Consider the following 63,759-nt stretch of genomic DNA (forward strand, 5'->3'; position numbering starts at 1 on the left):
TTTAGAATTTCGCGTGTAAAAAAACTTGGAATTTGGGATTTCCAATTCTCAAGTTTAAATTTCATGTAAATATGTGTAATTTTCCTAATTATATGATTGAGAACCTAAAAATAACAATTTTCGTAATCAATTCTTTTGTTCTTTAGGTTAACCAAATAAGAAAATTCACAAATTCTAAAAAATGAAATCTCGTCGTTTCAATTTCCGTCACATTAAAATTCCTTAGTAATCTTACATTTTTCATCCAAACATAGTACATATTTTCTTATAATAAGGCAAACACATAATCATTTGATCTAACTCTTTAACATTATTAGAAGAGCGCTTTAAATTCAAGTGCAATGAACGATAATTGATAACATACAAAATAGGACAAATGAGAAGAAAATAAAGATTTTTTCCTTTCAATTCAGTTATGTTTTTGTGTTACCATTTGGTCTATCAAATAAAATGAAATAAGGAGAACTTGGATGTAAATAAAATATTACTAAGAAAATTCTATAATACACCAATATATTGGACGAGGTTTATATGTCAAAATTTAAGGAATCTCAGTTTAACTATTTATGCATTTAATACACCGATATATTGTACAAATTTACAAAAATGTGGTGATAAACCCACCCACTTATTTCACCGCCGACCTTTGAATGAAAATTACGGGATTTGGAAGGGGAGGTGATTTTTGATTTGGGATCTTAGAAAGGGGAAGGAAAGACAGCAAAGATCTGGGAAGAAAGGGGAATATAAATGGGCATGCTTTTAGGCCCTCTTTGGTGAGTTGGGTGAGGTTGAGTTTTAGGAATAAGATTGGATTGACAAGGACATGTAAAATTGGACTTGTAAACCATGTATGCCGATAGGTTAGGTAACTACTTTATTGTGGATTCATAATTACTATTAAGTCCAGTCTTGTCCATTTCACATTTTGACACAACAAATAAAGGACTTGACTCAAATCCATTTTAATTTGTCACAACCTACCCTAATCAGCAAGTGAAAGTGCAAGGAAGTGGCAATCGGGTCGGGGATATGGCTAGTGAATAGAATTTGGAATTCAAAGCTGTCAAATAGGGATCGCAAGGGGGAGCGGCATGCTGGTGACCAGGGGTTTGGATCACCAGATTACATTCTCATATTATTAAGGTATTTTGGAGATATAACGGGTGGGAATATAGTAGGGTTGTTGTTTTCTTTTTTGGAACAAATAATATTATCTACGTTAAGAAGTGAGGGAGTGGGTTAAGCCTCACAATAGGTTAACAATAATGTAGTTCAAATTCGTCTTTGACGAAAATCGAACCTGAGACCTCTCACTCACAGTGAAGATGAATACCACCAGATAGTAGTAATAAGACCTCATTTGGTACGTCGTATATAGCATCAGATAATACTAATAATACAGAGTCGGGTGTTTGGTGCTCTAACGTACTAAATAGTACTCAAACTAAATATCCAGCCCAACCACTTTAAAACTCCTCTCACCCGGCTTATTATCCTCCCCAAAAAAGGCGTATTATTAATCCGACCGCTTCGTCAAGTTCTTACCCATTCTTTCTCTTCTCCTCTCTGTCAAGGCAACGCCCCTTCCATCAATCCTTAGATCCATTACGATCTGCGAGGTTGACCTATGGCTTCCAAACAGATCTTGAAGAAGCTCAAAGATCTCAACAAGGACTGACCTCTTGCAAGCTAACAAAGTATCCTCCTTCATCAACCCCTGTTCTTATTTACCTATTTTTTGTTTTGTTTAGTTTTACAGTTTATTTTCATTTTTCATCGTCCTCATCATGTTTCAAAGTTCAATCTGGGAATTTTAGAGTCTCTTTCTTCTTCGTCCCCTGTTCTTATTTACCTGTTTTTTGTTTAGTTTTACAATTTACTTTCATTTTTCATCGTCCTCAGCATGTTTGGAAGTTCAATCTGGGAATTTTAATCCTTTTGGTAATATGGGTTGTTTGTAAAATGGTAAGTTTGTTTGGTTCTGGCTTTGTTGTTGAAATTACTTTTGGGTGAAAGAATTTTGAGAAATTAGAAGAAAAGTTTGCTAATACTAGTCAGAAATTTATTTCCCCCCCCCATTTTCTTTTCCATTAACCATCATTTCTTTTTCTTTAAAAGTAATAATATTTTGAAGTTCTCACATCCAGTACCAAACAAAGTATAAACAATACGATAGTTGACACACCCCGACCGAGGCCAAGGCATTCTGGCCGTCACATAAGAGTGATGTAGCCATGTGCACAGTGCGGAAGCGATAAAGATAGCAAATATACGAATAATTAAAAACCACATTACTAGAGTACACTACTAAACACAAAGTGATAAGAGTTAGTTACAACAATAAACACTCCTAATCAGATCATAAAGTCTAGGTGCAGTTCAGTAGGACAAGTACTAGTTACACAATACCAGGAATGTCCTACTATTATTCAAATAGGTCAGAACTACTAAAGATCCCGAGCCACCAACAACAATCTTACTTAGAACCTAGAGGGGCGTAAAACAGAAAGCGTGAGTGGGCAAAAACAAATGTTTTACAAAACCATTTCATTATCCAGCATAACTAACCCCTCACTGTAAAACATGTATAATTTTTCCAGAATCAAGATATGAGCATATATATATATATATATATATATATATATATATATATATATATATATCTGAAATCATAACAATTCAGTTCATGCTTCACATAATCATTTTCATATGTATGCCATACCAAAATATAACAGGGTAAACAATCTAAGTAAGAATAATTTCATAGAAATGTGATATGTTAGCTAGAACTCCTATGGTAGTCTATATGGCTGAATTCCTAGCTCAAACTCAATCTAGCCGGAGTCACTTCCATGACCTATACGGCAATATACTGCATATAAGTCGGAACCACTGAAATGGTATGTACGACAAGGTTGGGTGTAATATAGTTATGCTCAATGCTACGCCCTTATGCTAGTTGTGCGATAAATCGTTAATCACCTACGAGTCGGAACCACCTATAGTAGTCTGTACAACAAGACTGTGCATCTAAATTGGATCCAATGTGAGTATATGATGCGGGAAGTGACATAATATACAGGCATGTGCCAACTCTCTCTGGCTAAATAGCAATCACCCAGGTGCAGGTTATGAGTTCAAGGTTCATCAATACATTTATAATCATTCTATTCACAACTAAGGCCTTTGTCTTAAACACATCTCATATAGAAAATCAACATGTTCATCTCATTTATTGAATGACTGCATCTAACCTCTCGTTAGACTGCCTACATACCCTAAATAGGGATCAAGCCGTTCGTAGTTCACCTAATCAAACATAACTTACCTGAACTTAACTGTGCCTCCACAACACCACATTTATATATATATGCAACCATGGAAATGCATATTCAGAATATCAAGTCATTTGGCATATTGTTTCAAAGCATACTTTCATTTAAAACACATTTCTGGGAAATAAATCAAGTATATAAATATATACTGAAAACAAAAGCCGACTCACTGATATGTCGACGGGTCGTAACCCCCGAGTCGCATGTGGATACGCTCGTCCTCGGAATAAGTCTCACCTATATGCAAATTAACTATAAAAACGTTATTTTAAAGCATATAGGCAAAACTAGCTAATAACTTCTCATACATAGCTCAAAATAGGTATATGAATATACCAACGTGACCTACACAACCTCACGAACATCGTGATATTTTTAGAAAAACTTTCCTATAGCTCACGCGCCCTCACGTGCCGGGGGGGGGCATGGCATCACGTGCCCTCACGTGCATCACCTTTAACCTCCAGATGCCGGAATAGTGCCACCGGCGCCAGATTCTGGGCAAACCTGCAACTGCCCATTTCTTTCTCGTTTCTGCACCATTTTCTACGAATTTTTCACCCAAATGTCACAAATTTCAAGAGGAAGAAGGTTATACCTCTTTGGAGCCTCAAATCCTTCGAAAACACGTCGGAAAAATCTCAACAAAACCGGCCACCTTCGAACCTTGTGATCCCGACGTCAAAACCAAGCCAACGAAGCTACTTCGTGAGAACCTCCTAGAGTTCGCTGAAAGCTTGGATTGTCCTAAAACATAACCATTCAAAAGTTCATGAATAGTGTTCAACTCAGAGCTTGAGTTTTCAATGTGAAATCGAACGAGTTCTTACCTGAAATGGGTACCTTTGAACACTTAGGGTCATCACGAACACAATGGTGCCATTTTCTTCCTCGATCTATGAAGATTTGGCTCAGTTTCAAGGTGGTCCATACGGAGGAGAGTGAAGAGAGAGAGTCTGCGAGATGAGAGAGCACGGGAAAAAGAGAGAAGGGTATGGATTTGTGTGGTCCAAAAATGCACACCAATCCCAACTCTTTAATCTTTTAGTTCTAATTGGGTCTAATTAGTTAGGGATAGAACTAATTGACTCAAGTTGACTCAATTCTTTAATTCCACACCAACACACATCCAACGCTCAAGGGTAAATCTGTCTTTTCACAACCACGATGATAAAATAAAGTACATTTATGGGACGGGCTGTGACAATAGTAGTCCGATATTACACCAAATGTTCGACTAATTTAGTCAGTACTATCCGATGATAAATTATCCTATCTGACTGAAATAGTCAATACTATCCCAGCTGCTAAACGAGTCCTAAGTGGCTAGTAAGGTTATTTGCTTTACTTTTCATAGGGAACACACGTAATAATAAGGTGGGTGGAAAATTAAGAACAAAAGGGTGAGCCTAGCAGCACTCCTTGCAAATATATCTGGCTCGCTCATTTTGCAAGTATTAACTTATTAACCCAAGTAAAAACAAACTCATGGAACATGTAAAGTTAATTACTGGTCAGGCCAAGATATGGTAAGAGTCCAGCGACAGTACACATCCAAAAAAAAAAACACGAAAAAAACCAACCGAAACAACGTTCGCGGAAGCATCACACACCAGGCACGTGGCAAAGCGCCGTTGGATCCTCTTGTACACACCACTCAACCAACTTTCGCCAGGCCATCAGTTATCCTCCGAATCGTAGGATCTCCGTTACGTGTCGGATTCTACCAAGCACACGCCGCTAAATATAATACAATCGCCCGCAGCGGATTGCACTCGGTGCTCTCTCTGCCAATTATACTGAAAGCTTTCTCTCTTTATCTTCCTGCTCTCTCTTTCTCTCTCTTAACGTCTCTGCAATTCGGTCGGAACCCTAAGGTTTTGGTCGATCTTTGAGACTCAGATCTCGATATATCCACCCGATCCGCGCCCAAAATGCCGGCGGTGTACGGTGCCCGATTGACCACGTTTGAGGACTCCGAGAAGGAGAGCGAGTATGGCTACGTCCGCAAGGTTCGTCCCACTTCCACACTCGATTTGAACGGATCAGATTCATCCAATTCGATATTAAATTCGATCTGTTTTGTTTGTGTTGTTGCTGATTGAATTTTGAAGTGATTGGATCAGTGCTCTGTTGATGTGAATTTTGTGATTATTCAGATTAGATGGTTAATTGAAAATATTTAGTTTTGTTCAATTGATTAAAGTAGTGGAATTTATGTTCATTGTGATCAATATGTTTACTTGATCGATGAATTTTGCTGATATGATTTGCATTGCTCCAAAATTGGGTCATTGATTAATTGGAGGGGAAAAGAAATATTAAAGTTTAATTTGTTCAGTGATCTTTGTTGCTGGAGCAGCAAAATTTGAGTACTTTCCAGCTTCTTTAATCGCAAATCACATTGATCTTCGTATTTTTGGGGTTGTTGATTTGATTCATGTACAAAAAGGTTTGGTTAAAAGTTTTGTGTGTCTGTATTGGTGGCTAATTGGATTTGGAAAATATATAATTGACAGGTCTCTGGACCAGTCGTCGTTGCGGATGGCATGGCTGGAGCTGCTATGTACGAGCTGGTTCGTGTTGGACATGATAATTTGATCGGTGAAATTATTCGGTTAGAAGGAGATTCTGCCACAATTCAAGGTTACTTGTTATTTCTTGTTCATTCTTTTGTGTTTGCAGTCATATCTATTCATGTGTGGCTTGCCACGTTTCAGAAAAGTAAATAATCAGCGAATTTACGTTTGGATTTGGCATAACCATAAGTTTTTCTGTCCATTTCAGTTTATGAGGAAACAGCTGGGTTGATGGTGAACGATCCGGTTCTACGTACTCGCAAGGTGGGTTTGACATCTTGTTTTACCCTCTTTGTTTTCTATTGCTTCAACTGCATCAGCTAATATTTCATATGTTGGTGTTTCAGCCTTTATCAGTGGAGTTGGGACCTGGGATATTGGGAAATATTTTTGATGGAATCCAGGTTTGTTTATATTACTTTGCAGCTATCCCTTTTTCTATATTGTTTTCCAAACTAATCTAATTTCATTTATACTGCGTATTATATTTAATCAACACCAAACCTCAAAAGTTTTGAGAAAATTATCTTTAGATTGGAGCAATTTTCTATGCTTACTCGTTCTTTTCTTATTCTCAATTTTTTTATTATTATTTTTATATCATGACAGAGGCCCTTGAAAACTATTGCAAAGAGATCTGGTGATGTCTATATCCCACGTGGTGTATCTGTCCCAGCTCTTGACAAAGATATACTTTGGGAGTTTCAGCCAAAAAAAATAGGTAACCTAAATCAAATTTATGTATAGCTGTTTATCAGAAAGAAAAAATTGTTTTTATCATGGCTCGATTTTGAAAATTTTTAACCGTGGGTGGCAGGTGAAGGTGATCATCTTACTGGTGGAGACTTGTATGCTGTAAGTTCTGTAGCATTGAACTCTTGGTTTGTGAAAAAAATTTCTGAAATATATTGTACTATTCAAGTATGATTCTTTTTGCATCTAAGTTTGGGCATGTGTATCATTTGCATCGCAGACTGTCTTCGAAAATAGTTTGATGGAGCACCGAGTTGCACTTCCTCCTGATGCTATGGGAAAAGTTACTTATGTCGCACCATCTGGTCAATATTCATTGAAGGTTTGATTATGACTTTTAAATTACTATTTGGTATCCATTTCTCTGGTCATCATTGTAACTAAAATTTACTATAGTTCTATGAACATGGTTTGTTTAGTAAGTTATGAGTATGTTTATACATTTGCATGTATATACACAATATTGGTTTGTCTTTGTAGAGCAAGCACTACTCGAGTCATGAATGGATTTTTTTGAACGGTGCGAGTTGACTCTTCCTGTATGCATTTGCAGGATACTGTATTAGAGCTTGAGTTTCAAGGACAAAAAAAGAAATTTACTATGCTTCAGGTCTGTATGGTTTGCTCTGTGGTCTGTGCTTTCAGAGTATTCATGCTTACCACTATGATCATTATTGTAAACTGTATTTAAGTTGGTCTACATAATTGCAGACTTGGCCTGTACGTACACCTAGGCCTGTTGCATCAAAGCTTGCTGCTGATACCCCTCTACTCACTGGGCAGGTAGATTATATTTTTGCCTTATATCTTCTATCTTTTGGGATTACTGGTTCCTGACCATTTTTTTTTATCAGCGCGTTCTTGATGCCCTTTTCCCCTCTGTTCTTGGTGGAACTTGTGCCATTCCTGGGGCTTTTGGTTGTGGAAAAACGGTTATTAGTCAAGCTCTTTCAAAGGTAAAAACATGTCATTATTTATTAAAGACTTCCTATAGTTATTTATACACTGGAACTCATAGTAGATGTTTTTCTTGTCTGCAGTACTCAAACTCAGACACTGTGGTTTATGTTGGTTGTGGAGAACGTGGAAATGAAATGGCAGAGGTATGCATTCTATAATCAGATCATTTGTTACGCTTTTTGACTGTCTTGGATTTTATCAATTGAAACTAATCAATGATCCAGGTGCTTATGGATTTCCCTCAATTGACAATGACTTTGCCTGATGGTCGTGAAGAATCTGTCATGAAGCGCACAACACTTGTGGCCAACACTTCTAACATGCCTGTGGCCGCTCGTGAAGCTTCAATCTACACTGGTAAACCTTTTAAGCTATGTCTCACCAAGGTTTCACTGATCTATTAAAAACTTTCGGGTGCAAGAGGATGTTATGCTATTTTTATAATCCACTTCACCACCTTTGATGGTCCATTACATATGCCTGGAAAAGTATAGACATAGCTAAGGCTCAAATAGGAATTGAACTCTTCCATTGAATTTTTCTGGGAAGTTTACTTATATTTGGGTAACTTCCTTGCTGATGTTACTGGTCTTGTGTGGTGAACTGAGTCAAATATTATTTTGGAAGTGTGTTCATATTCTTTACCTTTTGTCTTTGAAATTTTCAGGAATCACTATTGCTGAATACTTCAGAGATATGGGCTACAATGTCAGCATGATGGCAGATTCAACATCTCGATGGGCCGAGGCATTGCGTGAGATTTCTGGGCGGCTGGTAATTCTCTCTTATAATTTATTTTTATGCAGGATGCGTTTTTATTGGTTTGGACTCTCACTTTTTAACGCACATGGCATATTTTTATTCACAAACTACTTAGGAAGTTTTGCTTCTTTTTTTTTTTTGTAATTTAAATATAACATTCATCCCCTTAATGGCATTTCTCTTGCTTTTATATACAGGCTGAAATGCCTGCAGATAGTGGATACCCTGCTTATTTGGCAGCACGTTTAGCATCATTTTACGAACGGGCGGGTAAAGTAAAATGTCTTGGTGGGCCAGAGCGTAATGGCAGTGTGACAATTGTTGGTGCTGTTTCTCCTCCAGGAGGAGATTTCTCAGACCCTGTGACATCTGCAACACTTAGCATTGTTCAGGTATAATTTGCAATCTCATTTTTATGCATGACATTCCAAATAAGAGACTTCGTGTTGATGCCTTCTATGATTCTCACCAATGCGAGTTTACCTTTTTTCCAGGTTTTCTGGGGTCTGGACAAAAAACTTGCTCAGAGGAAGCATTTCCCCTCTGTGAACTGGCTTATTTCCTACTCAAAGTACTCAACGGTATGTTCATAGACTGTTACCCCTTTTCTTGTTGGTATCACTAATTGAGCGGTATTAATTGTTCATTCCTTTTTGTTGGTTGCAGGCATTAGAGTCTTTCTATGATCAATTCGATCCTGATTTTATCAACATCAGGACAAAGGCACGTGAGGTTTTACAACGAGAAGATGATCTCAATGAAATTGTCCAAGTACGTCTTTATTTCTTGTTATATGGATTAGGTTCTCCAATCCCAAAAACAGAAACCATTTCATCTGTTAGTATGATAAGTCCTATAGAACGTGTAAATTTCAGGAGTAGGGTGACATTTTAGGCTTTGTAATATCAGATCGATATCTGGTTCGAAAGATGTCCAAGGTTTAGCTGATATATGGATAGTTGGATGGTCCTAAACTGATATCTGTGGTTAATCAGCTTGTAGGAAAGGATGCTTTGGCTGAAGGAGATAAGATCACCTTAGAGACTGCAAAGCTCTTGAGGGAGGATTATCTTGCACAGAACGCATTTACTCCGTGAGTTCCAGCTCTATAATCCTCTCTTTGAACTATATCTGTTTTAATTATTCGTATGTTCCTTTTAGTTTTTGGTTGGGCCTGGTAAGCTTACTCATCTGTTACATGTTTTTCATGGGTGGATAGATATGACAAGTTCTGCCCATTCTACAAGTCCGTCTGGATGATGCGGAATATCATCCATTACTTTAATCTGGCCAATCAGGTGAACTATTTGTCCATTTATTTACCTTTCCTGTTATGACCTACCATTTCTGCGTTAGCAATATCTTTGGGATGTCTAAAGAATTATTATCTAGGTTGATAAAAAAATTTATTTTCAACTTTTTACTGCAACCAAGCTTTCTATCATACATATATAACTTATGAGTTCACCTTGGAGTTGCTAATTGAATCAGCAATGGTCGTCGGCCCTTTACTGATTTTATGTGGTGCTCAATATGCAGGCTGTAGAGAGAGCTGCTGGCATGGATGGTCAAAAAATTAGTTACAGCCTAATCAAGCACCGTTTGGGAGATCTCTTTTACCGCCTAGTGTAAGTAACTTCATAATGCTGAACAACAGGAAACGTTTCAAATCTTATTGGTCTTAACCCTCTTACCTGTTACACGCAGGTCTCAAAAGTTTGAGGATCCAGCTGAAGGGGAAGAAGCTCTTGTGGCAAAATTTAAGAAGCTACACGAGGACCTCACAAGTGGTTTCCGTGCTCTTGAGGATGAAACCCGGTGATTGAACATCTCAAAACAATGGGTTTAAGGTTATTCGAGTGGCTATTATAAATCGCATGGTCCGTGGAATTGTTTTTGTTGTGCACGAAGAAGGACAGTGTTAGGGTTTTTTATGCCACTCCGGCTTTGCTCATGTGGCACTTGCTCTAGTTGGAATGTGTAGCTATAGTTTCAGTTATTATATTCCTGTCATTTCCTTGGGGTTTTTGCCCAGAATAAGAGACTAAATGCCATTCCTTATTTGTGCAGTTAAACAATAAGGTATTTGTATCATTACGAGTTTTCGGTTCCTTTGACAGTTTCACTTGTCTCTTTAGAATCTTCATTTTTATGAATCGCCGAGTCGACAAAACGGTCATTCTTCAGAGACGGGCTACCCGAAAAGCAGTTTACTTTGAGCCAAGTAATGACATTGAGATGGCCACACGAAGGTTTAGAGGAAGAAGCGGAAGTCAGAAGACCCTAAAGACGGAAATGAGATTGAGCTCATTCCAGCAGCAGCAGCTTTCACTTAAAGACTGAGCTTCCCACCAACGACATTCTCATAGGACGACATGTTGGTGTCTATAAGATAAAAAAAACACAAAGTTATGCACATAAACAGGAGAGCAATGAACTAAAACAGTAAGCATCCGCGGCAGAGAGCAATCATAAGTATCAAACTGTCCCAATCTCCCACTGACAAGGGAAAAAAAAAAAAAAAAAACCCTCTACTTCCAGGTAATTGAGTCGCAGCAGCATCATATTTACTCTCATCTAAGAACCCATCAAACCAAAAGGGGACTAAGTTAAGCAAAATTACTACAAATCATTCCTCGGGTGAATATTGAGACAACCCCAAGATTAAAGATTCTACCTCAAGAGTGTTTTATTCCAAGTTTTACGATTCAACCATCGAACCGCCAAAGGAATGGGAATGGTTCGGATTCGACTTCTCTCCGATATGGACCCGGAAGACTCCGATTTCTGGGTTTTTGATCTCATATTTTTAACCCGCTTTCAAATCGACCGGCCATTTATAACCAAGACCCAATTTTTCAAAATTTAAGCAACTTGAATTGAACGATATATCTTCATTCTTACGTCACGTCCTGTTTCAATAGTATAATGTCATATATAGCAAAATTTACACATTAATTTTATACTGTTGGACTGAAGATGTCACGCTGGTAGTGACATGTAAGTACATTTTTTGGGCAGGCCTCTGGTTCTTAATCTTAAGCATTATGATGATTTTAATTCCAAGAGACGCTGGTTATGTTAGTTGGTTAAGGTGACGTGTTAGTTTTTTTTCTTTTTTCGTAGGTAGTTTGGAATCTCTTGTATCATAAATTTTCTTTATTAATACTAGGAAAGTGACTTACATGGATTGAGTACACTACCACAGTGGCGTCTCGTGCCAATACTATAATGTCATGTGAAGAAACACTTCCACGAATAGTCGTGTTATTAACACGAGATACCACTGTGACAATATACTTGTGTCATGTAAATCTTACAATAAAAAGTTATCCTTACTGTGTTGGTTTTTTTTTTTTTTTTTTAATTTTAACTGGGATGAATTGGGATTTATTTTTCCCTTTTTATTAGAACTTTATGGTGCTTTTAAGTTTCTCCTGATGAATTCAGACTTGACGTACGTTTCCCTTTTCATGGCGTTTTGTTTTCCCTTTAAGTTGGGATTCCTGCTTCAAGTAGAGTTATTTTGTTTACTATATAAACATGCATGCGTTTGAGATGCATGCAATTGCATACAGACGCTTGTATTCACCGACCTCTCTCTCTCTCTCACGCAGAAAAAAGCATGAGTAGTGATCGCCAGAAGCTTCATTATGTTGGTTGTTCATGCATGGGATGTTGGAAGAAGCTGTTGAAAGTGGTGATTCTGATGGCGTGCTTAACAAATATCCCTTCAGAGAGGTAGGGAAGTTGGTTCTGGGCGTGACGGACGACTTCGATCCACAGAAACTCGTCGCGGAGCTTAAAAATTTATTCCAAGTCAAGACGATAGAGCTATGGAATCAAAAGGATTCAACAAACAGTCAAGTCGAACTCAACAACGAACTCAAGATCATGGGTGCTGGTGAGACTAGTAAAAGTGGTGGCAGAAAAGGAGGTGGTGGGTTGTTTGGATGGCTTAGTAGAAGAATATGTAAACAAATAATGGGTTGCACCGCTAATGCTAACAAAATTAAACCGGTGCTTTTAAGAAGTAGAACTGAAAGATGGGGTGGTAGCAACAATGGTGTTGTGATTGGTGACGACGATGAAAACGAAAGCGAACATGTTGGTGGACACGAAATTAATTGAGCAAGGCTGAGAAGAAGTAGAAGCGAAAGACGGGGTGGTGGCGATGATAGAGATGTGCAACGAATGCGTCATATAGGTCGAATGGGGAAGACGGAACAAACGGAGCAAGCAGGGCGGATGCACAAGATGTCGCAAGAGTTGGAGGAATCTGACGAGGAACCTGAAGTTAGCCTAGTGCATAGAAGTAGAACTAAAAGGCAGCGTGGCAACGATGCTACTGATTGCTGACGATGGGAAGAAAGGCAAACGTGACAAGGACCGCGAAATTAGCCACAGAACTAGCAGAAGTAGGACTAAAAGGAGGGGTGGCGACGATGGTGTTCTGATTGGTGATGATGGAAACATAGGAAAACATGTTGAGGAGCATGGAGTTAAACAGGTACCTTTTCAAACAGGTACCTTGACAAAACGGAATCGCCGGCCGGCTGGTTGCCCGATTCACCAACATTAAACACAAGACGACTATAGTTTCGTTAATTTTTCCCTTTGCAATTTTAGTTATTTTCAATTTTTCCTGATGATATTGGATTTTGTATTATTTCCTTTCTAGGGTGTTGTGTTTTCGTCCTCAAGAATCCTCTCTCAACTAGAGTAATATTAATATATTATGTTTACTATATAAAGAATTGTTGACATGCATTTGATAAATTCGTATTTTACGATCACCAAAACTCGTAGCTCAAGCAATCCTATCTCTCTAAGGCAAAAATGAAGCTTTATTTCATTGCTCTCAAGTTGAATTTCATCTGTTCATGCAATACTTGTAGGCTAAAAGTAAGCGACGTGCCGGAGCAAATCGATGGCGTGAATGATTTTGAGATAGATGCAGTTACAGATAAGTTGGATGTGCTAGCAGCAGACAACGTCGTACCTTATAAGGACTAATAAGCACTTAGTCACAACCACTCATGATGACTGAATATCTTACGGTAATGGCATCCCACTAAGACTGAAAATTTTAGTATCATCCTCTTTCTCAATGATACTCATAGTCATGCCATTCCATCTGTGTGTGCAGTTTTAGGGACAAAAATGATACTCATAGACATTAAGACATTGTATTTCACAAAACAACAATTTTTACATTCTAGTTATCACTAACAATTGAGCCTTGTGCGATGTTGCTGGTTTTAAATCGATAAGGTGTTCTTTTAGCAATATTCAAGATGTTCTTCCAAATATTCATAAGCCATATTAATTGACAAGTTGGAGAAAACTGAAAGGCCAGCAGTAAATTTGATGAAGAGCAAGGAGACATACGTTAACGAGGAAAAAATTCCCAAAAGAATTATTGACAAAATATGAAAGATGTTTATTTGTCCAAAGATTTAGTCTGCGTTGCCACAAGAATGTTAAATGGATTATATGTATTGTGTGTGGCTATATAGAAACACTTTTCATAAAATATATAGTTGATAACTATCATCTACAACATAAAACAATATAGCAATATAAGAAAGGGTAGAAAACAAACATTAAATTTGCCATTACCCAATCATGTACTTGATCACATACCAAGGTAGTGAGACTAACATTATTAATCTATAAGATTAGAAATCTTAAGGAAAACAAATGTTGAGTTAGTAGTAGTCTCACATAGCAATCTCTAACAAAAAGTTGAAAATAAAAATGTAAACGCATGTCTGAATCAGTATCAATCTTCTTCCTCAACAAAAAAAGTTCCAGCTTTTCTTGCAAAAACACACATAACCTAATGCTCAGTCTTCCCAAAATTAAAACCAAATGGTGCTGCTGCTGGTGTTGGTGGCCAAGCACTGAAAACTGGAATTCGTCCATTAAAAGTCCAACTAAACAACCCTGCAAAGCAACTAAACTAATTACAGCAACTTTACCCAAACATAAATACAACAGTTACACAAACCCTACAATCAAAGGTCTAATTTTCAACTAAATAAAACAAACCCATTAATAATTTCAGTGTCATCCAAAATCACAAATACACAAATCTAAAATAGAGACTTTAAAGAGCTATTTGAAATTAATATCATGTATGATTCTAAATTCCTAATTATAATGGAAATGAAATAGAAAATTTATTCATTTAAACACTCCATGAACAACACAACACTATCACGCCACAAATTCGAATTGCAATGATACATGCTTGATCACACAAACTTTTTGTTCAGCAATCTGATTACGAAACAACCAACTAATTAAATACCTAATGATAGGGTTCAACATTATTTGTTGCAGGTATTAGTATTCATTAGCATTTCTAAGAAGTAATGACCAAAGAATATGGTCTTGTGTCAATTCAAGCTATTAGCGACACTAATATATATCTTTTATGGGTTAAACTTCGACTCAAAAATCAACCTCAACACCACCTAATCCTGTTACCACCTAAGCCGGGGCAGACGGTCGACAGTGCATAACAGAAATGCCAACTCAACCTAATTGTATGATGTGTCCAATGAAAATTTCTATCGCAAACTCAGCAGAGTTGCTCTATATAGTTCATGTAACATAAAGTTAAAAACAGAATTCATTGATGAATTATACTTCCCAACTATGTTTTTTCAGAAACCTATAATGTTTCATACAGTTGAGTATAGTTCGATATCAAATGTAACAATGTACACTCAGACAAAACAAAAATGCACCAAAACCCTCCATGGACTTTTCCTTTCTCCATGTTGCAGCGATAGTCTTAGAGCTCTCACAACATCACAGATGCATGACCGAGAGTGTATTCGACAACCTTGTCTCTAATCCTTTTCATCAGTTGGTCCTAAAACAACTCTATTCTTTTAAGTTCATCTTCTTTTTCGGTATCAACACCAATGTTCTAAGAAACTAGCCTAGAGCGCCTCCAAGGCTGGGCGTGAGAGTTGCCGCCTCAGTTTTGTGGGAGTGGGCAGAGGCGTCGCCGGAGCGCAGGGCGTTCATCTGGGCGTTTTTTCTTCAAAATCCAAGTTTTCTGAAATGTTTTTCTGCTGTTCTAGTTTCAACGAAGAAGGAGAGACTTTCTCTCTCCAAATCCCATAAATTTCCATAATAATTGCTCCACTCAGCCTTTATTTCATGTTAAGTTCCCTACAATATTCCAGCAGCTAGGATTAGATTTGTGGCGGAATTGGAAATAGTAGCGAAAGCAATAGTTCCAGTATGGAAACGTCCAAGTGATTGGGTATGAAGTTATTAGGGCTTTCATGAGAAGCACCAGATAGTTAGATGAGCATCATGATGCATCGAAAGGATTTGGGAGAGGGGCGACGCAAGGGAAGGGAGAGGGGCGATTGGGAGAAACGGGAAAGGGTCCTTCCAAGCTCTCGGTTGTCAGGAAGGAATGTGAGATACAAGCATTTAGCCAGAGATTTCAAAGTAGAGCAAAAGGTTTTCATCCTAGAAGTGGAAGACAAGTCCTTGGGTGAAAGGATATGTTTAACTGAGAGGACTAGATTCAGAGGGTTTCAGATTTCTTTTGACTTGGGCTGTGCCTCTTGGCTCAGTCTTCAGATTAAAACGGCGATCACAGCAAGTGCTCGGAGCTTTTTCAGACTGTATAGGGGTCTTAACTACCAGTTTTGGGTGGAAAGCTTCAACAACAAGAATGGGATCTTCCTTGTTCTGTCCAAATCAGAAAATCAGGGGCTTGTAAGGAAGATTATCGTCCCCAAAGGAGCCAATTTCTTCGGGTGGAGGAAAATGGATGAGTTATTGTCCGAAATCTTGCGAGGAGGAAAGAAAGGGGGGGTTGCCTCTGGTACCCTTTTTCAGTCAAAAAGGCTTGCGAGGAGGGAGGCACCCGAGCCCCCGAGGATCCATTCGTGTGTGGTTCCTCAGTTGTCATATAAAGATGCAGCTCTCGGAGGCATAAAGGCAACAAACCTGGTGCCGAATGCAATCGCAGGTGAGAAAATTTGGATTGAGAAGAGTCGGACCAAGAGTGACAAATCCCCGGAAGCCTTTAACTGGGGAAGTGTAATTGTCTGTGAGAGACAAGTGGTGCATCAGCCCTGGAGAGAGGTGGAGGACTCACTTCTAAATATCATGGGAAGGAAAGCAAGCCTTGTGCCCTTCCAATGCAATAAGGCTTTGTTTGTTTGTAAGAATGAGGAGGAAGCAGCACAGATTGCCCAAATTGGCGTCCTTTCCATGATTGGATTCTCCGAAGTGGTGCTGTCCGGATGGTGGGAAAGCATCAAACCAAGCGAGAGGAAGGTGGTCAGTTATGGAGGATGGATTGCTCTGGAAGGATTATCGCCGCATCTGTGGACAAGCGATTTCTTTCATGAGATCGGCGACGCTTGCGGTGGTTTGATAGAAATTGACCGGAAAACAGCTGATTTTGAATTCTTGCTTGAAGCTAAGATAAGAATCAAACAAAACAATACTGGCTTTATTCCAGAGTTTGTGGAAGTGGCAGATGGAGATTTTGTCGTCAGGGTAAAAATTAGACAAATTACGCCAGCAAGGAGACCTAAGGCTTCGGTAGCCGAGTACGGAGAATCTCGTCATCTGAAGATGTCACGTCGCCCTTTGAAGGCCGAACTGAAGACACAGAAGGTGAACGGAATACTGCCTCCGGCAATGGCGATTTCTAATCCGGGAAATCAATCTTGTCCCTGAGTCGAGTCACGTGCGTGCTTTCAGATTGGGGAGTTTAAATGTCCCATCACCATGGGCTCTGGCAGAAAGCAAGGTGTGTTGTCGGGAGAAAAGTTGACAGACGGTGGGCGGAGTAAGGAATTGGAAGTTTACGTCCGGGAAAAGCAAGGTGTCTTATCAGGTGAACAAAAGTTGTCAGAAGGAGGGAGCAGCTCCCCAAGCAGAAAGTTTGTCCGGGTGGAAGAAGGATTGATTTCAAACGGTGGGAATTATTTTAATCTGTCAAAAGGATTGTCTTCAACAGTGGGTGGGATTTCTAATTGTCTGGAAAAGGAATTTTATATTCATGAAGAGGTTGCAAGTGGGTTTTCCACACATCAGGGGGTTTTTAATATTAATTTTGAGGGGAAGGTGGGTTGCGGCCCAATCAAAGCTTATGACGGACAGTCCCAAGTGGATTGTGGGTCTACTAGTGATCAAAAGATTTTCAATGTTTTTGTTGGGGGAAAGGACGGGTCCGGCCCACACAAAGTCTGTAACGGACATATCCAAATTGGGGCATTTCTTGGGTCTCCCCAGAGACCCATATCGTTAGAACTCTTTGGGCTAAATCCTCGGGCCCATCACGGAAATGAAGTTATGGTGATGCCAAATTTTCAGTCTGTGGATCTGTTTCACACAGTCTAGATGGCATCAGAAAGGAGCACCTCCCGGGCCCACGAGAAGGGAATTGAAGCCACTATAATTTGCAGTAATCTGAAATTTCTTGCGAAATTCGGAGACTTAGCCAATGTACCGAAAAGGTTTAAACTTGTTTATCCAAAAGAGTTCGGATCGCGGCTAAACCTCAATGAGGAAGATACGCCAAAGAAAATCGGTGCTTCTAATCTTCTATCCCCAAATGACGATTCGGATCAGGACGAAGAGATGGAGGAGTTATTGGGTCACAATCCTCTTTGTGTAACATCAGTCGCAGAGAGGATGGAATCGGTCATCGGCAATATTTCCTCAACAAACTTTTTTCCAACTGTGGATTTCGATTACCTTGCTCAAATCACGCATGCTGAGGAAGATGATTGGTCTCAGGTTTCTGAATCTGAAGTTGAGCCCGGGGATTCGTCCCAAGATGAAAAGGCTAATTTCGATCCAATTGAAAGTGGTGAAGGTATACTGCAGAATCTATTCTCCGATGGAGACAAGGAAATGATTTCGGCAACTGAAGAGGAGGGTACCCTACGGGATTACAGACAAGATCTTGAGGTAGTCAAACAAAATCAAACCAAGGAAAATGACGACAACAACAACGTGATTAAATATAGCAGGAGGAAAAGGTTCAGCCGAGTCTCTGACAAATGGGAGCCTACTGGACGATCTAGCGAATTTTTGTCAAACATGAAGATTTCGTTGCTGCCACTAAAAAAATCCTTATTCCTGGGTAAAAGCTCAGGGGTGCGGGTGGGAAGAGGAGAGAAAAAGAAGAGCAAAAGGGGTTTGATAAATTTAAATGAAGATAATTAGCTGGAATATTAGAGGTTTGGGTAGCAGAAGGAAAAGGGTTCTTTTGAAGGACTACTTCCGCCGAGCACGGGCTGATATCATCATTTTACAAGAAACAAAAACGGTCACAATTGATAGAAAGCTAGTGGCAAGTGTGTGGGGAAGCAGATTTAAAGAATGGGTTTTCGTCCCTGCTCGAGGAAGTTCTGGAGGCATAGTTGTAATGTGGAACACTAAACATATTTCAGTAGTCGAGTCTCTAGTAGGAGTGTTATCAGTTTCCATCAAAATTAGAGAGTCGAACGGTTTGGAATGGTGGCTCTCAGGGGTCTACGGCCCTTGCAAATATAGGGAGAGACAAGATTTCTGGGAAGAACTAGCTGGCCTTTATGGTCTTTGCGGTCCAAGATGGTGTGTGGGGGGAGATTTTAATGTGGTGAGATTTGAAAACGAGAAGTCAAATGGGGGAAGGCCCAATGCAAGTATGAGGATCTTTAACCAGTTTATCCAGGACTCTGAACTCATTGACCCAGATCTGCTCAACGCTCAGTTCACTTGGTCTAATTTTCGAGAAGAAACAATTTGCCGAAGATTAGACAGATTCTTATTCTCTGGTGGTTGGGAGGAGTCGTTTCCACATGCAAGGCAAAAGGCTCTGGCAAGGGTAACCTCTGATCATTGCCCAATCGAATTAGATACCAACAATGTGACGTGGGGGCCAGGCCCTTTCAGGTTCGAGAATTCATGGCTACAACATCCAGACTTTAGAAACAATCTCAAAAAGTGGTGGCTTTCTGCGATAGTCAAAGGTTGGGAGGGGTACAAATTTTCCAGTAAGTTAAAAATTATTAAAAAGAAATTGCAATCTTGGAGCAAGGAGGTCTTCAGAGACACTGAGAGAAATCTTAAGGAAGCCCATGCCAAATTAGAGGAAATTGACTTTAAAGAAGGAAGGGAAGGTCTAGACCCGGACTCCAAAAGAAAGAGGGAAGAGACCCGCTTCCTAGTGGAAGATTTGGTTTGGAAGGAAGAAGTAAAGTGGAGGCAGAGAAGCAAAGTGGAGTGGGCCAAAGATGGGGATGGCAACACTAGATTTTTCCATAAGGTAGCAAGTGAGAGAAGGAAGAGAAATTTTATAGAGAGATTGGAAGCGGAAGATGGTAGAATGGTAGAAGGGGTAGAGGAGATTGAAAACGAAATCATTCATTTTTTCAAGTCTCTGTTCAGTAGCATCAAAGAGGAGTGCTGGGGGTTGGTTGGTATTAATTGGTGTCCAATTAATGCCAACGAGGCAGCTTGGCTTGAACGACCGTTCGAGGAAGACGAAGTCAAAAAAGCCGTTTTCGATTGCGGGAATGATAAGTCCCCTGGCCCGGATGGCTTCTCTTTGCAAATGTTCCAAAGTTGTTGGGATATTTTGAAGGCGGATATCTTGAAAGTGTTGGAAGAGTTCTTCGAAAATGGGATTATAAACGCAGTAACAAATGAAACTTATATCTGCCTAATCCCAAAAAAGGCAAATTCTGTGAACTTGAGGGACTATAGGCCTATAAGCTTAGTTACCAGTCTTTACAAGGTAGTGGCAAAAGTCCTTGCTACAAGGCTAAAGAATGTCATGGGCAGTACAATTTCCCCATCTCAAGGAGCTTTTGTTAAAGACAGACAAATTCTGGACGCTGTCCTCGTAGCAAACGAGGTGGTCGAAGAGGTGAGGCAGAAGAAGGAGGAGGGTTTGGTTCTTAAGATCGATTTCGAAAAAGCTTATGACCATGTCGATTGGAGATTCTTGGAAGAAGTATTACTGAGAAAGGGATTCGGGTATAGATGGAGAAAATGGGTGCTCGTTTGCATAAGCACGGCTAATTTCTCAGTTTTGATTAATGGGAGACCTAGGGGAAAATTCAAAGCTTCAAGAGGACTGAGACAAGGTGACCCTTTGTCTCCGTTCTTGTTCACCCTAGTTGTAGACGTGCTGAGCAGATTGATTGAGAAGGCTCAAGAGAATCATTTGATCCAAGGGCTGCGTGTTGGGCAAGATAACGTGGAGATTTCTCATCTTCAATTTGCGGATGACACCATCTTTTTCTTGGCAGGGCATGAGGAGGCTTGGAACAATTTATTACATTTGCTGCAAATTTTTGGCAAGGTTTCAGGTTTGAAGATTAACAAAGCAAAGTGTTCCTTGGTGGGAATTAATTCTGATGGTGAGAAAATTACAAGGCTAGCAAGTTCTTGGGGCTGTGAGGTGGGCAGTTGGCCATTGAAATACTTGGGTCTTCCCCTCGGAGGTAAGCCAAAATCTATTAAGTTCTGGGACCCGGTGGTAGAGAAGGTGGAATCGAGACTTCAGGGTTGGAAGAAAGCTTTTTTATCTAGAGGCGGAAGATTAACATTGATCCAAGCTGTCCTGGGATCCTTGCCCATATACTACATGTCCCTGTTCAAAGCCCCACGCGGGGTCATTGGGAGATTGGAAAAGCTAATGAAAGGGTTCCTTTGGGAAGGGGTTGAGGAAGGAAAGAAGTTTCACTTGGTCAAGTGGGAGAAAGTGTATAAAAGCAAGGAGGAAGGTGGCCTTGGTCTGGGAAATTTGAGAAATCAGAATGCCGCCTTATTAGTCAAGTGGCTGTGGAGATTCCCGCGCGAATCAAACTCTCTTTGGAATAGGGTGATTAAGAGCAAGTACAGTCTGGTGGCAAATGGTTGGGATGCTAATTGTCCGAGTCGAGGCTCGAGCAGGTGTCCCTGGACAGACATCTCGGCTGGTTACCCTCCCTTTCTTCACTCATGCAACTTCGAGGTTGGTAACAGAGAGAGGCTGAGATTCTGGGAGGACGGTTGGTTGGAGGGCGGTCCGTTGAAGGAGCAATTCCCTAGATTATTTTCTTTATCAAGGACAAAAAACCAAAGTATTTCCAATTTGGTAGCTTCTTCTTTACAGCCGGTCAGTTGGAATTTAGAGTTTAGGAGAAACCTAAGAGAGTCGGAGATTGAAGAGGTGGCTGGTTTACTGCAGAAGGTGGAGTCCGTACGGCTGTGCCATTCTAGAGAAGACAGGAGAAGATGGAATTTAGAAGGCTCTGGCCAGTTCACTTGCAAATCCTATAACTCTTTCCTTTGCAACAATGATGTTGTGCAACAATTTCCCCCTTTTGCTCAGATATGGAAAGCAAAAGTGCCTCCAAAAGTCAAAATCCTTGTGTGGCTAGTGGCGCTCGGGAAGGTTAATACTTGTGATCAAGTCCAAAGACGAATGCCTTTTGCATGCTTCTCCCCCCATTGGTGCACTTTGTGCAAAACCGGGGAGGAAAGCGCCAACCATGTTTTCCTCCATTGTCCGTATAGCATTCAACTCTGGTGGAAATTGCTCAAGGAAGCCGGAGCAAGATGGGTCACCCCAAAGGGTTGTTTTGAGCTCCTGAGCACTAAATTCGAAGGCCTAGGGAAAGGGAGGAAAGCCAAAACTTTGTGGGGATCTCTGTTGATTGCCCTCTTCTGGAACATTTGGTTGGAGCGTAATAAAAGAGTCTTTGAGGATTACAAGGGAGTGGGGGTTGAGGAGCTTTGGGATAGAGTTAAACACTGGGCAGCCCTTTGGGCTTCGGTTTCAATGGAGTTTAGAGATTACAATTTCTCTTCTATTTTTAGGGATTTGTTAGCAGCCGTTATTTGATTTGGTCTAGCTTTTCCTCTGTTCAATTAGTTTTCTTTAGGGGTCCTTGCTAGTTCTCTTATAGCCCCAGGTGGATATCTTTTCCACGTGGTTTACTTTTTCTCTTTTGTAATTCTTTCGTTTTATAAAATTCTATCGTTTCTTTTCAAAAAAAAAAAAAAAGTTCCCTACAATGAACACACACACACTCACACATACCAAACATAAAACACTTACCCAGTTGGAAATGATTTTTGCATATATAGGCAAAAGACAGCATGATTCAAATATAATTTTATTAGGGTTGGTAAAAGCACAACTCATCCAACAAGATGTCTGTCTATCGTACAAAGATCCACTGTCAACTATAATTGCAACTGTGATTCTTCTGTCACACACTTTAGTTCCATCATACGTACCAAACCCCACCAAACCACATGCTAATTAAACTAATTAACAAAGTAAAATCATCTTTAGTCTTTAATATCCAAAGCCCGAAAAATGTTGCCCTCCCTTTGCTAACCAAATACAGAAAGAATATAACACATTTTCTATCAAAATATTATACAAATATGTACTAAATAGACCAATTTTCGAGAGGATTTAGCTGCCGCTAGCATCCAATAATTGATTTACCAATCAATTTAGAGGTTGGTCTCTGATGTAGGACAGAAATCCGATTATTTCACATGCAATAAAACTAAAATAAGGAAACGCCGAGCAATAAATAAAAATGATTGGAGAATTGGTAATTCACGTGTTAATAGATTATTTGCTACGGTCATATCTCGAAAGTTGATGTTTTGAACTTTTCTTGTTGAATGAACGCTACTTTCATTTCTGGTGCGGTCGTAGAAGAGGTGTTCAATTCTCCCACGAAAGTGGGTAGAGCCATCTTTTACAGAAAATCATCGAAACAACAGTCTACTAATAAATGGAGTCTTTTAGGGTTTCAAGGGCATTATTATATGTAGTTATTTTCATTTTAATTTCCTAAGTCTTTTGAGTTTTCCAAAAGGTTGTAAAAGGCTTATTTAAGCCATGGCTTTGTAATCATCTAGACACTTTTCAATCAATTAATCAAATTATCCTTTGGGATTTCTATCAAACTGGTAGACTCCAGTAACTTTGTTCTCTAAGGGATTACGCTGGTAACCCTTTCATTGCTTCGTGCTGCGTCAGTCTCAATCCTAAAGCACCCGATATCATTGGAGCCTACACCAATGCTGCACATCACACTATAAACTATACGGAAAGCAAAGCAAATGACCAAAAAATTAATTAAATTAAAATCCCACAACACCGGAGGAAGAGGCATGGAGCCTCTCCTCATCTAGAGACTGCAAAATCCAAATTCATCACATATATATTTTGCTTCTCCCACCCATAATATAATTCTGGCACTTTAGGATATCTTCGGACGAAGAATGTGCAACAAATCTACTTAGTTCTAACTTCGAACACACCGTGGGATTTAAAAGAGATTGCATACCCATCCGGAAACCATACAGAAGATAGAAACTGCAAAAACTTTTTTCTTCTTATCTGGTTTCACCGAAAACGATGCAAGCTTCCTTTTGGCTGTCTTTGTTACACATCACTGGATAAGGAGTACACTCTAAGAACAGACAGAAAGAAAACATACACAGAACAGACATATAACTAGCATACAAAGAGCCCCCAAACACTTACTATTGGATTTGATATCAGTTTTACAATCAGCCTTTGATATCAATTCCACAATTTGGAATTCATATCAATCTTTTAAAACCCCACAGGCTATTCATGTTTGAGAAGGCATCAGACATGCCCATCAAAATCATTACCAAGCTTAGATACTTTCAGAGTACGTGAAGTGGGGTCACTTACATTCTGTATCAAAAAACCCGACTCCCTACATGTAAACATGAAGTCCTAGAATTGGATGCATGGTAATTGTTAATTCTAAAAGCGACTTAATAGATATAAACTAAAGGAGCACAAATTTGCATCTCTGCTATCGTACTAAAGTATCAATCATAATGGCCTATGAGGAGTGTTTAAAAAGAATTAAATCTCAGCCAGAGACCACCAATTGGTATTCAACCTCACTTCCAGAAAATTAGTCAGGAAACAATGAGATAAAGAGTTTCAAAAATAAGAAATATAAGCATTAAATGCTGTACAAATTCTGATAAGTTAGTCTAGGATAACAACTATCGTTTTTATGCAACACTTGGTATAAAGATAGTGTTTTTTGCAGGCGTTGGTATAAAGATAGTCTGGAACTTTTGGTCAAGTAGGTTACAATGGATTTATGATGTACCTCGTATTGTTATTTTCAATATTGAGTGTCAATCACACAAATTCACACTTGATATTTTCCCTCACCGACACCACCTTTACGGGATTTTAATCTACAAAGTTATGCAATACCATACCCATACATTGGATATTACCATAATCACCAATAATATTCCACAGAAGATATACACATTTGGTGACAATCATACATTTGATTCCTACAATATATTTCATGTCTTGCAGAAAAAATAGAAATTTAAAAAAAAATACACAGAAAAAAAGGGTACCTCATACTTTCCCTGCAGCTGCTCTTCAAAAGTCAAAAAGCTTCAGATCCTAAGTACCAAGCAAATATTGAAGTGATTCAATAATTATAAAAAAAATTAACCATGCATGGAACAAAACTTAGAAATTAAACAATTATCAAAGCTTGTGAAGAATGCTAAATCCAACTAATTCTAAACATAAAGTAACCCGAAAGAGATAAAACTTATCAATTCTATAAAAATTATCACCCTTTAGAGAAAATATCCAATATCCAATTAACCTAATTGTATTAAAAACCTAGCAAATCTCCATTGAATTAAGCACAGTTCGCACTAAATTATCCATCTTTTCTTTTCACAGTAAATTAATGATAAGACCATGAGCATGTAAGTCTGGACCACTACGACCAAAATTCCAGCAATCAATAACCATAACTATAAATTTTGACAAACTTACAATTGCTACAGTGTTTGACAATGATCAGACAAAAACTGAATCTTTCGTGGAGCCGCAGATATTCAATCAGAAAAACTGAATAATCGAATTAGTTGACTAAATTTATGGAAGAAAGAGAGAAGAGGGGAATGGAGGAGAACAGGAGCAAGGAGACGAAATCAGATTCAGAGTTTGAGAGTCAATTGCTAAATTTGGATGAACTGACCTTTACGATGTGCAACAGGCCATCAGCTACCCCAGCAATCTCTCGATCACCGACAGTTGGAAGAATAAATTAGTGGGTAGCTGTCAGATCTCACTCACTCTCTGCAGGCATGGGCCTCCTCAATTTCCGTCATCTTCCTCTCTGCGCTCTCTCTCTCTCTCTCTCTCTCTCTCTCTCTCTCTCTCTCTCTCTCTCACTCTGCAACGGCATGGCTCACAGCCACATTGTCTGTGCGAGGCCTTCCCCGATCTCTCTACCCTCAAATCATACACCCAACTCCCTCTCTTTCTCTCCCCCAAATGATGCCGTGAAGCCCTCTTTCTCTCCCCCAATTCGTGCAAGAAATTTCTCTCTCTCTCTCTTCCAAAGGAACCGTTTCCCAGGCCCAAATGTAGCGGCCCAATCCGGGTGTTTTGGCCGAAGCACATCCCACACACACAATGGCAACCTTGTAATTGAAGCAAAATAGAGACCCCATTCCATAGGCAACATGAATAGTGCCAGTTCGGAACTCTACTTTAGACTAAAGTAATTAAACATAACATCTACAACTCTCTTACAAAACACAATCTTAAAATGGTATCCTCAAAAGAACTAGTATCCAGACTCAAATCAGCATGCATGTTGTCGCCAACAAGTAGCCAGTTGCAAATATTCAAGAGTTATTCATAGTTAGCAAGCATAGATGTAAAAGACTCAAATCAGCAAGCACGTTGTTGCCAACAAGAAACCAGTTGCATTTCCTGTAAAAACAAAGAATAAACTGTTTAAACATTCAAGAGTTATTCATAGTTAGCATACATGTAAATACAAGACCAATAGTTGCATTTCCTTACTAACCTTTGGGCCTCTTGTGGTTTTTCTTTGAGTGCAAGACTGATTCGCATCCTTCCTCTCCCAATGGCCTGCAACTGAGAAAGGCAGTGACGCCACAGAGAACCAATGGACTGAAGCTTATTGTAGAGAACTCTATATGTTCAGAAGTTCCATATTAACCTACACAGTACAGTATAAATCAATGGTGATATAGTTGTTTGTCGCAATTGAAATGATCGAACTATTGTGATTTCAAGGTTCCTATTACTAAGGAAGTTACAGACTCTCTTGGAGCATCTTGATTTTCATGCAGGCTTGATTTAAAGGCAAGAAACATGCTTAGAGACACTCATTAAATTCTTGCTTATAGCTTGGGAATCATATTTGTTTTCACATATCTCGGTCGAAATGAATCAATACTATAGTAAAAGTATCAAGTTACAAATTGTTCGTCGACAAAGAACAATTCTTACATCATGTTTATTCACCAAACATATCAGATTCAATTTCCATGAATCATGAAACTTGTAGTAGACCGTATGATATTGCTTCCACTTAAAAATACAACACAGCATCAAAGAATTTGCAAATGAAAAAACAAAAACACCAGCAGAAGACTCAATTTATAATCGGCTTAAGAGTGCGTACCACATTGAACCATTGTAGGTATAGAGACCAAATTATAACCAAAGTTTGAAAATGCATATACCAACACATGTGTGGAATTAGGAAAAAAAATGGTAGGATTTGGCAATTACATATGTATAAACATAATGTGATTTTAAACCTAGACAAATCTTCCAATCTGAAAACAAACAAAGGTAAACAAGTGAGTATTAATTATATTTTCCAGCAAAGGAAAAAAGAAAGAAATGCTAAATAGCATTGCTAAGTATATCATCTAGAAGGAATTGAAGATACGAAAACTTCTATGAAGGAATTGAACTTTGGCAGTTCAGTGAAAAGCAACGGTATCTATAAAACACAATAGAACCAAGCATATTATACAAAAGTATAATCTTTATGGAATATGTATCAAATCCTTAACTGGAGGTCATTACTACTCTGTACCACAACAAAGATGAAAAAGAGTTTCAATGAATTATTGGGGGGTCAACACCGTCTTTCTGTAAAGTGATACACGACGAGGAGTAATCGATGTGTTAATCAAAAGTGGAGACACTCACAAAGCAGATAGATATGAAGCCCAATTGCTCCGTTGGTATGAAGTTGGGAGTATAAGTCTATCCCCAAAAGCCGATGCACCTGCTCAAATCAAATGGTTAACACTGTTCTCCCACGTTCTCATTGGGCATCCATAACCCCACAATAACTAGGTCATGACCTACATATATCGATATTCACAAAGGGATAAGCATACTTCAAAATGAGGAAATCGCAAGGTGGTAACTAGAAAGCACCTGCAGAAACTTTGCAGAAATCTGATGATTAAAACTCACAACTTCAAAAAACTGGGCAAACTAATGCTGATATTTGTAGGATTGTTGACCACGTAGATAACCCCAAACTAAGCAACCCTGACGAGTATAGGAGCCAGCTGCCAGAGACAAACATACAGTGAATCATAGTGATATGAATCATCAACTAAAAGAAGTGAAGAATGAACACACTCCTGAGTTTTACCCCTTCCCTTATTTGCTACAATAAATTGTGCAAGATAAATGAGATATACCCCTCTAAATGTTATAAATTTGTAAAATTATAAGGCATGGTACATTTTCCCCAAATTACTAATAAACAAGCTCCCCTTTTCGGGAAAAAAATGAACACAAATAAACAAGTTTCTCTTTTATTTGTTAGATTATTATTCTATTCAAATCTATTTTGTGCTCCTAATAAGTAATAATTGAAACAATAAGTGAAACCCACACGATTTTAGGAATGAGAAACAAGCTTTTGTTTGGAGAAATCACACCTAGCATCTTTTAGGTTATAGCATTTGATAAACGAGTTTTTTTTTTTTTTTTTTTTGAAATAAAAAAAAGCAACCAACCAACAACCCAAATATCCAAAATAAATTCTTAAATTCAAATTGACTGTTTTAAGAATTAATCCCAAAGGCCAAAGGCAATTCAAAGATAACCAATTAGACAGGAAAGAAATTGAAGCTACAAGAATTACCTTTAGCATGCTAGATGAAATACCATTTAAACTGTCAATTCCAAGATAAGACATTGAAGAGGCAAATCTTAACCACTATAAATCTCATGCCATTGAAGCAGCCACATCATAAACGTCTTCAGAGCCAGATGTCTCCACAAATCGATCAGTTTCTGAAGTAACATCTGAAAATGCAATGAGGCCATCATCTACTTTCATGCCTTCGGCAACTTCTTCAGAAAGTAATTCTTGCACTACCTTAGAAGATATCAAACCCAAACTTCTCATCTCAATCCATAGTTCAATAACTGAATTAGAATGATATGGTCTACAGAGGAATTTTGATAATCTCAAGAAAGTATTGGAGCTCAGTTCTACTTTTGCTTCTATCATCTCTTGTAGCATTAAATTAACCATATTAAGATCTCTTTCTTTAACAAAACCAGAGACCATTACATTGTATGTATGTACAGTAAGAGCCAAGCCGACCTCCTTCATATGGCAATAGAGTGACCAAGCCTCTCCAGCTCTACCACCCATAAAGAGCCCTATAATGGCAACTGTGTATGCTGCAACATCAAGGGTGTAGCCCTCTTCAACTGCTTTTCTAAACACTCTAATGGCCGCATTAAATTTACGGACCTTTATAAGCCCATCCATGACCACAGTATGAATATAAACATCCTGTCCAGGGAAACTCTGGAGAATCCGATAATACGCATCAACTGCTTCGTCAACTCTTCTTGCCTTGCATAACCCATCTACTAATCCAACAAAAGTATACTTATCTGGGGTAAGGCCTTTATCAAGCATATCATTATAAAACTTTACAGCAAGAGATGGAAACCCGGCTTTACAAAAATAACAGAGAAGTGAGTTACATAGCAATAAGTCAGCTTCTATGTCAAGTCCACGAACCAACTTGGGTAACATATCAAACCTCCTAGACAAACACAAGGTGGATAATAATGAAGAGACAGTACAAGAATCAGGAGCCAAGTTCCGTGATCGCATGCTAACAAAAACATCAATGGCATCATCACACCTCCCAGCTTTGGCAAAGGAGTCTATTAACACATTACAAAGAACGAGGTCAAGGGCATATCCTTTGGATTCCATAATATTTAGAATATTGAATGCTTCACTAACCATATTAGATTTTAAAAATCCCCTGATTAAAGTTGTGTACGTTACAATACTAGGAGAAGAACCAGTCTCAACCATCTTCTCCAATAACTTACCAGCCACATCAAGTCTCTGCAACCGACAAAACCCATTCATCAACATACTCCAAACATTTACAGACACAGCGATACCCAAAGTAATCAATAGACCCAAAACTTGATGCGCCTCCACTATTTTACCCATTTTGCATAAACAGCTCAAAATCATCTCAAATGTCTCCACTTTGGGGTGATATCCCCAGCGCAACATCATTCTAAACACATCTCCAATGTGATATAAATCTTTGAGATTACATAAATTACACAGTGCAATGTTAAAAGTCAAAAAATTTGGCCTTCGGGTCTCTTTCAGAAACTTAATAGCTAAATCCACATGCCCAATTTTGAACAAGGCATCAATGATTATGTTACGAGCAAATGTGTTTGGAGTAAAGCCATTAGTACCCATTAGCTCAATAGCCTCAAAGACCATTGTATACATTTCGCCACGCCAATAAATCCTCAACAACAGCAAAAATGTTTGAGATTTTACAACACACCCCATGCTCTCTAGTTCCCTAATAACCAATTTAACGGTTCTGTATTGTTCCATCACGCGCTTGATCACACCAGCCATGTGATCAATCACAATCTTATTGTGAAAAAAATTATGTTGTCCGGCACACCACAAGAAGAATCTCAGTGCAATCAAATCAGAAGGGCAGTTTAATAAAGTGGAATGCACAACTTGATGATTGAGTTTACTTGTTTGTCGGTCAAAAAGTTTCGGGAAATTTTCCTGGGTTTTGTTAGTTGGACACATCTTTGGTGATGAAAAGTGGCAGATAGGCAGCATGCGCAGTGCTCTGATGATTTGGGTTGGGCCTCTGGGTACAAAACAATACCTAAATCTCCATACTATTTCCATGAATCAGTATCAATCTTCTTCCTCAACAAAAAAGTTCCAGCTTTTCTTGCAAAAACACACATAACCTAGTGCTCAGTTTTCCAAAAATTATAACCAAATGATTCTGCTGCTAGTGTTGGTGGCCAAAGCACTGAAAACTGGAATTCGTCCATTAAAAGTCCAACTAAACAACCCTGCAAAGCAACTAAACTAATTACAGCAATTTTACCTAAACATAAATAGAACAGTTACACAAACCCTACAATCAAAGGTCTAATTTCAACTAAATAAAACAAACCCGTTAATAATTTCAGTGTCATCCAAAATCACAAATACACAAATCTAAAATACAGACTTTAAAGACCTATTTGAAATTAATATCATGTATGATTCTAAATTTCTAATTATAATGGAAATGAAATAGAAAATTTATTCATTTAAACACTGCATGAACAACACAACACTATCACAACACAAATTCCAATTGCAATGATACATGCTTGATCACACAAACTTTTTGTTCAGCAATCTGATTACGAAACAACCAACTAATTAAACACCTAATGATAGGGTTCAACATTATTTATTGCAGGTATTAGTATGCATTAGCATTTATAAGAAGTAATGACCAAAGAATATGGTCGTGTGTCAATTCAAGCTATTAGCGACACTAATATATATCTTTAATGGGTTAAACTTCGACTCAAAAATCAACCTCAACACCACCTAACCTGTTACCACCTAAGCCGGGGAAGACGGTCGACAGTGCATAACAGAAATGACAACTCAACCTAATGGTATGATGTGTCCAATGAAAATTTCTATCGCAAACAACTCAGCAGAGTTGCTCTATATAGTTCATGTAACATGAAGTTAAAAACAGAATTCATTGATGTATTATACTTCCCAACTATGTTTTTTCAGAAACCTATAATGTTTCATACATTTGAGTATAGTTCGATATCAAATGTAACAATGTACACTCAGACAAAACAAAAATGCACCAAAACCCTCCATGGACTTTTCCTTTCTCCATGTTACAGCGATAGTCTTAGAGCTCTCATAACATCACAGAAGCATGACCAAGAGTGTATTCAACAACCCTGTCTCTAATCCTTTTCATCAGTTGGTCCTAAAGCAACTCTATTCTTTTAAATTCATCTTCTTTTTCGGTATCAACACCAGTGTTTTAAGAACCTAGCCCAGAGCGCCTCCGAGGCTGGGTGTGAGAGTTGCCGCCTCAGTTTCGCGGGAGTGGGCGGAGTCGTTGCCGGAGCGCGTCTAGGAGGCAGAGGCGCGACTCAGGGTGATCTGGGCGTTTTTTTCTTAAAAATCCAAGTTTTCTGAAATGTTTTTCTGCTGTTCTAGTTTCAACGAAGAAGGAGAGACTTTCTCTCTCCAAATCCCATAAATTTCAATAATAATTGCTCCACTCAGCCTTTATTTCATTTTAAGTTCCCTACAATGAACAATGAACACACACACACACACACACTCACACACACCAAACACAAAACACTTACCCAGTTGGAAATGATTTTTGCATATATAGGCAAAAGACAGCATGATTCAAATATAATTTTATTAGGGTTGGTTGGTAAAAGCACAGCTCATCCAGCAAGATGTCTATCGTACAAAGATCCACTGTCAACTATAATAGCAACTGTGATTCTTCTGTCACACACTTTAGTTCCATAATACGTACCAGACCCCACCAAACCACATGCTAATTAAACTAATTAACAAAGTAAAATCATCTTTAGTCTTTAATATCCAAAGCCTGAAAAATGTTGCCCTCCCTTTGCGAACCAAATACAGAAAGAATATAACGCATTTTCTATCAAAATATTATACAAATATGTACTAACTAAACCAATTTTCGAGAGGATTTAGCTGACGCTAGCATCCAATAATTGATTTACCAATCAATTTAGAGGTTGGTCTCAATCCTAAAGCACCCGATATCATTGGAGCCAACACCAATGCTGCACATCACAATATAAACTATACGGAAGGCAAAGCAAATGACCAAAAAATTAATTAAATAAAAATCCCACAACACCAGAGGAAGAGGCGTGAGCCTTGCCTCATCTAGAGACTGCAAAATCCAAATTCATCACATATATATTTTGCTTCTCCCACCCATAATATAATTCTGGCTCTTTAGGATATCTTCAGACGAAGAATGTGCAACAAATCTACTTAGTTCTAACTTCGAACACACCGTGGGATTTAAAAGATATTGCATACCCATCGGGAAACTATACAGAAGATAGAAACTGCAAAAACTTTTTTCCTCTTATCCATTTTCACCGAAAACGATGCAAGCTTCTTTTTTGCTATGTCTCTGTTACACATCACTGGATAAGGAGTACACTCTAAGAACAGACAGAAAGAAAACATACACAGAACAGACATATAACTATCATACCAAGAAGCCCCCAAACACTTACTATTGGCTTTGATATCTGTTTTATAATCAGCCTTTGATATCAATTCCACAATTTGGAATTGATTTCTTCTTTACAGCCGGTCAGTTGGAATTTCGATTTTAGGAGAAACCTAAGAGAGTCGGAGATTGAAGAGGTGGCTGGTTTACTGCAGAAGGTGGAGTCCGTACGGCTGTGTCATTCTAGAGAAGACAGGAGAAGATGGAATTTAGAAGGTTCTGGCCAGTTCACTTGCAAATCCTATAACGTTTTCCTTTGCAACAATGAAGTTGTGCAACAATTTCCCCCTTTCGTTCAGATTTGGAAAGCAAAAGTGCCTCCAAAAGTCAAAATCCTTGTGTGGCTAGTGGCGCTCGGGAAGGTTAATACTTGTGATCAAGTCCAAAGACGAATGCCTTTTGCATGTTTCTCCCCCCAATGGTGCGCTTTGTGCAAATCCGGGGAGGAAAGCGTCAACCATGTTTTCCTCCACTGTCCGTATAGCATTCAACTTTGGTGGAATTTGCTCAAGGATGCTGGAGCAAGTTGGGTCACTCCAAAGGGCTGTTTTGAGCTCCTAAGCACTAAGTTCGAAGGCCTAGGGAAAGGGAGGAAAGCCAAAACTTTGTGGGGATCTCTGTTGTTGGCCCTCTTCTGGAACATTTGGTTGGAGCGTAATAAAAGAGTCTTTGAGGATTACAAGGGAGTGGGGGTTGAGGAGCTTTGGGATAGAGTAAAACACTGGGCAGCCCTTTGGACTTCGGTTTCTGTGGAGTTTAGAGATTACAAGTTCTCTTCTATTTTTAGGGATTTGTTAGCTGCCGTTATTTGATTTGGTCTAGCTTTTCCTCTGTTCTCTTAGTTTTCGTTAGGGGCCCTTGCTAGTTTTCTTCTAGCTCCAGGTGGATATCTTTTCCACGTGGTTTACTGTTTTTCTTTTGTATTTCTTTCGTTTTATAAAATTCTTTCGTTTCTTTTCAAAAAAAAATGTTTGAGAAGGCATCAGACATGCCCGTCAAAATCATTACCAAGCTTAGATAGTTTCAGAGTACGTGAAGTGGGGTCACTTACATTCTGCATCAAAAAACCCGACTCCCTACATGTAAACATAAAGTCCTAGAATTGGATGCATGGTAATTGTTAATTCTAAAAGCGAATTAATAGACATAAACTAAAGGAGCACAACTTGGCATCTCTGCTATCATATTAAAGTATCAATCGTAATGGCCTATGAGGAGTGTTTAAAAAGAATTAAATCTCAGCCAGAGACCACCAATTGGTATTCAACCTCACTTCCAGAAAATTAGTCAGGAAACAATGAGATAAAGAGCTTCAAAAATAAAAAAAATAAGCATTAAATGCTGTACAAATTCTGATAAGTTAGTCTGGGATAACAACTATCGTTTTTATGCAACACTTAGTATAAAGACAGTGTTTTTTGCAGGAGTTGGTATAAAGATAGTGTGGAACTTTTGGTCAAGTAGGTTACAATGGATTTATGATGTACTTGGTATTGTTATTTTCAATATTGAGTGCTAATCACACAAATTCACACTTGATATTTTCCCTCACCGACACCACCTTTACAGGATTTTAATCTACAAAGTTATGCAATACCATACCCATACATTGGATATTACCATAATCACCAATAATATTCCACAGAAGATATACACATTTGGTGACAATCATACATTTGATTCCTACAATATATTTCATGTCTTGCAGAAAAAATAGAAATTAAAAAAAAAAAAAAAAAACGCACACACACACACACACACAAAGAAAAAAAGGGTACCTCATACTTTCCCTGCAGCTGCTCTTCAAAAGTCAAAAAGCTTCAGATCCTAAGTACCAAGCAAATATTGAAGTGATTCAATAATTATAAAAAAAATCAACCATGCATGGAACAAAACTTAGAAATTAAACAATTATCAAAGCTTGTGAAGAATGCTCAATCCAACAAATTCTAAACATAAAGTAAAACGAAGGAGATAAAACTTATCAATTCTATAAAAATTATCACCCTTTAGAGAAAATATCCAATATCCAATTAACCTAATTGTATTAAAAACCTAGCAAATCTCCGTTGAATTAAGCACAGTTCGCACTAAATTATCCATCTTTTCTTTTCACAGTAAATTAATGATAAGACCATGAGCATGTAAGTCTGGACCACTACGACCAAAATTCCAGCAATCAATAACCATAACTATAAATTTTGACAAACATAAAATTGCTACAGTGTCTGACAATGATCAGACAAAAACTGAATCTTTTGTGGAGCCGCAGATATTCAATCAGAAAAAATGAATAATCGAATTAGTTGACTAAATTTATGGAAGAAAGAGAGAAGAGGGGAATGGGGGAGAACAGCAGCAAGGAGACGAAATCAGATTCAGAGTTTGAGAGTCAATTGCTAAATTTGGATGAACTGACCTATTCGATGTGAAACAGGCCATCAGCTACCCCAGCAATCTCTCGATCACCAACAGTTGGAAGCCTAAATTAGTGGATAGCTGTCAGATCTCACTCACTCTCTGCAGGCATGGGCCTCCTCAATTTCCGTCATCTTCCTCTCTGCGCTCTCTCTCTCTCTGTGCAACGGCATGGCTCACAGCCACATTGTCTGCGCGAGGCCTTCCCCCATCTCTCTACTCTCAAATCATGCACCCAACTCCCTCTCTTTCTCTCCCCCAAATGATGCCGTGAAGCCCTCCTCCAAATCATGCCGTGAAGCCCTCTTTCTCTCCCCTAATTCGTGCAAGAAATCTCTCTCCCTCTCTCTCTCTTCCAAAGGAGCCGTTTCCCAGGCCCAAATGTAGCGGCCCAATCCGGGTGTTTCGGCCGAAGCACATCCCACACACACAATGGCAGCTTTGTAATTAAAGCAAAATAGAGACCCCATTCCATAGGCAACATGAATAGTGCCAGTTCGGAAATCTACTTTAGACTAAAGTAATTAAAAATAACATCTACAACTCTCTTACAAAACACAATCTTAAAATGGTATCCTCAAAAGTATTAGTATCCAGACTCAAATCAGCATGCATGTTGTCGCCAACAAGTAACCAGTTGCAAATATTCAAGAGTTATTCATAGTTAGCAAGTATAGATGTAAAAGACTCAAATCAACAAGCACGTTGTTGCCAACAAGTAACCAGTTGCATTTCCTGTAAAAACAAAGAATAAACTGTTCAAACATTCAAGAGTTATTCATAGTTAGCAAGCATACATGTAAATACAAAACCAACAGTTGCATTTCCTTACTAACCTTTGGGCCCCTTGTGGTTTTGCTTTGAGTGCAAGACTAATTCGCATCCTTCCTCTCCCACATGGCCTGCAACCGAGAAAGGCAGTGACGCCACAGAGAACCAATGGACTGAAGCTTATTGTAGTGAACTCTATATGTTCAGAAGTTCCATATTAACCTACACAGTACGGTATATATCAATGATGATATAGTTGTTTGTCGCAATTGAAATGATCGAACTATTGTGATTTCAAGGTTCCTATTACTAAGGAAGTTACAGACTCTCTTAGAGCATCTTTATTTTCATGCAGGCTTGATATAAAGGCAAGAAACATGCTTAGAGACACACTCATTAAATTCTTGCTTATAGCTTGGGAATCATATTTGTTTTCACATATCTCGGTGGAAATGAATCAATACTATAGTAAAAGTATCAAGTTACACATTGTACGTCGACAAAGAACAATTCTTATATATTTGCTTACAGCATGCATGTTGTTGCCAACAAGTATACCGTATGATATTGCTTCCACTTAAAAATACAACAAAGCATCAAAGAATTTGCAAAAGAAAAAACAAAAACACCAGCAGAAGACTCAATTTATAATTGGCTTAAGAGTGCGTACCACATTGAACCATTGTAGTAGGTATAGAGACCAAATTATAACCAAAGTTTGAAAATGCCTATACCAACACATGAGTGGAATTAGGAAAAAAGAAAGGCAGGATTTGGCAATTACATATGTAAACCTAATGTGATGTTAAACCTAGACAAATCTTCCAATCTGAAAACAAACAAAGGTAAACAAGTGAGTATTAATTATATTTTCCAGCAAAGAAAAAAAGAAATAAATGTTAAATAGCATTGCCAAATATATCATCTAGAAGGAATTGAAGATACGAAAACTTCTATGAAGGAATTGAACTTTGGCAGTTCAGTGAAAAGCAACGGTATCTATAAAACAATAAAACCAAGCATATTATGCAAAAGTATAATCTTTAGGGAATATGTATCAAATCCTTAACTGGAGGTCATTACTACTCTGTACCACAACAAAGATGAAAAAGAGTTTCAATGAATTATTGGGGGGTCAACATCGTCTTTCGGTAAAGTGATACACAACGAGGGGTAATCGATGTGTTAATCAAAAGTGGAGACACTCACAAAGCATATAGATATGAAGCCCAATTGCTCTGTTGGTATGAAGTTGGGAGTATAAGTCTATCCCCAAAAGCCGACGCACCTGCTCAAGTCAAATGGTCAACCCTGTTCTCCCGCGTTCTCATTGGGCATCCATAACCCCACAATAACTACATCATGACCTACATATATCAATATTCACAAAGGGATAAGCATACTTCAAAATGAGGAAATCGCAAGGTGATAACTAGAAAGCACCTTCAGAAACTTTGCAGAAATCTGATGATTAAAACTCACAACTTTAATAAACTGGGCAAACTAATGCTGATATTTGTAGGATTGTTGACCACGTACATAACCCCAAACTAAGCAACTCTGACGAGTATAGGAGCCAGCTGCCAGAGACAAACATACAGTGAATCATAGTGATATGAAGCATCAACTAAAAGAAGTGAAGAATGAAAAACAAACTCCTGAGTTTTGCCCCTTCCCTTATTTGCTCCAATAAATTGTGCAAGATAAATGAGATGTACCCCTCTAAATGTTATAAATTTGTAAAATTATAAGGCATGGTACATTTTCCCCGAATTACTAATAAACAAGCTCCCCTCTTCGGGAAAAAAATGAAAACAAATAAACAAGTTTCTCTTTTAGTTGTTTGATTATTATTCTGTTCAAATCTATTTTGTGCTCCTAATAAGTAATAATTGAAACAATAAGTGAAAGCCACACGATTTTAGGAATGAGAAACAAGCTTTTCTTTGGAGAAATCACAACTAGCATCTTTAAGGTTATCGCATTTGATAAATGAGTTTTTTTTCTTTTTTTTTTCTTTTTTTTTGAAAAAAAAAGGTACCAACCAGCAACCCAAATATCCAAAATAAATTCTTAAATTCAAATTGAATGTTTTAAGAATTAATCCCAAAGGCCAAAGGCAATTCAAAGATAACCAATTAGACAGGAAAGAAATTGAAGTTACAAGAATTACCTTTAGCATGCTAGAAGAAATGCCATTTAAACTGTCAATTCCAAGAGAAGACATTGAAGAGGCAAATCTTAACCACTATAAATCTCAAGCCATTGAAGCAGCCACATCATAAACGTCTTCAGAGCCAGATGCCTCCACAGATCGATCAGTTTCTGAAGTAACGTCTGAAAATGCAATTAGGCCATCATCTACTTTCATGCCTTTGGCAACTTCATCAGAAAGTAATTCTTGCACTACCTTAGAAGATATCAAACCCAAACTTCTCATCTCAATCCATAGTTCAATAACTGAATTAGAAAGATATGGTCTACAGAGGAATTTTGATAATCTCAAGAAAGTATTGGAGCTCAGTTCTACTTTTGCTTCTATCATCTCTTGTAGCATTAAATTAACCATATTAAGATCTCTTTCTTTAACAAAACCAGAGACCATTACATTGTATGTATGTACAGTAAGAGCCAAGCCGACTTCCTTCATCTGGCAATAGAGTGACCAAGCCTCTCCAGCTCTACCACCCATAAAGAGCCCTATAATGGCAACTGTGTATGCCGCAACATCAAGGGTGTAGCCCTCTTCAACTGCTTTTCTAAACACTCTAATGGCCGCATTAAATTTACGGACCTTTATAAGCCCATCCATGACCACAGTATGAATATAAGCATCCTGTCCAGGGAAACTCTGGAGAATCCCATGATACGAATCAACTGCTTCATCAACTCTTTTTGCCTTGCATAACCCATCTACTAATCCAACAAAAGTATACTTATCTGGGGTAAGGCCATTATCAAGCATATCATTATAAAACTTTACAGCAAGAGACGGAAACTTGGCTTTACAAAAATAACAGAGAAGTGAGTTACATAGCAATAAGTCAGCTTCTATGTCAAGTCCACGAACCAACTTGGGTAACATATCAAACCTCCTAGACAAACACAAGGTAGATAATAATGAAGAGACAGTACAAGAATCAGGAGCCAAGTTCCGTGATCGCATGCTAACAAAAACATCAATGGCATCATCACACCTCCCAGCTTTGGCAAAGGAGTCTATTAACACATTACAAAGAACGAGGTCAGGGGCATATCCTTTGGATTCCATAATATTTAGAATATTGAATGCTTCACTAACCATATTAGATTTTAAAAATCCCCTGATTAAAGTCGTGTACGTTACAATACTAGGAGAAGAACCAGTCTCAACCATCTTCTCCAATAACTTACCAGCCACATCAAGTCTCTGCAACCGACAAAACCCATTCATCAACATACTCCAAACATTTACAGACACAGCAATACCCAAAGTAATCAATAGACCCAAAACTTGATGCGCCTCCACTATTTTACCCATTTTGCATAAACAGCTCAAAATCATCTCAAATGTCTCCACTTTGGGGCTATATCCCCATTGCAACATCATTCTAAACACATCTCCAATGTGATATAAATCATTGATATTACATAAATTACACAGTGCAATGTTAAAAGTCAAAAAATTTGGCCTTCGGGTCTCTTTCAGAAACTTAATAGCTAAATTCACATGCCCAATTTTGAACAACGCATCAATGATTATGTTACGAGCAAATGTGTTTGGAGTAAAGCCATAAGTACCCATTAGCTCAATAGCCTCAAAGACCATTGTATACATTTCGCCACGCCAATAAATCCTCAACAACAGCAAAAATGTTTGAGATTTTACAACACACCCCATGCTCTCTAGTTCCCTAATAACCAATTTAACGGTTCTGTATTGTTCCATCACGCGCTTGATCACACCAACCATGTGATCAATCACAATCTTATTGTGAAAAAAATTATGTTGTCCGGCACACCACAAGAAGAATCTCAGTGCAATCAAATCAGAAGGGCAGTTCAATAAAGTGGAATGCACATCTTGATGATTGAGTTTACTTGTTTGTCGGTCAAAAAGTTTCGGGAAATTTTCCTGGGTTTTGTTAGTTGGACACATCTTTGGCGATGAAAAGTGGCAGATAGGCAGCATGCGCAGTGCACTGATGATTTGGGTTGGCCCTCTGTGTAGAAAACAATACCTAAATCTCCATACTATTTCCATGAAAGTTCAACTTTTCCTGCAATGCAATGCAATGCAATCTAATACTAGGCACCAAAAGAGCCCTAGAGTATTGGCATTTTAGGTTTCAAGTGATGAAACTGATATCTGACCAGAACGGCTCCTAAGTTTTAGCAGATAGAGACACATGTAGGGAAAAATCAAATTAAGGGTACTTACTTTCATCTGCTTGCCACTCATCATAAACCCTGGATTACTGCAGCATGTATGAATGAATTAGCTGAAGAATAAAAACCCATTTGGCCTTTGGGATTTGGGAACCAAGCCTCCAAATACACCTGCAACCCACCACCCATACAATAAATACTGAATAAAATAAACACACCACATTTAACATGGAAGCAGCAGCCGCAACATATAATCAAAAGCAGACAAGTACCTGAGGAGGAGGGTGCGTCGACTGGAGATATAAAATGGAGGTGTGGAGAAAAACAATTAACAAAACCCATTGCTTCTCGGATTCAATCATTCTCTCTCTCTTTATAATAAAAATTAAAACAATAATATAGTTTGTGATCAATAAATCACGTGATTAAAGATATAAAAAGAATGATTTGTCCTCAGTTGTATAGTAGAATTTTCAGTAAACTCCGTGTTAATAATGCATAAATCGTAAAAAACTAGATAGATGGTTCATAATGTGTTTACCAAATTCGTCTATCTATTTTTTACCGTGTGAATTACGAGCTTAGAATTTCTTCATCTCGCTCTTTTTTTCAAGGAGGTTCATAATGCTTTTAATAAAATTTCGGTTCGATTTAGAATTTCAGAATCTCGTCCCAAGAGAGATTTGTTCGAGATTCATGTTACCATTTTTGGATCAGGATCCCGATCCGAACCACCCCCAACTCTATCGGTTGCCCAATTGATCGGGAAATTAGGTCAAATTGCCCTTGGTTCCAAAAAAAAAAAAGTGGTTCCAAAAAAAAAAAAAAAAAGTGGTCTACAAGTGCAAAAATGGAGAGCAATTGGGCCAAGGGCTTGGTCCTTTCAGCTGCCCTTGCAACTTGTGTATGGGCTTGCACCCTACAGAAATGGACTGATTGGGGCCCCGCATGTGCACAGCCAGAGCCAACTGGCTCATTTTTCCATCAAGTCGAGTTGTTAGATTTCCAACAATAAAACAAATTTGTAATTTTTTCTGCAACTGCCATGTGGTGCAATCTGGGGTATCCAACATAAAAAATCTTGAAAGTCAACAACCAGAATTATTCTAAGGAAAAAAATAAAAATAAAACCAAAAAAATACCCAATTTTTTTTTCTATACATACCCAACCACCTTCTCAATGGTTGAGGAAGCTCCTCAATTGACTTCGTGGTCAATTCATAAAACTTCAAACTTTTGATCAGATCGTTAATGTTATAAATCACTCTACAAAAATAATTTTTGCAAAAAATTAATAAAATCTGAGAACATTTAGTCATCAAACTACACAAAAACAAATGAACAAAGTTTTGATATTTACAAAGTGGTTTATAATATAAATAGCTCTGATAATAAGATTAGAACCTCGTCCATCTGTTTTTGTATAATTTGATGAATAAATTATCTCATATTTTATCAATTTTTTGCAAAAATGATATTAATAAAGTGATTTATAATGTTAATGACTCCGATCATAAGGTCGAAATTCTATGAATCGGCTATGAAGTGAATAGATGAGCCTTCTCAACAATGAATGAGCCAAGTTAATACCTCTCCCTTTCGTGTTAGCTTTATTTCGAAATGGTACCGTCTGAAAATGACAATAATGCCCCTCAAAGTTTGATCTTTTGGTCAATTCCCCCTTCAAAGTGTATTCTTTTTCTTGTAACGGAAGGAAAACAAAAACAAAATAAAAGGTGCCGTGAAAAAAAATAACGAGACTATAAAAATCACCACCCAAAAATTTAATAAGATTTGTGTACAGAGAGTCATGGTGAAGAGTTGCTTATCCATCAAAGCGGAGTAGGTTGAACTTCCCTATGATTTATGGCTGTATTGAAGCATGGGAACTCTTTAGGATGTGTTGCCTCTTGGTCTTGGAGATCCATGGACCATGGTAGTAGTTTTCCATGAAATTATGTTCATCGGACCTTTGATTTAGAGTGGTGCTCCACATATCTTATTTTTACTTCATACATTGATTTTTATCCTCTGAATTACTTTAATTCATTTGATACGGCACTCGAAAATTGAAATACATGTATGAAAGGTAAAAAATGGTGTGTGTATAGCAACACCCTTGATTTATTCTTTGACATGTTTATTTCATTCAATTTAATTAGAAATGCGACATAAAAAAGAACAATACTTGACTACTTAAAGAATAAGTAGTAGTTCATACTCAAAATAAATCGTCGTTGATTTATAGAACTCAATTTTTATAATTAGAATCATTCATATTATAAATCATTCTATAAAGATCTCTTATGCCAAAAATCAATAAAAACTAAGGTGATTTGATCGTCAAACTGTATAAAAACAAATGAACGAAATTAGTAAAATCATTATGAATCATCTATGTATTTGCTAAAATAGATTAATTAAACGACCTTAGTTTTAATTCATTTTTTTACAGAAAATGATATTTACAGTGTGATTCATAATATGAACGGTTCTGATCATAATTACAAAGTTTTGTGATTCGAATACAAAGAATTTTAAGTAAGAGTTCCTACTCATCTTTGAGTAATCAAGCATTGTTCCATAAAACATTAAGATTTTTAAATGGATGAGAGAGAACACCCTCAGCCTCTCAATTCTGCGGCGGATTGGTTTCCAGATTGTTGACCGGAAGTGTGCAGCTCTTGGGTTCTCTTTTGATGTCATTAATGCACGGAATCTGGCGTAAAAATTGGTTTTCTCCATTGTTTCGAAGTGGGCCCAAATTGCAGTGTATTATATTGCCAAATAATAGGTGAAAGAAAGTAAAGGGACTCGAGAGTGTATGGCAGGTCGCCACCCCCTTGTCCTGGAGGCTATCCGGCTAGGGAGGAGCTTGCTGTCTTAAGTCTTAACCCTTCTCCCGGTGTATTTGAAAAAGATCAATCCGTATAAACATCAACTTTAAATTGGATTAGTTTCTTTTCACCGAATAAGTGCTTGGGCCAAAAAACCCAACCGAATGGAGAAATAGTTGGAGAGGAGGCAAGTCCTGCCAGCGTATCTCTATTTTCATTTCCTTGCAGAGGTGTGATATCCACATCTCTTTTTACTTTTCACACTCTTTTAATTTTTGATCATCGGATCGGATAAATTGAAGAAAATCAAAAGATAGAAATTAACGAGGGGTGTGTGAGAAGTAAAATAGGGTGTGGATAGCAAACCCCTTCCTTGTATACCCAACTCCAGGTATAGTGGTAATTTATTATTAATGGCAATTAATGAAAACCAAAAAGCCTGAACTTGTACATGAAATATTCATAAGCAAATACAAAACTAATGCTTCCTTGGGCAGTCCCCAAAGCAATCGTACACAGCATTCTCAAATCACCAAATGAGCTTCGAGCAGAAAAAGCGAATTCAACCTCGCGCCCTCGTCGATGCGTACAGGATTCCGACTCTTCAATAGATTCCGGGGATGACCCTGTCGGAAACCTTCTGACAATATAACTTCCAGTATTTGCCATACCTGCAATGCAAACGCTCCTCGTCAGAATCTCAGTCGAAATTACATGAAATGCTTGGAACCGTTTCATTTTTTATGGCTTTTACAACTTGGTTACTTCATTTTGCAACCACTAGAGGTCATTTCAGTTTTTGCGGATTCCCCAAGAATGCATACTATGTAACAACAGGAATCTGTATCTGCTTACTTGGAGCGACATCGGTCATCATCCCTCTTGGCTCGGTCAAGCAGAAGGATTGTCAGGAAAACCACATAGAAGTATGGTAGAAACTGCAGGAAAACAAGGAAAAAGTTCAGCTAAACGGCAGAAACTGAAGCACGCTAGATTCTGTAGATTTCTGAACAGTCCAGAAAATCAACAATAAAACACTAAGCAAAAATGGTTACATGATTGAAAAGAGCTGGAACAGTCCAGAAGAAGGCAGCTGATATTTCTGGCACGTAGTGGAAATGACGTGATAAACCCCACCTGCAGTAGAGCAATACACTCAGCAATGATTTCAAAACCGTTATCTTTTTAAATCTAGCACATGCATGAATTAGGATAGGCAATGTGCAAACACGAGAAGCATACCAACAAAAGCATGGCTCAACTCACTCCCATTGTGCGACAAAAAGAAGTTACAGAAATACTCAGTTATATGCGTGTGCACAGAGGTGTTGTGTACTTAAAAGAGAGTCGAAATTCTCACCATCCTGAGGTTAGAAGAAGGCTTGTCTTTGTTTCCCCGGATGTGGTAGTGTATGAAGCAACTATCTGACATGGGCAAATCTCTTTTATGTCAGCCAAAATAATCTCAACCTGTGCATATAATGAATGAGTCACATGATAAACTTCATGAGAAAAAACACCTTTGATGGAGCTCTCCCCCAAACCAAGCATTTGCCATTTGTTCTCCGAAATTCTTGCCTTTGCCTGTCACAATCATAGTTGATGTATATGCAAAGGATCCCGGCCACCAGAATAAAAAGTGCTAGCTGGAACAGGAGGTTGGAGATTGTCAGAAACGTGACAAATAATGATAGGAAGAAAAGAAGACAAATGACTCAGCTGAGAAGTTTCACACATCGTAAAAATCAGTTGATTCATATTTGCCAGAATTGCAGCCAGATTTTTTACTATCTAAAGTTTTTATTTATCCATTCTTCTCTTTCTTGCACCGGAATTGTTTTTTCCCATTTGTCTTTTTTATTCATTGGAGGTCCACTGGATTTCACGTTTTCAGCATGGTCCTCTCAAATTCTGAAAATACCTTGACTCGCATAATGACAAGACCTTATCACAATTTCGTGCACAATGCAATGAAACCAAAAGCAAGGCATATAAATTCTTTGACATTAAGAAAATTTCATCATATTCATACAAACAACCTAACCAGTAACCAAACTCCAATGGTTAATTTTTTTGGTCAATGGCCGAAGTCTAAAGGTTAATCCTTCGCTTTCCATGCTCATTGAACTTTTAGAACCAGGTGTGTACATAATAAGTTAATAACTATCCACCATTCGTTACGACCCCTACATAAAAAGAAAATGTGACCTAAAAGGCTAAAACATAAAGTAAAAGCCAGCCTTTTAAAATAAGGAAATCACGAGTTAACTAACTTAGAAAACACCTTCATAACCAAATACGTTTACTACTAAATTACTAATGTGACTCATAACTTCAAAAAATTGGGCAAACCACATATCAGGATTATACCTGAGTTCCAAGATTTATAGGATGGTTGACCAGGTACATGCCAGGAGATGTATAAATAGATGGAACCCAGACCAAGCAACCCCAGCAAATATAAAATCCCGCTGCCAGAGACAAAAGTACAATGAACCATAGTGAGATGAAGCATGAACTGAACCAAGTGAAGGATGAGGAAACCATGATTGAGAAAGTTACATTACTATGGGTCAATCTACAGGGATAAGAACAAATATGATGATAGTCAGCATGAAAACCTTGGACTTGCAAAGAGATGCGGTTAATAGTAGCCCGTAGTTCACCATAAAAACATGGTAAATACCAGGCTACTGGTAATCAAATATCAAGACAATCAGCCCCCGAAAAGACCACCATTTCAGTAAGGTGAAATATTAACCTTCAAACGTTAAGGTTAATATTATCACATCTGATGGTTAGTCTTGGGCATGCCAACATCTAAACAGTGGGAGAAAAAGTAAAAGGTAGAGCATATGTGAACCTCGATCATGTGCAATATCCATTGTATTCCAGTATCCAGCCTCCCACCAGAAAAACTTTGTGACATACACCAGCATCAATATAGTATTCACAAGCATTGAGTCAGCTACTTTCCCATTAACTTCATACTGGTAAAACAAGAAACGAAAATCTGATATCAGATAAAATATGGATGACATAATTTAAATAGAGGTGAACAAGTACACTCTTGATCATGGCCCTTTCGGCACACAGATTTTCTGTGTCAGAAAGGTAAATGTGGACAACAATGTTAACATTAACAAACTACAATGGTAGCTGGTAATTTATTGAAATTAGAAATATATCAACTAAAATGAAAATGTTGGACCTAAACGGTAAGGACAGAAAAAAAAAAATCTCAGACGAATTACCTGCTTTATGCAATAGGTCACAGCAAGAACTGCCCAGGACATCATCCCAAATCTGCAGTTTGTGAAAACTTTGATATCGAAGTATTTACCAATTCGTGGATACAGCTCCAAGCCCTACGAAAAACGAAGAGTGAATAATACTTTTTATACATCAGGTCATATCCAATAAAAAACAGAATTTTTTTTTCTTATTAAAAGCTCAGTCACACAACAATAATTCTAAATGGAAGAAGATATGCTGTACAATCTATTGAAGTAGTCGAAGTAATTAGTTTTCTTTTTATATGGAAAAGGGTATTTTACAAAACAAACAGAGGGAGTACAACAAAATCTGGAGAAGAAGTCAATCCAACTAATCAACTACCAGAGAGTAAGAAAAAAATAGTATAAAAGGTCGTACCCAGTGCACAAGGCTCCCGCTTTACGCAGGGTCTGGGAGAGGTGAATGTCGGCTAGCCTTACCCCCATTTATGGAGAGGCTGCTCCCAAGTCTCGAACCCGAGACCTACCGCTCATGGGCGAAGGCACTTGCCATCGCACCAAGTGCGACCTCTTAAGAAAAAAATAGTATACAACACAAAAATCCCATCTAATCAGAATGACTTGTATTAAAAGAGATACCAATGTAATCCAGTAAATCAGTATTATCAAAAAGTAATCTTCAGGTTCACGAGTTTAAGTTAGAGTGTTGCAGCACAAGGGCCGAATAAAGCAAGACCGTGATACTAGCACAAATTCTCTTGGGACAGACTTATTCATTCTGATAAAGTACATCAAGAATCTGATTGAAACCACAATTACAGCTATGAGTGCATTTTGAACTGCTCTCGTTTGCTCAGATAGATCACAGATAGCACAACTATTTGGCTTATTGAAAGAATCACTTTTTACATGGGCTATTTAGTACGAGTCAATGGATAACAGATATCTTGAAAAAAAATAAGTAACAAGGCATAGTCACACTGTCCAACTTAGCATCACAACCGAATGTGAACGTTCTAAGGGTATATATTCAGTTAAAACAGGGTATATATTCAGTTAAACTAAAAGGTCTATCCATGCTTATTTTTGAGTGGCAGGGAACATAATAGATGGAAAACAGGAAAAATGAAACTTACCCAATAGAAGTCAATTATTGCATTCCCAGAAGATCCAGAATCAGTGGAAGATGGTGCCACATGGCCCTTGCAAACATAACGTGTTTGTGTAAAAAAAAATGATTGTAAGATGCAGATAAACTTATATTTTGGAGTACTTATAAACCCTCACTTTTATGTACAGGAAAATACAAAAGATGAAACTTCCAAAAATGAGGGTAGAAAATATTTCTCCCAGATGATCATAAACAACTGTAGGGTTGAATATCCCGAACCTGAAATTTAACATAGAAAAACATCAAATGCACTAGCAAACATTTTGGTGCTACAAGGCCACTGCATCAATAACTCAATAATTCCGAAAATGATAGAATTTCTAGGAAAGTGAACTCAAGAATGTGCGGCATTCATAATAGGAAACAATGAATTGACAGAGAAAATATGTACCACCAAAGGCCAAGGTAGGTAGTCAACGTTACAAAATAGGCCGCCATACCATTTGCCTGCAAAATGCACAAGCTACATTAGAAAAGGGAAAGAATTTGCATATAGAACTATCCAGAACAAGTAGTAGACGTTTCCATAACTGCGAACAGTAATCAATTTAATACTTTTACATTTCTGCAAGTCCGGGTGCAGAAAAAATGACAAAAAAATGCTTTAACTTATACAATTTTTATATCTAGTGATTTTTACAAGGCCAAAGGATTCAGAACATTCAATATATATATATATAACTTGAGATTGGCATAGGAGTTGGAAATCATATTTTTATGATCACTTTGGCAAAGCAATTTTGACACATAGAAATTGAGTATCCAGCACCTTGTAGACAGGTCGATTCCCAGCTGGAGATATTGGCCCCTCAACCCTTTTTCCAGGTAAAAGAAGCTGAAGTGCAGCCTCAAAAGCACCGTAACAGGCAATAATCTTCCATGCAGTGGCAGTAGGTATTGGCCATATTTTGATAAACCCCTGCAGTCCATGCTGCCTCAAGTAATCCCAAGTTTGCAAAATGGAGCCATCAGCATGTACCATTGTATACCATCTGCATTAAGTATCAGATTCTGAGTTCAACCATTCATAACCATCATAATAATTACATTGATATCATGTAGCAGTAAATGGCATGTAGATTGATAAATTGATAAGGTGCTCCAAATTCTGAAACCTTTTTACTCATATATACTTTGTTTTGTTTAATTTCAACAGTTTATTTATTGGTTTAGCTCTACTTCCGCTAAGTAATTTACAGCGTCCCAACTAACCAAAATCTAAAACTTTAAAAGTTTCAAATTCAGATTCTTTGTCTGCGTCTTCTCATTATCAAAACAGGGATTATAGAAAAAGAGTAATACTAATAAATCACACTATCAATGCATCTACACGAGATAAAAACTTTAAATGACTTTGTATAATTCAAAATTTCATAATCTCACAGTTCTTATAAAATTAAAATTTAATATCTGAAACTACAGCATCTCTTTCTTTCAACATCAACACTACAAATCCTCAAACTTTTAATATAGAGGACAAATGCTTCAAAAGCTTAGGGAATAAACGAAGAGAAATAAACATAATTCGAGTTCAAGACATCATATTCTCCCAGAAAATTAAAATTTTCCATGGAAACAAACAAGAAAACGAAAAACCAATACGAGATTCGGATTCAATCATCCTATTTTCCCCACAAAACCAAAGAATAACGAAAACCCATTACTCCCCATACCACCATCCTCGAAAATACTCAATCCGAAAACAATCAAACGCAAAACTCATTTCGTTTTTCATACAAAACAAGTAAAACCCGAAAAAAATAAATAAAGCAAAACAGCAAAAAGAAAGATTTACAGAGCTTACAGTAGAATTACAAAGGGAGGGCAGAGAGAAAGCAGCGATAGCATGGAAGCGTACGTCACCAATGGGGAATGTACGGTCTTTGTCTCCCCCATTTTTCTTCTCTCTGATTTCTGAGAGTGTAGACCGAGCTCAGTTTCTTTGTATGGTTGATTGACAGACTCTCGGAGTCGGAGAGGTGAAGACTAGCAACATGGTGTCGTTTTAATATTGGATTTTCCTATTATACCCCTATTGGTGGGGTGCGGGCCCACTTACAATGTAGCCTTAGTCCATCTGATCTGAGTTTGGTTTTTCTGAATTTAAAATGAGTTTAGCGGACTCTGGTTCTTTAACACGGAATAGATTACAAACGGTGGGCCCACGGAATCGCCAAGCTTTAGGTACCGTTTGGTAAGTAGACGGGACGGAACAGAACGGGATGAGACGGAACAGGACGAAACGGATGATGTAAATATTGAAAAAGATAAGGAGAAATTTTGTCATAAAATGTTATAAATTTGTGTTCCACGGATGTGGAACGGATCGTTCCAGGGGGAAGAGGTGGAACGAAAAATCAACCAAATTTTGTCCCATGGGACAACCCGTTCCACAGTTTTTAGGCGCACCAAACGTGGGACAGAACGGCTCGTTCAGTTCCGTTCCGTCTCGTCCCACGTACCAAACAGTACAGCATGGGCAAACTAATGAGCAAACCCGACCTCAAGATTTACGTTTCTCTCGATAAAATTTCGTCTCAGCATTCAAATTTTTAGTCGAAATATTCACAAAAATATTAAATTTTAGTTTTTGACAAACGATATTATTTACATTAAGATGAAGGAAGAGTGAGGTAAGCCTCACAAAAGATTAGCAATAAAGTATTTTAAATTCGTCTTTAACGAGAATCGAACTCATGACCTCTCACTTACAATGAAGAGAAATATCACTAGATCATTGTACTATGTGGCTACAGAATGTTAAATTAGTTTTAAAGAAGTAACAAAAAAAAAATACACCCAATCAAATTATAACATAAACTCGTAAAAAAACATAAATTTAGGGATTCTACTATAAGGACTTTCATTAGAAACAATATTCTTTCAAGAACACAAAAGTTCCCTTTAAGTTCGTAAGTGATAGCATTTCTAATCGGAGTCCCTATTTAGATACTCTCACCACCACTATTTAGGGACTTAACAGGAATATACTTGTTCTTAAAAGAATATTAATTTCATAGGAGTGTCCTTATAGTATAGTCCTTAAATTTAAGGACTAAAAGATTTTAAATTTATTGTTACTTTCTCAACCATTGATCTGAATAGTAAAAATAAAAATAAAAATTCAAAAAGTTATTAAGACGGTTGATTTCCCTTCAATAAACAAAAGAAAAAAGTTCATTGGGACCCATGCATGGAGTTGCACAGCAGCAAGAAATCTGCACATGGGTGGGCCAAGTCTTTCACTCAAAATTTTCACTGGGCTCCACCACTTTGATCCCTATATTGTCCCTATATGTGAGGACTTGCCTCATCTATCCAGTGAGTCCTATACTTTTGGTGCATTGAAGAGCTTTATTCCTCATTTATAAGGTCTATGCGATGGTAAGGACAGCTTTGAGGACTAGCACTCGAGATGCCCAGGGAGTCTCTATTTAGGGACTCCCACCACCACCTTTGAGTACTGCTGTAAGGGAATCTTTGTGTCCCTAAAGGAATATTGCCTCCAATGGAAAAGCACTTATAGTAGAATTCCTAAATTTGAGTTGTTACGATTTTATGTGATTGTTTGAATAGGCGCACATTTTTGTTTATGTAAACTGTTTTGAATTAATTTAACATTACATTGTCATATAATATTTTTGTAAACATTTTAACCAAAAAAATTCAAATTCAAACACAATTTTTTTTTAAAAAAAATATTAGCTTAATATTAGTTAAAAGAAATGCATTTGTGGGTGCAAATTTCCGTCGTCTCTTCCTTTGACGAAAATGCACCTGTAAAATAATAACACCTAAGATTAAGGTCAAAAGCCTCACGCGCCCACAATAAATTTTGGGAGGGGGCTTTGGCTGAAGAATCTCTGATGCCAAGGTTAGAATTCTAGAAAGAATGTGTTTGAGTGTTTTTGGGTAGCAAAAAACTTTTTGAATTTTAGAGATAAAGGGTGTATTTATATGAGAGAATGAGGAAGTGGGCCGGCCATCTAGGGTTTAGGGGTGGCCAACCCTATGTGGAATGTTTGGTGGGAATATTCCAAAATATCTGTGTAAACAAATATCTTGGAGTAATTAGGTAAATATCTTAAATAAATGGAATTAGGATAACTTACTTGAAAGAGATATTCTCTTATTAGGAATGTATTTATGATAAGAATAAGAGATTATTCTATCATAAATACCTTTGACTTTTCCTACAGGCATGGGTGCCTTAAGTAGTCGTTGATCTCTTCCTGCTCTACATCAGCTGGGTGTGGTGAATGAGGTTGCTCCTTGCTCATTTAATAGATGCATTCTTGTCTTTCTTGGGAAATAATCCACATGTCAGCTCCATGATTTTTGGGATTATTTTTTGCTCCATAAATGCCCTCACACCTGCTGGGCTGCTTGCAGGAAAGGGCAGGAGATGTAGGAATCCAAAGCTGCAATGAAGTTTGTGTCCTAATTTGATGTAGATTCCCTTTTTGACTTGCAATTTAAATTCTTCTAAGAAAGGGAATGTAATTGCCACCAAAACCTATTTAAGGCTATGTCACGCATGGATTAAATAAATTTGGAGTGCAACTAAAAACCCCGCAAGAAAGAGAGAAAAGCCAGAGGATATCTGTTCCCCTCCTCTAGCAATCTTCGTTGCTTACCCATGCAAAGAATTGTGTTACGCTGCTTTTATTCTTCTCCAAGGTAAGAAAACATTAATTTTCTCTTTCTTCTTGATTTTTCGGAGCCTCAGGGCTTGAATTTTAGCTCGACGGGGGTTGAAGACTTAGGAAATTATGCAGCCGTAGGTTGCTATGCTACTGCTGCCGGGTAGCTTGGCTGGCTGATGCCAGGTGTCGGCTTGGCTTGGGCTGAGGGAGCTCTAGGGCACTGCGGGGGAAGGCTAGCTCGGGCTAGGCCTTCCATGAGCTTGCTGTTAGGCTCAGGCCCGTGCAGCGATAAAGATGGTAAATGAGAGAATGAGGTGTGAGGTGCCAACCCCCCTCCATTTGAATTGGGCTGTGAGGCCTGCTAGAATGGAGCTTGGCGTCAGATTGGGCTAAGAAGAAGGCTTGGGGTGTTGGGCCCACATCTTGGGTTTGATGTGCTGGGTCTGTGGGGCAGCCAGCTGGGCTACAGCCTGACGCACTGCTTTATGCAATTTTTTTTCCTTCTTTGAGCAGTCTTTTAACAATTTTCCTTGCGCCGTTGTAGGATGTTTTCGAACATAACTTCCTCGAGCCATAAGAATTATGAATTTATTCTACCGTTGTATCACCAGGGCAAATCTGTAAGTAAGTTAGGCTACTTCAGGGCTGCTTACATCAAGGTAGGTTCCAATGAGCAATTCAAAGACTTCCTCAAGAATGGTAGCAGCAGTGAACCGTTTGGGTCTAAGAAAGCTATCAAGTTTCACCTTTACTACTTCGTGTTGGGATTCACCTTTCCTATGCCTCGATTCTTCTAAAAGGTGATCGGCTCCATGAAGTGTGCTCCTGCTCAGTGTTATCTGAATGCAGTCTGTGCGATGGTGGGGTTTCACAACTTAAGTAGGTTTTTTTACTTAGACCTAACTACCAACGAGTTTTGGTACTTCGTTGATATAGGTCACATCGATGGTGTTAAACAGCTGAGGACCCGTCATAGGTTCTTCGATCACTCGAGCAAATGGGACCATGGCTGGGCTAGAGAGACCCTAGAGATCAACAGCGAGTGGGAATCCGACTCTCGTCTGGGCTGCGCGTTTCGACTACTTTCATCAATGGTATGTAAGCTACTTAGTCTCTAAGCTGCTTTATACTTTTGCTGAGCTGCCTTTTGATTTTTCCTCATATGTTTATGTAGATTCAGAATTTGGTTCAACTCCTAAGACTTTTCCAGACATGAAGAAGGTGCACATCGCTTTGAGGATCCCTGCTGAATGTTGCTCAGTCCTCTTCGTAGGGAGAAAGGTAGGTTGCCCCCGCATGAGGAGATTATAAGGATCAAGGATGAGGCGTTCGCTCGTCCAATTGTTACCGTGGAGCTTGTTGTTAATGGAGGCGAGAGAAAGAGATATTTGTCACATGCTCGAGAGCCATTGGTGGAGAAAAAACCGAAGACTTCATTTGCTGCTCGTGAGGGTGTGTTCACTACTGGGAGGCTGCTGGATCTAAGCCTGCTACTCCGAGGGTTACTAGAATAGTTACTGACAGGATTGCGAAGCGAAAAAGTTCTATTGTGCCCCTTATACCTGGTTTTATTCCAAGACAGCCTTTCGTGCCCAAGTCCGATCCAAATTCGGAGGTGCATGCAGCGGCGAAGAGTGAGGATAACGATTCCACTGCCTGTATAAGCAGCCGTGATTAGCCTGCCAAACCAGCCTTAGGGGAATTTTCCAAGATCTATACGTTATTGAAGCCTGATATGCTTGAGGACATGGAAGCATGTGCCAAGTTTGTTGATGGCGTGAACAAGGTTGTCTACTCAATTTTCTTTATGAGGTGTAAGACTCAATCATGAAGGGGTTCCCTGCTTGCTATGATACGAAAATCTATGATCTTGACAGCCGAGTACATACGTGTGAAGCATGATGACGCCAAGGCTGTTAAGGAGATAGCAGTAGCCATGGTAGCAGAAGCTTGCTCGGCTGCTGAGAAAATTAAAGAGTTGAAGTTTGAACTTGCCTTTTTGAAAAGATCTAATGTCTCTGCTAGGGCTGGCAATTCCTGACACGATCCGATAACCCGACATGACACGACACGAAATTAACAGGTGTTCGGATCGACACGATAACGAATCGGGTCGTTATCGGGTAACCCGATAAGCACTTATTAAGATAACAAGTTTATTCAGGTATACACGTAAGTAACATGATACACAATAAGAAGAATATTAATTTTATAATTTTATAACCCTAAAAAAATACTATAATAATTATATATATTAATTTAACAATTTTATACCCCTAAAAACTATAATATATATATAAATATATATATATATATTAAATTAACTATAATAATTATAATAATTATATATACTATAATAATTATACCCCCAAAATATTAACTATAATAATTATATATATATATATATATATTAAATTTTATAAAAACTATAATAATTATTAATTAATATGCATCCATTGATTCCATAATTCCATTCCATTCCCGCCACACCCTTTGAAGAAAGATGGAGGGAAATTGAAAAGTATAAGAAAAGTTGAAAAAGAAACAAAAAATAGAGGGAAAGATGGGTAGGCTGCCGCCCTTTGAAGAAAAAGAAGGGAGGGAAAATGAAAATTATAAGAAAAGCTGAAAAGGAAACAAAAAAGAGAGGGAAAAATGAAAATTAATAAAAGTAGTGGGAAATTTTATTTTTTTTAAGTTATTAACTTTTTATCACTATTTTTATAATAACACGTGATGTACTACTCCGTGTACTGGTCAATTATACGTGCAAAATAAATAGATTTAAATCTACTTAATAAATAAATATATATATATATATATATACACACACACCATTGAACTGAATGTGATACGAATTATATGAAACTAATTTCAACGATCTAACCGTCAAACTTGTTTGTATATGCTTCGAGATTGTATCAGCAAAAAATCACAAAAAACAAACATTCAGATATCAAGTAACCGAACAAAACTTTTCGATGGTTATAAAATGAAAAATCACGATTTAACGGTTATTTTAATTCCGATTTTGATTATTTTTTATAGCTACACTCCTTAATCCTATATGAATACAATGAATGAATTCAATCTTCAATTTAAAATATTTACACTAGTGGATACCACAAATCTTATGTTATACTTAATGAAAGTATAAATAAACTCTAAATGTTAGTGAATCTACCGTTTTGATGGGATATGCATCGTACAAAACTAATTTCAAAGATCCAACCGTCAAACTTGTTTATATATGCTTCAAGATCGCATACGCCAAAAATTGCAAAAAACAAACATTCAGAGATCAAGTAACGAGACAAAACCTTTTGACGGTTATAAACAAAAAATCACGATTTAACGGTTATTTTAACTTCGATTTTGATGAGTTTTTATAGCTACACTCTTTGACCCTACATGAATACAATGAATGAATTCGATCTTCAATTTAAAATATTTACATTAGTGGATACCACAAAATCTTATGTTATACTTAATGAAAGTATGAATAAACTCTTAAGTATTAGTGAATCTATTGTTTTGATGGGATACTCATTCTACGAAACTAGTTTCAACGATCCAACCGTCAAACATGTTTGTATATACTTCGAGATCGTATACGCCAAAAATTGAAAAAAAACAAACATTCAGAGATCAAGTAACGGGACAAAACTTTTCGACGGTTATAAAAAGAAAAATCACGATTTAACGGTTATTTTAACTCCGATTTTGATGACTTTTTGCAGCTACACTCCTTGACCCTATATGAATACAATGATTGAATTCGATCTTCAATTTAAAACATTTACACTAGTGGATAATGAAAGTATGAATAAACTCTTAAGTGATAGTGAATCTATTGTTTTGATGAGATATACGCATTCTACGAAACTAGTTTCAAACATCCAACCGTCAAACATGTTTGTATATACTTTAAGATCGCATATGCCAAAAATTGCAAAAAACAAACATTCAGAGATCAAGTATCGAGACAAAACTTTTCGACGGTTATAAAAAGAAAAATCACGATTTAATAGTTATTTTAACTCCGATTTTGATGATTTTTTACAGCTACACTCCTTGACCCTATATGAATACAAAGAATAAATTCGATCTTCAATTTAAAATATTTAAACTAGTGGATATCACAAAATCTTATGTTATACTTAATAAAAGTATGAATAAACTATAATAATTATATATACTAATTGCATATCCTTGCACATTTAATATTTGTAATAGATTAGTAGTGTTTGTATTATTATTTTATTAGGCTCTTATTTTCGAATGTAGATTTAGTACTTAAACGACAAATGTGTTTTAATGTTTTGAAGTAATATTTATGTGACAATGTGTGGTATGTGCAAATTTAAGAAAAGAAAAAAAATATTTTTCTTAACGGATCATAATGGGTGTTATACGACACGACCCGTTAAGATGACAGATGTTACACGAACACGATAGACACGACCCGTTTGCCAGGTCTAGTCTCTACCCCCACTGCTTAGTAGCTTGAGATTGCTCGCCAAAAGATCAATGACTTGAAGGCTCAGCTTACCGCAATCCGGGGGAAGTATGGTATTGCATAAAAGAAGATTGAAGTCCAGACGTTGCTAGTGCAAGACCTTGAACGTGCCATTTTAGAATTTCGGTATGCCCTTGATGTTAAGGATGTAGAGTTGTTTGCCATGCATAATGATGTTGTTCGACTCAAGAAGGCAATCAGTATACTTGAATCCAAGGAAGTGGAGCTGTATGGAGCGTTGTCTGTAAGCGAGAACTTGAAGAAGGAACCAGGTGAGTTACAGAATGCTTGTACTGACCTGATTAAGGAGAATAAGCAGTTGAAGAGTGAGAAGTCTAATCTTAAGGTTGTTCTTGCCCAAGGTCAAGCTGACTTATATAAGCTTGGCTATATAGATCATTTTCTTGGCATGTTGTCCGACTAAGTCTTATCTAATAAAGACCATGAGCTTTTTGCTATTTCTTCTGAAGATCTGCTTAAGTTTTCATTCGAGAGCACCGTTGGTGGAGCAGTTGAGGATCAGGTTGCCCAGGTAAGTGTGGCTGAAAGTGGTGCCACCTAGGCAGAGATGGTTGATAGTGCTACCCAGGATGTGGCAGCTATAGATGAAGCACAGAAGGTTGATACTACTAGAAGCTATGCGGATGCTAAAGATGTCCAAGCTGTTGAGGAGTAGTCTTTTTAGATAGACTATAGGATTTACTTTCTTGCTTTTTTCCTACTTTGCTTGAACTCAATTTACCAATTTGCTAGAAATTAATAAACCACTTTTCTTCGCTTTACTTCATTTTTGTCTCTTTGCCTTGCTTCAAGCTTTAGCCATAAAATGAACAACTGAGCAAGCTACTTTGAACAAAGCAATCGAGCCCATCTTCATTGATTTAGGCACCAACTTTGGGTTGTCGGGGTGCAAGTCTTCACTTGCTTGAGGCATCTTTTGAAACTTCTAACTTGCAGGGTCGAATGACCTCAATAATTACATGTTTCGTATTAATGGTCCATTAAATCTTTAATCGCAAGGTCGTTAGCGAAGCGCGCTGCTTTTTAATGAGCAAACGGGCTTGCATGACCTATGTGACTGTCGATCTAGGCTTAAAACCTCTGCAAAGTTGTTAACCAGAGAGTCAGCAGCCAAGCACCTTACTTACCGAAGTAGGCGAGTCTGCATGACTACTTGGTTGTTAACTTTGATCTTTTAGGGCGTTGAATTGTTGAGCTTTATCTTGCATTATTGCCCCCTGACCATAAGCTTCTTAGCTAGTCGTCATTTCTCCAATCCTTTGAGCTGCGTGGCCTGCATCATAACATACTAAAGATTGTTGGGACACAAAATTTGCTACCATTTCGCATCAAAAGTGCATGGTTTTATGGAATTTCATGGGCAGTGGTTTGAAATAACGCTTTGCACTTTATGTAACCAATTTCGTAGGCTACGTAGCAAGTAGCACAACACTTTAGGAATTAGTGTGAACCCAAAGGGTTGTTCTGCGCTAGGCAGTGCATATGCACGCTAACCTGTTAACCTTTCACAAGATTGTGCGGTTGTATAAGTTTATGCGGTTAACTACTCGAATGGTGTACCGTAGGCAGTCTTCCAGAAACCGTAAGCTGCTAGTTGAATTGGCAACAACTTTAGGTTCCCAGGTACCCTCCAAAAATTGTAAGTTGTTTGTTGAATAGGCATCGACTTTAGGTTCCTAGGGATCTTCTAGAAACCGTAGGCTGCTCATTGAATTGGCAGGGACTTTAGGTTTCCAGAGATACGCAGAGATCGATAGTTGGTCACATACAAGATGCTCAGCTACTTACGCTAGCTAGTTACATCAAGGATTCTCAATCGCGTGGACCTCGTGCATGTAGTTGGAGTTAGAATTCTGTATCCTTACAGAGATCACCTATGTATTGCATCAAGGATGCTCAGCTACAAATGCTAGTTAGTCACATCGCGGATGCTCAAAAGGGATGTTCCTCTAACGAGTGAAGGGAATACTATTCTGTAACACGAAGATCGCTAGTTGGTCACATATAGAATGCTCAGCCAGGAGTTGCCAGTAATTGTCACATCAAGGAAGCTCAACTGCAGTCCATCTTTATGGGTAACTGTCCAAAGGGCAAGCTATGCAGCATGCCTCATCCGTCTCTGAGAGAGCATGGTTGGTCTCTAAGAGGGTCGCAATTCCTACGATAGGTCATTGATTACTTAGCTTGGGTAACTATGGCATACTGCTAGGTGTCACTCATGGTTTGTGAAAGCCTTGAAGATTAGCAAACACTAATTTTCATCAAAAGGAGAATTGAAATGTGGTTTCAATTCACAATCGATCGTTAAGAGTAACAATCGCCCACTACCTCGCTAATTGGAACCTAATGGATCGTACACCGAGTAAGGATGAAAGTTAAGAAATATAAATAAGATGGATAAGCAATTAAATGGTTTAATTGAGAATGGTCAAGTTTAATTAATTAGTTAATTAATTATACGAACGGTTCGTATTGGGCTTTCAATTTAGTTTCAGGTCTCGGGGGCCCAAAAGTGTTTTGGTCCACAAGGCCCATTATGTTTAAGTTGCATGACAACTAAAACAAAATGGGCAATTAGCCCAATAACAAAGTCAAGGCTGGCCATAAGGGTGAGTGGATGCAAACTTGGATTAATTGCAAGTTTGCCACTCACATGTGAGGTAGTATAAAGTCATTTTTATAGCTTTTACTCACTAGGGTTTCTTGAGGCAAAGAAGAGAAATTTTTTCTCTCTTTTTCTCCATAGAGGCCGGCTACTTAGAGAAGGTATAGCTAGCAATCTTTCTTTCTCTAAGTCATCCATTTCATCTTCACACCTCATCCTTGGTGTGGAGACTTAGAGACACCAAACCTTTGGTGTTCTTAGAGACCTTTCCTCACACCCTCAAGGAGCAAAGAAGTATCAAAAGGAAAAAAATCACAAGGAAGATCTAAGGAGCTAGGACGTGACTTGAAAGCCCTCCACTTGGGTGAATCCCTTATTTAAACAAGGATAAGCTTCAAGGGTAATGAATCTCAAAATCCTTCATTCTCTTTAATGTTGTTAAAGAGTCTTGTGGTTCACCATTCACTAGGCTTTGAAAGTCATGGGTTTTAGAATTGTTTTTTAATGCATGCCTACTTTAAAGTGTTATTAGTTTGCCTATGTGTTCAAATGTTCTCACATGTTCTTAGTTAGGACAAAAAATTTCCTTCAATTAGTGATAAGGGTGTTAAAGCATCAGAGAAGTTGAATCGAGGCACACCCAATTCTAGGGTTCCAGTAGGTTTGTGGCGATTTGAAGCTTTTCCTGACCAAATTGGACTTGGCCACATGTATAAAACTTGCTCTACTCGTTGAGATCTTCATTTCTGTAAGATATGAAATTTTTTGGAATTAGTTGAATTTTCTGGCGAGTCGGTGGAGGGGGCGACCGTTGCGTGCGGCAGCGCGTGGCGATGGCATGTGGGCCGAGACCCCACCTACCCTTCCTAGACTAATTTGGTTACTCTGATTTCATATGTGACGTTTGATTAACGAAATCTCGTCGTAAGACTATAGTTTTGATAGAGACTGCCACTTGGATATTAAATGAATCGACGGTCCGACCATTGGATCATCACCAAAATTTAATATGTTATAGTACATAATATTTGGGGATATTAAAAACTTACGGATCGGGAATCCGACGTACGGATCTTCCCAAATTGGATTTGTAGGCTCGTAAAATAAAACTCTGACTGCCACTTGAATTTGCAATTGGCAGAGATCAAACCGTTGGATCGTAATGAAATTTTAGTATGATGTTCTAGAAGTATAATGTGGATCTTTGGAAGTACGAATCAGAAATTTGAGGTAAGGATCTGCTAGATTGAGTTACGTAGGATTGTGGACCCTGTCATTGACCTTTGACTGACGATTGACTTTTGGTCAATGGGTTTCAAATCATTCTAGAACGTCCTTGGGGATGTGTTTTATGTAGGTTACGTGTTCTATCGATTGACTTTCTAGGAGCCGATTGTTCATGACGCCTCGATATTTGTGCTAGGGAGTTGTAACGCAGACTTCAGATGAGCGAGTCTTTTCCTTTTTATAGTGTGTGTGTATATATATATATGTATATGTGTATATATATGATTGATAGTTTCCATTTATGCATTTGGAAAAGAATTCCTTACGTATGCCTAGCTTTGACTAAAGTTTATAAGAATTAGTGAAATGACGAAATATATGAAATATATTGTCATGGCATATTCGTATACATTTTACCTGCTCATAAATGTTGTACTGTTGCGAAATGCTAAAATAATTACAGGATGCGCAGGTAAGTTCAGGTAAGGTTATTATGTTGATTGGAATTATTGAATCATTATGGCATGCATATATTCATATAGTATGCTCATCATTGCTACACCCAGGTGTTAGTGCTCAACCCAGGGCTAGGCTAGTCTTTCACGTGTTGTTCACATCAGCACCGCACGCTCGCCTTGGATCCAAGTAGGTGTTAGTCCTGTCGTACATATTGCAATAGGCAATTTTGACTCGTATGTGACAGCGAATAGCGCTAGTCTTCACATGATTGTAGCACTACAACGTTTATTATTACACCTAGTCCTGTCGTACAGGTCACATTAGGTGACTCCGACTCATGTGTTAGCATAGATGGATGAGCAAATTAGTTCAGTCGTACAGGTCGCATTAGGCGACTCTGACTGGTGTGCTAGCATAGGTTGTTAAGCACCTGATTTTACTTATATTATTGTTGAGATTTTGGGATTTTCGGATGTCATGCCTTATTTACGATGTGCAGGCTACGATAAGTATCTTCATACTATACGTAGTATGTATATTTTGGGAACTATACATGCTTTACAACGAGGTGTTATAACGTTTTCAAAGGTTTTTATTAAAACTTTATTTTCAAGCCCACTCACCCTTGTTTTTCGCCCCTCCAGGTTTTAGTAGCCGAGCTTTCATATCGACGAGGATTCTTGGCAAAATCTTGGGGTAGACGGTTACCTTCGATGATATAATTTCTCATCCTATTTTATTGTACTGTACTTATGCTCTGTCATCACGTGTGAATTGGGTTCATTTCCGCTCATAGCGCACTCTTATAATTAGGCACTTCTAGGTTTTAATTTATTCACATTTCCACATCACTACACTTTATGGCTTCGTCACCTTCCAGGTGTCGGCCAACATAGCTCGATTCGGAGTCCAGGTGGACGTTCCGGGTCGGGGTGTGTCAAAAATGATTTCTAAGATTAGCTTAACTCCTCACTTTTATCCCTGAGATTTGAAATCAATAGAAGAAGTCCATGAGTTTCGCCACCATCAATCATTTTTGTTCGTCCATGAAAAATTATGTTAAATAAGGACTAGAATGACAAAAGTATTCTCAATTTAATAAATAATAAGAAAATGATTGGACAAAAATTGACGGTATTTTTGCAATTTCATTCTTATTTAATGAAATTTTTTCACGGAATTATCAAAATGATTGATAGTGGATAAACTCAAAAACCAATCCTATAAATTGCAAATATATAGACCATTTTAACTAAAAAAACCTATATGTAAGTGTCGTATAAAATCACAGTTTGTGACAAGACCTGAGAGGATTTTGTTCTCGATCAGAAATTTCATTAAAATTAAAATAGAATCAAATCTCATTCTCATTCTCCATTGAAATTTCTGATCAATCTAAATTTGGTAGGTCACAGCTTCTAATCAACCTGCAAACAACCTGTACTTATATATAGGGTCCAGGACCTTGGTACAAACCTATTAAAAACAGGATTGGTGTCCAACTAAACCATGATACACAATTTACTTATAGAGAATGAGAATAAAATAGTTATGATTTCCTACATTTACTAAAATATAATATTATGTTTGGATGAGAGAAATAAATTTGAGATTTTGACAAAAATCAGAATTTATAAATTGACATTCACCAATTCTCTTGTTTAGATTTATAAACATAGAAATTTAGAATTTCCGCATGGAAAAAAAACTTAGAATTTGAGACCTACAATTCCCAAGTTTAACATTATGTTTGGACGAAGAAATTTAAGATTACTAAGGAATTTCAAAATGACGGAAATTGAAATGACAAGATTTTATTTTCTAAAATTTGTAAATTTTCTTGTTTGGTTAACCTAAAAGAACAATGGAGTTGAATACGAAATTTGTTATTTTTAACTCAATCATAGAAATTGGGAAATGACACCTATTTACATGGAATTGAACTTGGGAATTGGAGATCCCAAATTCGAAGTTTTTTTTTCCACGTGGAAATTCTAAGTTTCTATGTTTATGAATCTAAATAAGGGAATTGGCGCATATCAATTTATAAATTCTAACTTTTACCAAAATTCCAAGTTTATTTCACTCATCCAAACATAGTGTAAATTTTATGGAAAGATGTGTCATTTCTCAATTTCTATAAGTGAGAGTTTAAAAATAAAAATTTCGTATTCAAATTTTATTGTTCTTTTAGGTTAACCAAACAAGAAAATTCACAAATCCAAGAAAATTAAATTCCGTCATTTCAATTTCTATCATTTTAAAATTCCTTAGTAATTTTAATTTTTTTTTTTATCCAAATAGAATGTAAGCGTTAAAATATGTTGAAGGCATGTTTACTTATAAGGAATGGATATCATTTTTACTCATGTGTTTACTTAAGGACTAAAAGGAGTGTATGATTCTAATTCATGTAAAGGTCGTAAAGGTCGTACCCAGTGCACAAGGCTCCCGCTTTACGCAGGGTCTCGGAGAGGTGAATGTCGGCTAGCCTTTACCCCCATTTATGGAGAGGCTGCTCCCAAGTCTCGAACCCGAGACCTACCGCTCATGGGCGAAGGCACTTG

At 37.8% G+C, this 63,759-nt stretch overlaps 3 protein-coding genes across 37 annotated transcripts; 1 reads left to right on the plus strand and 2 right to left on the minus strand.

Moving 5' to 3' along the window:
- The first annotated feature begins 5,128 nt into the window (after positions 1-5,128).
- On the plus strand, positions 5,129-10,486 carry LOC126610001 (V-type proton ATPase catalytic subunit A). The gene is made up of 20 exons (XM_050277969.1): positions 5,129-5,350; positions 5,858-5,984; positions 6,126-6,181; positions 6,265-6,321; positions 6,527-6,638; positions 6,735-6,772; positions 6,891-6,992; positions 7,224-7,280; positions 7,382-7,453; positions 7,525-7,626; positions 7,711-7,773; positions 7,855-7,987; positions 8,298-8,404; positions 8,590-8,784; positions 8,887-8,973; positions 9,059-9,163; positions 9,388-9,485; positions 9,612-9,690; positions 9,932-10,020; positions 10,100-10,486. The coding sequence occupies exons 1-20, from the start codon at positions 5,273-5,275 to the stop codon at positions 10,212-10,214; spliced, it is 1,872 nt and encodes a 623-aa protein (XP_050133926.1). The 5' UTR covers positions 5,129-5,272; the 3' UTR covers positions 10,215-10,486.
- Positions 10,487-13,985: 3,499 nt separating this feature from the next.
- LOC126609999 (putative pentatricopeptide repeat-containing protein At1g16830) lies at positions 13,986-41,083 on the minus strand. 35 transcript variants are annotated; one of them, XM_050277945.1, is made up of 12 exons: positions 38,277-38,327; positions 37,586-37,683; positions 37,392-37,470; positions 36,774-36,831; positions 36,169-36,234; positions 35,334-36,067; positions 34,693-34,741; positions 28,417-30,659; positions 27,735-27,832; positions 27,462-27,619; positions 26,299-26,454; positions 25,914-26,201 (listed from the first exon to the last, which is right to left on the minus strand). In XM_050277945.1, exon 8 carries the CDS (start codon positions 30,484-30,486, stop codon positions 28,501-28,503), a length of 1,986 nt encoding a protein of 661 aa, XP_050133902.1. In that variant the 5' UTR covers positions 30,487-30,659; positions 34,693-34,741; positions 35,334-36,067; positions 36,169-36,234; positions 36,774-36,831; positions 37,392-37,470; positions 37,586-37,683; positions 38,277-38,327; the 3' UTR covers positions 25,914-26,201; positions 26,299-26,454; positions 27,462-27,619; positions 27,735-27,832; positions 28,417-28,500. The 35 variants fall into 35 exon arrangements, with proteins under 35 accessions (XP_050133904.1, XP_050133903.1, XP_050133902.1 ...); XM_050277940.1 differs by having other exon boundaries at positions 36,169-36,325; XM_050277942.1 differs by having other exon boundaries at positions 37,313-37,470.
- Positions 41,084-43,681: 2,598 nt separating this feature from the next.
- LOC126612363 (7-dehydrocholesterol reductase) lies at positions 43,682-49,691 on the minus strand. Its single transcript, XM_050280761.1, has 13 exons — positions 49,520-49,691; positions 48,485-48,707; positions 48,107-48,162; positions 47,832-47,934; positions 47,681-47,746; positions 46,563-46,676; positions 46,172-46,298; positions 45,679-45,779; positions 44,829-44,954; positions 44,669-44,733; positions 44,364-44,445; positions 44,164-44,246; positions 43,682-43,979 (listed from the first exon to the last, which is right to left on the minus strand). Exons 1-13 carry the CDS (start codon positions 49,609-49,611, stop codon positions 43,913-43,915), a joined length of 1,305 nt encoding a protein of 434 aa, XP_050136718.1. The 5' UTR covers positions 49,612-49,691; the 3' UTR covers positions 43,682-43,912.
- Positions 49,692-63,759: the final 14,068 nt, after the last annotated feature.

This window comes from Malus sylvestris, chromosome 17, assembly GCF_916048215.2.
Source record: "Malus sylvestris chromosome 17, drMalSylv7.2, whole genome shotgun sequence".
NCBI classification, from domain to species: Eukaryota; Viridiplantae; Streptophyta; class Magnoliopsida; order Rosales; family Rosaceae; genus Malus; species Malus sylvestris.

Coding starts and splice junctions, on each gene's coding strand:
- LOC126610001 (XM_050277969.1), top strand. CDS start 5,273: ATGCCGGCGGTGTACGGTGCCCGATTGACCACGTTTGAGGACTCCGAG. Junction 5,351..5,857: donor AGTATGGCTACGTCCGCAAG/GTTCGTCCCACT, acceptor TATAATTGACAG/GTCTCTGGACCAGTCGTCGT. Junction 6,322..6,526: donor ATATTTTTGATGGAATCCAG/GTTTGTTTATAT, acceptor ATATCATGACAG/AGGCCCTTGAAAACTATTGC.
- LOC126609999 (XM_050277947.1), bottom strand. CDS start 40,346: ATGGAAATAGTATGGAGATTTAGGTATTGTTTTCTACACAGAGGGCCA.
- LOC126612363 (XM_050280761.1), bottom strand. CDS start 49,611: ATGGGGGAGACAAAGACCGTACATTCCCCATTGGTGACGTACGCTTCC. Junction 44,734..44,828: donor GGGGGAGAGCTCCATCAAAG/GTGTTTTTTCTC, acceptor TGCCCATGTCAG/ATAGTTGCTTCATACACTAC. Junction 44,446..44,668: donor CTTCTTCTAACCTCAGGATG/GTGAGAATTTCG, acceptor GCTCTACTGCAG/GTGGGGTTTATCACGTCATT.